Source organism: Primulina eburnea, chromosome 3 (assembly GCF_022965805.1).
Source record: "Primulina eburnea isolate SZY01 chromosome 3, ASM2296580v1, whole genome shotgun sequence".
Taxonomy (NCBI): Eukaryota; Viridiplantae; Streptophyta; class Magnoliopsida; order Lamiales; family Gesneriaceae; genus Primulina; species Primulina eburnea.
Genome location: NC_133103.1, coordinates 17,423,750 through 17,494,735, shown reverse-complemented (window position 1 = coordinate 17,494,735; position 70,986 = coordinate 17,423,750). Strand labels below are relative to the sequence as shown.

General features: G+C 36.1%; 7 protein-coding genes, 1 long non-coding RNA gene and 1 pseudogene across 11 annotated transcripts in view; 4 read left to right on the top strand and 5 right to left on the bottom strand.

Annotated features, from left to right (window-relative positions):
• The first annotated feature begins 2,824 nt into the window (after positions 1–2,824).
• Positions 2,825–4,500, top strand: LOC140828365 (homeobox-leucine zipper protein HAT14-like). Of its 2 annotated transcripts, none has more exons than XM_073191347.1 (4): positions 2,825–3,208; positions 3,462–3,742; positions 3,970–4,049; positions 4,132–4,500. In XM_073191347.1, exons 1-4 carry the CDS (start codon positions 2,965–2,967, stop codon positions 4,352–4,354), a joined length of 828 nt encoding a protein of 275 aa, XP_073047448.1. In that variant the 5' UTR covers positions 2,825–2,964; the 3' UTR covers positions 4,355–4,500. The 2 variants fall into 2 exon arrangements, with proteins under 2 accessions (XP_073047448.1, XP_073047447.1); XM_073191346.1 differs by having other exon boundaries at positions 2,825–3,244.
• A 3,650-nt stretch (positions 4,501–8,150) lies between these two features.
• On the bottom strand, positions 8,151–11,479 carry LOC140827112 (protein trichome birefringence-like). Its single transcript, XM_073189720.1, has 5 exons — positions 10,308–11,479; positions 9,717–9,909; positions 9,391–9,584; positions 9,158–9,316; positions 8,151–8,988 (listed from the first exon to the last, which is right to left on the bottom strand). Exons 1-5 carry the CDS (start codon positions 11,327–11,329, stop codon positions 8,634–8,636), a joined length of 1,923 nt encoding a protein of 640 aa, XP_073045821.1. The 5' UTR covers positions 11,330–11,479; the 3' UTR covers positions 8,151–8,633.
• Positions 11,480–33,350: 21,871 nt separating this feature from the next.
• LOC140827111 (thioredoxin-like 3-1, chloroplastic) lies at positions 33,351–37,497 on the top strand. 2 transcript variants are annotated; one of them, XM_073189719.1, is made up of 6 exons: positions 33,354–33,713; positions 33,854–33,928; positions 34,035–34,101; positions 34,209–34,226; positions 36,481–36,597; positions 36,658–37,497. In XM_073189719.1, exons 1-5 carry the CDS (start codon positions 33,412–33,414, stop codon positions 36,577–36,579), a joined length of 561 nt encoding a protein of 186 aa, XP_073045820.1. In that variant the 5' UTR covers positions 33,354–33,411; the 3' UTR covers positions 36,580–36,597; positions 36,658–37,497. The 2 variants fall into 2 exon arrangements, with proteins under 2 accessions (XP_073045819.1, XP_073045820.1); XM_073189718.1 differs by lacking the exons at positions 36,481–36,597; positions 36,658–37,497 and having other exon boundaries at positions 33,351–33,713; positions 34,209–34,841.
• Positions 37,227–38,828, bottom strand: LOC140827110 (uncharacterized). The gene is made up of 3 exons (XM_073189716.1): positions 37,843–38,828; positions 37,557–37,636; positions 37,227–37,463 (listed from the first exon to the last, which is right to left on the bottom strand). Exons 1-3 carry the CDS (start codon positions 38,740–38,742, stop codon positions 37,370–37,372), a joined length of 1,074 nt encoding a protein of 357 aa, XP_073045817.1. The 5' UTR covers positions 38,743–38,828; the 3' UTR covers positions 37,227–37,369.
• Positions 38,829–39,673: 845 nt separating this feature from the next.
• LOC140827108 (gamma-tubulin complex component 3-like) lies at positions 39,674–43,135 on the bottom strand. Its single transcript, XM_073189714.1, is given in 3 exon segments — positions 39,674–40,429; positions 40,522–40,991; positions 40,993–43,135. Coding segments are annotated over 3 exon segments (2,841 nt in total). The 5' UTR covers positions 43,051–43,135; the 3' UTR covers positions 39,674–40,116.
• A 4,683-nt stretch (positions 43,136–47,818) lies between these two features.
• On the top strand, positions 47,819–50,538 carry LOC140827109 (probable protein kinase At2g41970). Its single transcript, XM_073189715.1, has 8 exons — positions 47,819–47,960; positions 48,231–48,419; positions 48,580–48,833; positions 48,930–49,056; positions 49,127–49,400; positions 49,737–49,869; positions 49,980–50,066; positions 50,153–50,538. The coding sequence occupies exons 2-8, from the start codon at positions 48,308–48,310 to the stop codon at positions 50,276–50,278; spliced, it is 1,113 nt and encodes a 370-aa protein (XP_073045816.1). The 5' UTR covers positions 47,819–47,960; positions 48,231–48,307; the 3' UTR covers positions 50,279–50,538.
• An 8,003-nt stretch (positions 50,539–58,541) lies between these two features.
• Positions 58,542–59,771, bottom strand: LOC140828364 (uncharacterized). Its single transcript, XR_012117167.1, has 3 exons — positions 59,643–59,771; positions 59,225–59,279; positions 58,542–58,679 (listed from the first exon to the last, which is right to left on the bottom strand). It is a non-coding gene; the product is annotated as an uncharacterized lncRNA (long non-coding RNA).
• Positions 59,772–62,086: 2,315 nt separating this feature from the next.
• Positions 62,087–66,428, top strand: LOC140827106 (F-box protein At3g58530-like; annotated as a pseudogene).
• A 707-nt stretch (positions 66,429–67,135) lies between these two features.
• The window catches only part of LOC140827105 (carbon catabolite repressor protein 4 homolog 1-like), a 6,617-nt gene continuing 2,766 nt past the window's right edge, over positions 67,136–70,986 (bottom strand). Inside the window, exons 2-12 of one of the 2 annotated variants that reach the window (XM_073189712.1) lie at positions 70,767–70,986; positions 70,216–70,302; positions 70,057–70,143; positions 69,896–69,982; positions 69,647–69,733; positions 69,076–69,129; positions 68,893–68,984; positions 68,701–68,815; positions 68,460–68,604; positions 68,142–68,293; positions 67,136–67,446 (exon numbers count right to left, since the gene is read on the bottom strand). The exon at positions 70,767–70,986 is cut by the window's right edge and continues 543 nt beyond it. In XM_073189712.1, coding sequence (XP_073045813.1) covers positions 68,148–68,293; positions 68,460–68,604; positions 68,701–68,815; positions 68,893–68,984; positions 69,076–69,129; positions 69,647–69,733; positions 69,896–69,982; positions 70,057–70,143; positions 70,216–70,302; positions 70,767–70,986 — 1,120 coding nt within the window. In that variant the 3' untranslated portion in view covers positions 67,136–67,446; positions 68,142–68,147. The remainder of the gene's footprint in view (positions 67,447–68,141; positions 68,294–68,459; positions 68,605–68,700; positions 68,816–68,892; positions 68,985–69,075; positions 69,130–69,646; positions 69,734–69,895; positions 69,983–70,056; positions 70,144–70,215; positions 70,303–70,766) is intronic. The other variant, XM_073189713.1, reaches the window with a different exon arrangement.

The following is a 70,986-nucleotide window of genomic DNA, read 5'->3' as shown; positions in this document are numbered from 1 at the left end:
TCATGGAGACCTTTTTCACTAATGTGGCCAAGTCTCAAATGCCAAAGTTTTGTCTTCATGTCTTGCCTTTCAATGTTAGCTGCTCCACCTAGGAGTGTATTCCCTAAAAGAATGTATAGGGAATTCTTCCTCACAGCTCTCATAACAACAAGAGACCCTTTGAGCACCTTCATATTTCCATTGTCTGATTTGAAAGAATGTCCATTGGATTCAAGTGTTCCAAGTGAGATAAGATTCCTTTTAAGTTCGGGGACATACCTTACTTCTTGTAGGATCCTATCAGCACCATCATGCATTCTCAATCTTATAGTTCCAATTCCTTTTACTCTACAGGATTTGTTGTTTCCTAAGACAACAAGACCCAAGTCTGATTCTTGAATGGATTCGAACCATGATTTTGAGGGACACATGTGAAATGTGCACCCCGAGTCCAGAATCCATTCATTCAATGTGTCTTGATCTGTGATAGCCAGGACTTCAGCTGATCCATACCCATCAGAAGTCACTGATGCCTCACCATCATCCTTTTGTCTTTCTGGCACTTTCCTCTTACGTTCTGGGCAATCATGTTTGAAATGCCCTTCTCTATGGCAAATATAACACTTGTACCTGGTATGACTCTTCGATCTTGATTGTTTCCTTGTAGACTTATATTGCCTTCTTTCAGTTCTTCCCCGAGTATTCAAGCTTTCACCTTGTGATTGCTGGCCTTGGGTCTGAATTCTCCTCTGTAACTCCTTGGCTTTGATAACAGATTGAACCTCCTCAAGTGTGATGGATTGATCTCTTCCATACAACAGGTCATCTCTAAAATGTTCGAAAGTTCTTGGAAGAGAGTTCATAAGTATCAGAGCCTTGTCCTCTTCCTCCAATTTTACTTCGATATTTTCAAGATCATCAAGGATCTTGATAAATTCATCTATCTGATCTGAGATCCCCTTTCCCTCTTCGATTTTGAAAGAGTACAATCTTTGCTTCAAGTACAGACGATTGGCAAGGGACTTAGTCATGTACAACTTCTCAAGTTTTCCCCACATGGCGGCAGCTGTGGATTCTTTTGTGACTTCACGAAGAGGTTTATCCCCCAGGCACAATATTATGGCACTTTGTGCCTTTGATGCATTTGATATCCTCTCCTTCGAGTCTTCTTCCGATGATTCTTCTCCTTTTATTGCTTCGACAAGTCCTTGCTGAGTCAAGATCGCACGCATCTTGATTCTCCATAACCCAAAATCATTATTTCCTGTGAACTTTTCAATGTCATATTTCAATGACCCCATCTTCTTGACTTAGCAAATCGATGTGTGTATGTGGATTTGCCTCCTTCCCACAGACGGCGCCAATTGTTATGTTTCGACCAATTCACAGATGATTTGGTTATGAATTTTGAGTTACTCTCTGATTGTCAAGATCCAAGAACATGCAAATGAGCTCAAAAGAATAAATAATGACACAAGAACAATTACGTGGTTCGGTCCTTTGAGACCTACATCCACGGGAGAAAAGATGGCCAGCTCTTATTATCCATATTACCAGAAAGTTTTTGTACAAGCATGCGATAAGAAACCAATATTTCAAGAGTATACAATCAAGCCTATTCTCCTTGATCTCTTCTCTTTTCCGAGCAACTCAATTTTGGCTTCACCTTGAGCTTGATAACCTTTCTGCTTTCCTGAATCAATCTCTCTTGCTGATCACGTAGAGAATTTCAGTATATGTTCTTCTGTATCTTGCTCAATGACCCGTTGCCTTGTTTTATAACTCCTCGGCCCGATCAATGACTTTTCAACCGATATACCAGAAGCTAACCGCAAAGTGTAACTAACATAACCAACCCCAATGGCTTACCCCACTCATTCCTTGGACTGTACTCTGCTACTTCTTATATCATGTGAGACACCAGATTTATACCTCAACAATAGTCCTATATGTGTATCTAAAAATATGATAAGCTTTTCTTTTAAATCATTATATATCATATCATATTATATCATATCAAAGTAACCTCTAACCAAAAAGATTTTACATTTGTATGTAATTATACACCCAAAATGTTATATATATATATATATATATATATATATATATATATATATATATATATATATATATATATATATATATATATAGACAGTTGGTAAATCATTTCAGGCTCGACCGGAAAGGCGGTGAAGGATGTTTACGAGAAGGCCACGTTGCTTACAAAGAAAGAGCTTTGATCACAACTTTCTCAATCTTCAATCTCTTAAGATTCACCGTTCACTAGCCCACTAAAAGCCTTTCCTCTACCACCAGCGACAACTAAGGCTTCACCCTAACCCCGATTTGTCGAAAAGATGGATCTATTGCGCTTCGCTCGGCCACATGATGAACATGTATATATATATAGACAGTTGGTAAATCATTTCAATAGCTATTTTTGAAATTTCTCTATTCAAAATCCGGGATCGTTCGATCCTGTCTCACAGGATTTAGATGGTTCAGATTTAGAAAAATAGTGGACCACATGTACTTGTGGCTAAATCTGGACCATGGATCTACTCATGGGGACACTGCCCCACATATAAGGTGAAATATTCCGAAAATCCGACCCCTACCTTCAATTAATCATTATATATCGTGCAAAAGTTAATATATATATGTATGTATATTTTAATAATCGATCTATTATAATATTAATATCCTCTTGGACATTTGCGCAAAATAAAATTAGTCTCACATAATGTGCGTGACCAAATAAATCTAGTCTAATCTAATCATTTAAAAGTGAAATTAAAATGACAAACACCTTTTCGTGAAATAAATATTTGATTTGTATGTGAAAACGAGAGGGAGCCATTGTTCGGCGGGTTTAAATTTTTTTCTTTCTTTTAAATAAATAAATTGCCTCTGCTCCAAATTTCAATCCGATTCTAGCTCTATTTTCATGCTTTCTTTTGCGCAAGAAAACAAAATCCCTCTTCCATGGAGCTGGCTTTGAGCTTGGGTGACACCCCAAAGCCATTTTCTTTACATGAAAAATCGCAGAAAATTCTGGGGATGGATTTAGGGTTCTGCATGGCTGTGGAGAAGGATGAAAATAATGGTGGAATAGGAGAAGAAACCGGTTATTCTGAAAGTGAGAGGAGAGCTCCATCGTCAGATCCAACGGTTCAGCTCCATCTTCTTCCTTTCTCCCCGGTTCACAGAAGTCAGCCTCCATTAAATTGCAAGTTTCCTTTCCCATGGCCTATTGATCATACCTGTAAATGCTATAACTTCGTTATTAATTCTGTACTTGAGGAAATTGTTTTTTTCTTTTTTGGGTTTTGGTGTTTGGTTTTCTTCTGGTTGATTAATTAATCTTCATCTTCGCTGTGAGTAATCTCATAGCCCATCTGGACTTACGTTGTTTTTCAACATTTATCTGACCACATGAACATTTTCTTTTAGATTAACGGGTTTAATTAATATTTTCACAGTGGTCAGTGAAGCTGCAGCGAGAGGGAAGAAATGCGAAGAATGGGAGGCTACGCTTTCATCTTCTAAGAATAAATCATATCAGATGGATTATTTTTCAACATTCAAAAGTAAAAAGAGAGAGTTGGAAGAAAGCACAGCGGCGGATCTAGGGTTAATCACAAATTCAAGGGGAACTAGTGATGAGGAAGAAAACGGCTTGGCGAGAAAAAAACTCAGACTTAGTAAAGAACAATCTGCATTTCTTGAAGACAGTTTCAAAGAACACAATACCCTCAATCCTGTAAGCTTCTATTCCTCTACTGACTTCTTTAAAACTTATTTCACATATAGAAAAATTGCGATCACTTAATTTCTCTGTAAAAATACTTTCACGTAGTTAATCGTGTAGATTCGGTAATTCAATTAATCAGAGGGTTCGATTTTTTTATATTTTAGGATAGGATTCGAAATTTTAATATGAAAGAAAGAACATTAATTGTCACTTATCTTCCTTTAAACAATACGCAGAGACAAAAGCTTGCACTTGCCAAAGAGTTGAATCTTCGTCCTCGCCAAGTGGAAGTATGGTTCCAAAACAGAAGGGCCAGGTGCGTGTGCAGTAGTAGGTGAAAAATATGTATAAAAGTTTGTTGATTATTTAATATATGAAGACAATTATTTCTGTGACAGGACGAAGTTGAAGCAAACAGAGGTAGATTACGAGTATTTAAAGAGATGCTGCGAGACGCTGACAGAAGAGAACAGGAAGTTGCAAAAGGAGCTCCAAGAATTAAGAGCGCTTAAGGCTACTCAGCCATTTTACAAACAACTTCCTGCTACAACTCTCACAATGTGCCCGTCTTGTGAAAGATTAGCCGCCCCCGGCGCCGCCCCCAGTAAGCCTGTACACTAAACTGCAGGCTAGACCACTTGTTGATATCAATCAAAAACAGCTTTCAAGATTCTTGAAGAAGCATGAATGAGTGGCTTTCTTTTCTTTTACATCAAAGTAAGAAAGGGTTTGAAGTAGAAATTACAGAGCTCTTTGAATTTTCTTTAGCAGGTGATTTCACTAATTTTTTTTTCCTATCTTATAAGTTATGTACATGTGGAAAAATTAATGATCACAAATATTGATAATAAATACAGCCAAACTTAGTACTTTCATCACGCTATTTAAATAAACACAATAAATTTTGTTACACGGTTTCAGGTCATCTATTAAAAAAAAGTAGTACTTTCTATGTTAAAAGTATTATTTTGTACTATAAATATGAGCAGAGTTGACATGTATCACGAATAAAAAATCCGTGAGTCTGTCTTACAATAGACTTACTCTTGAATAAAAATCTAAAATCTTGTTAATAATTTGAGAAAAACTTAAGATTTAGCCCCTCGATCGGTTCATTGTCAATCATATGCAGAAATCCATTATCCAATTCATTTTCAATATCATTTTGGGTGTTTTGACTTTAATTTCATTTTGTTGATATTTTATGAAGCGTGAATTGGGTCAAAGATCATATGATATTGGTATGGTTTTTTGCATTTAAAGTTGATCAAATGACTGTTTTTATTGGTTAATGAGATCCTACCCATGTGGGCATTGCCTCCATGAGAGGATGGATGGCCAAGATCTTGCCAAACATACAATTTCAAAAAAAAAAAGTGGGTCCTACATATGCATGGACAAATCTTGACCATCCATCCTATCATGGGGGCAATGCCCGCATAGGTAGGATGAAATAAACCGTTTTTATTAGCTTTTTTGAATGCATTATGGCATGTTCATTTAACCTTATTTAAATTCCGCCCAAAAACGAGCAGCTGATCACGTGATTTCTCCAGTTGCGGAGCTTATTTCTGCCATGCGACGTGTTTGTATGCAATATGCATACATTTTTTAGAGAATGAATTATTTTTTATTTTAAAATAAAAATTATTAATTTTGAAAATTGAAATGTTAGGAAACAAAATAGAGTGTAAAGAAAAAATGTGGTATCTATAATTGGATGGCTATGCATTATTTTAGGGATTATTAGAAAGTTTTTACTACTATAATAAATTAGTTAATAAATAGTACTGTTTAACTTAATAAATAGTATATAAATTTACTATTAATTAAAATTAACCTGTTTAAGTAATTAAATGTTGGTTTTTGTTGGTGATTTTTTTGTAATTTCAAAAATACAATTTAACCACTCAACTTCGTATTACAAGTTTCTCTCTCCCATCATATTTTATTTCCTATCATTTCTCGTAAATCGATAATTAGTTAATAGAGTCTATACAGTGATTAATTTTTTTTTTTCACTTTTAAAAGTGATGGAAAGGGTAGACTTAAAAAGAAAGATCGATTAAGCCAATCAATGCGTCTAACGATGAAATAATAGATTAAATCTTAAATACATATCATATTCATTTAGATATGTTGGACGCAATAATTGTCCTTGCTTGGTAGAGCGATCGAACCATGGAGCTTGAGCTGCTGTGCGGTTTAAAATATTTGAGTTGCATCATTACCACTAGGGGTGTGCAAAATTTCGGTTAAACCGAATTAACCGACCGAACCGAATTAATTCGGAAATTCTGTTCGGTTAATTCGGAAGTTCGATTTTGAAATTTTAAACAATCGGTTAATTCGGTTCGGTTTCAGTTTTAATTTGAAAAATTTGGTTAAACCGAATTAACCGAATTAGTATATATATTATTTAAATTGTATATGGGCATTAAAAATGCATTAGAAGGAAACCCAAATTTTCATACATTAGAAGGGAGTTCATTCATTCAATGATTTTATTTTCAATATTTTTATTTGTTATTGATATTTTTTGTTTAATGTTTCTTGTTATTTATAAATTCTCTATTGTTTTTTTTGTTAAAATTCGCATTTTTTTAAAAAAATATTGGTTATTTCGGTCGGTAATCGAAATAACCGATTTGAAAATCGGTTCTGTTAATTCGGTTTCTATTAATTTTTTGATCGGTTCGGTTATTCGAAAATAAAATCGGTTATAGGTCTATTCGGTTCGGTCGGTAACCGAATAGACCGATTGCACACCCCTAATTACCACCAGCTATAGCTTTTGGTAAAGCGGCAAGCGTTCGGTCCTACAATTGATATCAGAGCCAATGTCACGGGTTCGATTCCTATTGATTGCAAGGAGTGCCATTATTGGGACAGAGATTGTTGGGTGCAACAATTGTCCTTGTTTGGTAGAGCGATCGAACGTGGTGTTTAAGCTGCTGTGTGGTTTAAAAGATTTGAGTTGCACCATTACCACCAGCTATAGCTTTTGGTAAAGCGGTAAGCGCTCGATCCTACAACATATTAATTATACAAAGCAGAACGCATTTCAAATGTTTCCAATATTGGACGAAATTGAAATTCATTCTAATTAACATGAAATATTATATAAACATGCAAAAAATAAACTTGAAGTTTATGATATTACTTCTCTAAAATTATAAAATATAACTGAATACGCTTGAATTCATCGATCCAAATACAACTTTCACTGATTCCAACTAAGCTAACTACCAACAATATTGATGGTAGCCAACATAACAGAAATAATCTTTCTGAAGTAAATTATTTTCTTTAGAAATAGTACATGGTAGACGGATATTTTATGAATTTGGCAATTAAATATTTGAATTTGGTTCAAGTTGCAGATACAAATTCCTCCGATAGTACAAGGTAGTTCGATCGGGTAGCCCCACTAGACTTTTACTACGTTAAAATTGATTTGAGCAACGAAGCTTATGCATCACCATAATTCCATTTCTCAATCATTAGTACACCTAATATATATATATATATATATATATATATATATATATATATATATATATATATATATATATATATATATATATATAGACATGCATGTGGCTAGAAGTGGAATGTGGAGGAAATGCACATATTAAGATACCCATTTATTAATGATGATAGAGTAGCCCCACTAGACTTTTACTACGTTAAAATTGATTTGAGCAACGAAGCTTATGCATCACCATAATTCCATTTCTCAATCATTAGTACACCTAATATATATATATATATATATATATATATATATAGACATGCATGTGGCTAGAAGTGGAATGTGGAGGAAATGCACATATTAAGATACCCATTTATTAATGATGATAGAGATCGCAACGGGACGGAGAGGGGGCAAGAGAGGGTTAGTTGTCGATCCCGTCTCCACTCGGAAATCTATCAATGTCTAATATTCGCCACTATCTCCGCCTCGAGTTATTTCGAGGATTCAAAAAAATACCCGAATCCAAAAATTAGTCCCCAAATGCAGTGTTCATATTCGAGTAGAAAAAATTGTCATCCTTAATTAATGATTGAACATTTTCATTTTATTATACTATATATTTACTTTAAAAAAATGGTGAGACATACATAAGATGGGAGTTGTATAAAATAGCTATTTCCACACCTCCCTAGAAACCAGCAAAATCTCGTTCTGACAAAGAATGTCGATCACGGCTCACAGAACAATGGTCAATGTTTCCCATGTGAAGCAGAGGAAAAAATGAAGAATAAAGTGTGAAAACTATTATCAATTTAATGTCGGAATTAAATGTACATTCATGAAAAGTAGCAAACAGTTGTGTGTCTAAATCATGTTATTTATGAAAGTTTAAGGCATGTAAGAATTGAAGTGATTGTGAAAGAGAGATAAGCAGTAATATTTAGATTCACGAAATTTTTATCACAATAAAAATAATATTCTTAACATCAAATAATAATAATTTTTCATGAATAACCCAAATAAAAGATTTGTCTCACAAAATACGACCCGTAAGACCGTCTCACACAAATTTTTGCTTAATTGTAAACTAAAGATAAGACATACTTTTTATTTATATATATCTTTGACAAACAAATAATATTATTAATTACAATTCTTCCAGCCATTTTTCATTTCTCTCCTCTTTTTTACTCATGGAAACATATCAAGACTTGTATTTTTCGTTTATATATTCTCGGATTGTCACGCACATTTCTATAAATAAGCTCATTTCAATGAACAGAGCACACCCTCATGTAGAATATTTACTGCTTCTTTGATCCTTTCCTAGTGATCGGGAGGACGGGGAAACCAGCCGTGTGTGATCCAACGAGTCGACGGTTTCCATCGAGACGCCATCCAAGAATATCATGTATAATTCGCCTATGATTGCTTCTTGTGCTGCTGAAACTTGTTTAATTTAACTAAAAGCTCTGTATATAGGATCTCGTTCCATGCATCCGGCACCCCGGGGAGGCACCAATGGCTGCAATCTTGGAAACTTAAAGGCGATCTCCTCTCTTCTTCCGAGAGATGTAGTTTCCGGTATATTGATGGATGGCCATCCTTCCGATAATCTGTCATTCTGGTGACGTTCATATATGTTACATGGGTCTTCATTCCTTTAAAAACCTTCTCCAAAACAGTCATCTTCGGTGGATAAGGAGTTAGATATGTTTCGTTCTTTATTGGCTCGGTTTCGTGGTCGCATTGCCCCCCTGAATTCCATTGCCCACCACTACAAGCAAAATGCAATAATTCATTGAAGAATCTATGGATGTACAACCTTCTATATTGAAGAAATCAATAACTAGAAACTAGATAATAGCATTCTTATTCCACGGTTTGATCTTATCGTAATGCTTGAACTCCTATCGTGCAAGTGAGCATTTTGGTCAAATTACTACCTGAAATGAGATGCTGAATAGCCCCTGAAGAACACGAGAGATTTCATGGGACTCACATTGGCATCCACCCATCTTCCCCACGTCGTTAAGGCCTTTCGAAATGCTTCGTTCACGTCTAGATCACTGTAAACATGGCTCCCTTCTTGGTAATAGTCCTTCCTGATTTATATGAATGATAATTTAGCGCATTGTAATGACAGTCATGCAACAAGAGACAGAATTAATTTTTTTACCCTTTGGAAGTTTTCTCATGAGTCCACCAGTGTCCAGTGTTGAACACAATTACGTCTGCATTTTTATATTTATCAGCTGAACTCTCAATCATATCAAGCCTAAGTGTTTCCTTCTTAGTTCCATTTTTAGACGAGACTTCCCACTCTTGAACCAAGAAAGGAGATACAAAAAACTCCACCCTGCATTTGTAGTCCTATAAAAATCACACAAAGTAAGAAAACTGTCAAAACAAAGATAAAGATCGTATTTCTTGAAGACGGAAAGGAAACGCACACAAACACGCATACACATACACATACACATACACACTAGTTTAGCGATTTACTTCAAATATGAAGGCATAAGAAGCTTCTGCCCGGAAATGGTGCTGGCCGGATTCTTCATAAACTTTTTTCTGATCTTTTACAGAGTTCTTGAGGATGCAGATAAGAGATTCCCACATGTTCCTGTTGAGGGAATCGCCAACAAAAACTAGCCTTTTTCCTCTCAACAACTCCAGCATATGGCTGCCGTTCAACCTGAATAACATTCAAAAGATCAACAACGTATGTCAATTAGAACATTACAAAAAAGTGTGAGATCAAATAATTCATCTGTCATAATCAATCCCACATGAACAGACAATTGAACTCATCAACCTGAGAACCCGAACTTTCTTTGAGACAGTAGACTGTTCCGGGATTGCGTTATCGTGGGGTAATTATCTAGAAGTGTAAATAAAACAAATTTAAACCAAACCAATTCGAGAAATTATCAAACTGATGTAGCAGTTAGAATGTCACTCTCAGTGAATGATCTACGCGTAAAATTCATTCTTCAGAGACCCAAATTTTTTAACTTGGAGACAAATAAAGAAACACATTAATCACAAGAATCTGAGTATTTGAATAAAGGAAGACTAGATTTTGACACACACCTTGGAAGAGCGCAACCTTTTGGCTTCCACTTAAGTTTGTGGTAGCTATTGTCAGGTCTACCGTTGAGAAAACAGTTAAATTGCTCATCAATCAGAGAACAAGAACCGGGCTTGTACAGCGGGTAAGAGTCATCTCTCGCCCAATTCCCATCAAACAGATCACAATTCATCAGAGAATTTATGAGGTCATATTTCCCTTGTTTCCCATTTGAAGTATTAGCACTAGTATTCTGCTTCTTCATCAAAGAAGAAGTGAGATTCTGAATCAAACCCTTATCTGAGGTTCCTTTTCCTGATATCAAAGTATAATTTTTCACCGAATTCGGTGGCTGAATAACAGTTCTGTTCGCAGCACTGCTCTGATTTGCCTTCAAAACTTCAACTTTGTCTGCAGACGTTTCCCCCCGAGTCTGAGTTTGCTCCACGGCTTTATTTTTATCACTCAAATGGTAACCTGAAGACCCTTCACTCGATTTTATTGGGGTTGCATCGTTTTGCTTCGTCTCACCGACAGAAGAATTCTGAGACAAACTCGTAGCATTATTAGACTTCAAGTCATCAACTTTATGAGTTTCCACTTCGTTTCGAGTCTGGTTTTTTGCGACAGGAGTCTCTTTATCCAAACCCGGTACCAAAGATGACAAGTTTTGAGATCCAGCACTGTCGGTACGCGAAAAATTATGGGATTGCGAGGGAGACGACGAGTTTGGGAAGAAATAAGAGAAAACTGAAGACACGCGAGATCTATACGACTCATCCGAGAAAACCGAAAACGAAGTGGAAGAACTCGAACTAGCCTCGCCGCCGCCTCTAGTACTTACGGCATATATGTTGGTGAACCATGGAGAAGAAGAATTTGAAGAAGGGCTAAAGGCAATAAAAATGGTGAAGGCAATGAAAACAAAAACAAACCCATAGGCAATCGCAAAGGTTCGCTTCGTTCTGAATATTGAAAAGTGGATTTTGAAGTCGGAGAACAGATTCCCACCATTAATCGGCGCATATTTCTTTATGTCCGCCATGTGAGCAGCGAATGTCTTGCAGCAGCAACAACAGCGAAATCCTTGAGAATATATGAGAATTTTCTTGGAGAAATGGAGAGAGAAAAAGAGAGAGATTTTGTTGTATGGTGATTGGAGTGTTACGGTACATATTCTGAAAAACGAGATATATAATATTAAATCAAATCGAAACGTTAACATACTAAATTAAAGAAGAAGAAAGCGAAACCCTTCCTATCATCTCAGACATAAAAGCAGCATCTGTTATAAGAGTCGGTTGATTTATAAAAAAAAAAAACTGATTCGAAGAAAATTCTCGGAATAATAATTTACAATCTTCTGTCATTAAGATTAGACTAGAAAAGATTAGCTTCAAAAAAGATTAGACTAGAAAATTTTAGTCTGAACTCTGAACCATTCACGCTTCAACGACAGAAAAATCATCAAGATTACTGATGATATAATATAAGCTTCACATAAAATATAATTCTGTAATATATTATTGGAAATCTATTACTTGTTACTATGTTTTACCTTTAGAAATAAAGAGTGTGACGTCTTTTATAAAACAGTCTCACGAATCTTTATCTGTGAGACGGATCAACTCTATCGATATTCACAATAAAAAATAATTATTTTAGCATAAAAGGTGATATTTTTTTATGGATGACTCAAATAAAATATATGTCTCACAAAATAGGATTTTGAATGTGAAATGAATTGGACATATCTAAGGCAGAAGCCATTTCTTTTGAACAAATTTATTTCAGATTGAATAAAATTTCCCACTAGCGTTTGATATCGCCCTCAATGATTTGATGTTCAACAACGTAAATGCCACTGAAGTTGGATTGAATTACAACGAGTGCCACCATCGTCAACTTTTTTTAACTACAAACCAATCTCCTATACCCATGGAATTTCCACGGACTCTCTCCTCGTCATAACTGATTATATTAATTAAATAAATCCCATCCAAACAGGGCCCAATTCCAACACACAATTAATTAAATTAATTAATTAATTACTAATTAATCATTAAGAATTAATTCAATCGTCATTTCGTTTTCTTGACACAGATTTCCTAGCAATGTCAAATTATTTCTTCGTTCTTTGACTTAGGTATTGTGTCATAAGTGCAAAATTATAATCATAATTAAACAAATCAAATCAATCTACTACATGAATTAGTTCTCAAAAAAATCTACTAAATGAAATAATAATTTCTCAAATTTATTAATCACCGTCTCGTATACATGCACCAGTGTGTTAAGATACGGAGGCTTCAGTTTCAAAACGACTGATTAATTCTGTAAAAAAAATAAAAATATTGATTTATTAGTTTTTAAAGTCTTGCATGTACAATTTTAAGTAGGGGCGGTATGTCGTATCGTATCGTATCGAAAATCTTATATCGTATATCGTACCGAAAATTACGGTATATACCGATACCGTATTGAAAATTCGGTACATGTAATTAGCATATTAATTATATCGAAATTGTACTGTATACCGATATTTCAGTACGATATTGGTACCTATCGTTTTATACCGAAAAAAACCTTTCTTTTTAAAATTTTTATAAATTTATTGTTTTAAAATATTATATATTTTAAGGTTTTTGTATATTTTTTCGGTATTCCGGTATATATCGAAATTTTCAAATTGCATACCGTTGTCGTAACCAAAAATTTGGTATTGTTACTGTAACGTACCGAAATCTTCAGTAAATCACAGAATATCTTACAAATATTTCCCTCAATGAATGATTTTTTCAATTAAAAAAAAAATCATAGGAGTATACAATAACTACTTACATAATTGGAAAGGGGTAATTAATGAGAAATTACTCAATTTGTTCGATGTGTTGATATAATAATTACTGAAAGTATTAATGATTCCCATATATGTTGAAGCATCTACGTCTCATTCACGGCCTTTAATTTCGGCATACCGGTGGCAAAATTTCAAAATATATATTTAATTTCCAATATACACGGAAAAATGCCAAAAACTAAAAAGGATAAAACACCATCCTAAATTATTCAAATCGAGTCAAATATAACGAAAATCTGAAGTATCAAATTCTATTCGAGTTCGAATTTGATTTTAATTTCAAAAATTTTTGCTCGAATTCATGTACTCGAAATTTATTTATTTTTTATATACTTATATTATATAAATATAATATTTTTGAAATTTTCTTTAATTATTTTTATCATTATTATCAAAACTTTTCATTTATTTCATGGTATTTTTTTTTTTAGAAAAAAACAATTTTCACCGCCAATTTTAGATATAATTAAGGTTAATGAGAGAATAATGAAATGTGGACCCCAGTGGCGCTTGTAATAATCATCATCCGTACGTAACGGTACGTTTTAGCCGTCAACGGCCGTAGTGTCATCTTATTCTCGCCTCATTGACTTGATTATAATATAATATGATATGATCTATTTTTTTTTAATCAGATAATATCGTAAATATTTATATTTATAAGATTTATATTTATGAGATAAACTAATTTGATTTATAATTATAATAAAAAATAATAATTTCTACGTAAAAACAATTTTTTATTATAATTCGGATCAGATTGAATATCGTGTTTCATAAAATTGATCTATTATTTCATACTAATTTTTTCTCTAATATGATAGCTTAGATTTTAGTTTTTTTTTTTTTATTTCTTTTGGTAGCATATGGATGTGGATTTTGACCAGGAATTTAAAATAAAAGTATTAAATTTTAGTTGATTTGAAAATTTCTTTTAAAAAAATATATGATAACTGTGGTTTAGCCAAATATAAAAGATAAATTTGGGTGCTAAATATTTTATTTAGCATTTAGAAACATATAGAATTTGACTATTTGATATGCATAAAATAACTAATTTTGATTTCATTTTAACAATACTAAAAATACATATTTCAAATTACAGAAATTCTCTATTTTATTTAAGTAAAAATATAATAAAAATATATTTTTTTAAATTTGTGGTACAATTATGGCACTTCTGAAAGTTTTTAATACTATTAAAATACTTTTTGGTTTTTATATCGGTTATTGAATTTTTACATGATAATAAAAATTAAAAATTATATGTATGTATATCAAAATTTTAATGATAAAAACTTGTGTGAGACGGTTTTACGGGTCGTATTTTGTGAGACAGATCTCTTATTTGGTTATCCATGAAAAGTTATTATTTTTTATGCTAATATTATTACTTTTTATTGTGAATATCGGTAGGTTTGATCCGTCTCATATATAAAGATTCGTGAGACCGTCTCACAAAAGTCCTACTCAATTTTAATTTATTCAAACTTAAAATTTGAGAAAGAATATTATGTTTTTGAAAATTAATAACTGACATGAAAATTTCGAATGGAATAACGTGTCAAATTCATTAATTAAGCTCGATCAATATACTTTTTTACACACAATTATATATAATAAAGTTTTTTTTAAAAAAAATTGTGTATTAAAGTTACCGACGCCCACGTACTTGCATAGGTGTAAAGAGTTAGGATAAAATGATTGTTGCAATAAAAAATTATTAATTTTGTTCAATGTTTCATTTATTGAATAAAGAGTTTGTCTCCTGCGAGACCGTCTCGCGGATTTTAATCGGGGAGACGGGTCAACCTTACTGATATTCACAATAAAAAGTAATATTCTTAGCATAAAAGGTAATATTTTTCATTGATGAACCAAATAAGAGATCTGTCTCATAAATATGATCCGTGAGACCGTCTCACACAAATTTTTGCATTGAATAAATACATTCATCGGCCACCTCATAAACATCTCCTCACAAGTTATATCGTTAGATTTACATAATAATAGATTTATAAGAGATAAAAACCAAAAGCCAAAAAAATTTCTAATTGTTGAGTGTGAATATAAAAAAAGGTTTTATAATTATTCGAAAAATTATTTATAACTCAAATAAAAATATTTAATGAAATAAAGTTTTGATGGAAAAAATATTTTTTAAAAGAGTAAAATTCATTTCGATACATAAACTATTGATATATTAACAAATTCGTCTACAAATTGCCTCAAAAAAATTCATCTACAAATTATTATAAATGACTTAATTGGTACATGATCAAGTTTAAAAGTCAATTTCATATTTAATACTAATTGCTTTTATATTCATTTATCATTAATAAATTTAATTATGCACACATATTTATTTTCAAATTTATTTTATTGATTATTTAAAAAAACCATTATATTTATTTAAAAATTATATTACGATAAATAACAATCAACTACATACAATTAAAAATTATTTAATCATATTGATAGAAATATATTAAAATAAATATCTGTCATCAGAGCTCAGATATACTGTTGTTGCACAACTGAAGCAAACATAATCACCAATTTAGTTTTTCGAAATCTTTTATGGATCTTTTAGAAGGCATAAAAGTGTTAAACATGAAAAAAAATTATAGATCATAAAAAAACAATTCTTTGATAAAAAAAAAATAGTGCATGCCCGTTGTAGCACCGATACGACAACACATGTAAATCTCACTCGTTTATCCTAATTTACATTATGTCTGCGACAGAAAGTATAAATACTATCGATTATATTTATATATATATATATATATATATATATATATATATATATATATATATATATATATATATAAACACACACGAAACAACACAACTAATTAATAAAATAGTTGCGGTTAAAAATCCTAAGTGTAATTGACTGAACGTTAATGTTAAACGTAAAATACCATGCATAATAAATTTCCCCAAAAGCCCTCAACATACTAAAATCCTCAATTTTTAAAAATTTTGAACATATCCTCTTAAAATCATGAAATGCAGAAAAACACAATGTACTCGGGCTTCCAGTGCGTCACTGCCCAGTTCACTCAATCTTTAGTACCTTCAGTCTCGTCATCAACAAACTGTTCACATGAATTAATCACATCTAATGAGTCTAAAAACTCAATAAACCTGAACTATACATATCAATTAACATTGGAAAGTACTATAATTAATTCTGGTTTGTTTCGATTTTGGAATGTTTTAATCAATTAATTCATTGGTTGAGCAGTTGTTTTTATTTATTAATTAATTTTATGTGGGTTTTTAGATTTTGAGCTAAATTTGTTCTCAAATATTGCAAGGCCCAAGGTCAATATGTGAGTCGGCCAGGCCCAGTACACTGTGTGCCCAATTCTGTACACGGACAAAAAGTCTATATTACCTGATCGTTTTACTATTCCAACAAGTGATCGAATCGATTTATTTTAAAATGCTTGGGCAAATTTTAAAAAAATATCTCTGTACATCTTTTGTTTAACATTCAGCACCTAGATGAATTTTTTTACAAATTAATACCTGACAACTCTACAAACTTAGTTTTAGCTCCCTACCAAGATAAATTTACAGTTTTGCCCTTTTATTTTTTAAATAGATATATAATTTTATCCACCAAATTATTCCATCTATCAAAATCTTAGTACCTATTATGAGGTTTCAAATACTTGATTTTGTTATTTGAATACTCTAAATGTATAAAAAATACTATATTTTCGAAAAATAACAAAAAATTCAGTACTTGTTGGTTGATACCCCCGGTGGGAGGACGGGCTCGGCCCACTCTCGATAGCCCATCTCAAGCAAAGCCCAGCATGCATTCAGAAGGAAGCTTAAGGTCATCCGGGAGGTCATCTCTGGCCGACCTCCCATATCGGAATTTCCAGCGATTGGAGAGGTCAGCCGACCTCCCTGGCCGAGCTCTTTGGCCGACCTCCCGAGCCGACCTCCAAGAAGGTATTATCGGGACGATCAGAAACCCTCGGCCGAGCTCCCGAGCCGAGGTCCCATGAGGTCCTATTGTCTCGTGGGCTCATGCCTACGAGAGCCCTTACTCAGATATTAAGCGCGTAGCCCGCAGAGATCAAATCCCAGAAAAGTAAAGCCCATTAAAGATCTGAATTAAATCTAACGACATCTAAATCAAATCTGGGTGAAGATCTAATCAAATCTTCCGAAGATTCTCAAGATCGAAACCTACCAAAACTAGGACTCTGCGGTTCACCTATAAATACCAGGTTTCGTTAACTTTAAAAGACACTTCATACTTTTTCACATTCTCTTTACACACACAGTTTTCTCTCTCAGTTTTCTGACTTGAGCGTCGGAGGGGCTACGCCGGAACAACCTTCCGGCCCCCTTCTAACACTCTTGTTTGTGTTTCTGGATTTCGAGGTGCCTGATCCGAGCTCCCAAGGTGAAGATCCGACCTCCCAGCCAGCGCCCCCAGGTTTGACCCGAGCTCTCCAAGCGGGGATCTGACTTCCCAGCTAGCATCACCGATTTCAGCGATATCAATTGGCGCCGTCTGTGGGAATATACTGAGAAGACGTAGACATGTGGGGACGAACAGGTATAAGAACAGGCCCTGCGCGTGGTAACCGAGGCCATGTAGATGGCAACCGAGGTCCCAGAGGTGGCAACCAGGGCCATGCAGATGGTAACCGAGGTCCCGGAGGTGTTCAAGGCAGAGGTGTGGCTGATCTTAGTCTAGACCAATTGGCCCAGTTGATTAATAGGTCTGTGAATGAGGCCCTCCGTCGAAATCGTACTCCATCACCACCGCCACAACAACCTCCTCCTCCTCCTCCTCCCCCTCTTCCTGAGCATATGGAAGCCATTTGGGAGGAAGTCAGGAGGCTTGGCAGGCGAATGGGGGGCCGACCTCCCGTATTGGACAGAGAAAGCCCACTCTCCCTCGAGATACTGAATGAAGACCTCCCCGTTAATTTCCGCCAACCAACCGTCAAGGATTATGATGGAAGTACTGACCCCGAAGAACACCTTGGAAGGTTCAATAATTCTGCTTTGCTTCACCGATACTCAGATGGGGTCAAATGCCGGGTCTTCCTTACCACCCTAGTGGGACCCGCCCAGAGGTGGTTCGATTTGCTCCCGCCACATTCCATTACCAGCTTTCGAGAATTCAGCACCCTATTCATAAACCAGTATGCTACAAGTAAGAAATACTTGAAAACCTCATTGGGCCTATTCAATTTGAAACAAGGAGATACAGATTCGCTGAGGGACTTCATTAGACGATTCAACAGTGCGGCCTTGGAGGTCCCAGCTGCAGCAACAGAAACCTTGGTAAATGCTTTCATGCAAGGGCTCCGAGGGGGACAATTTTTCAATTCCTTGGTCAAGAAACCCCCTCAAAGTTATGATGAGCTCCTGAGCCGAGCTGAGAAATACATGAATCTTGAGGATGCACAAAGGCAAAGGCGAGTGGATATCCGACCCGATGATAAAAATAAGGGGAAAGAGAAAGTGGAACCAAGTAGGAAGAGGCCTGCAGAAAGAACAGAGGAACGGAGCCGAGGTCCTGGACCTTTCCCTTATGCCCCGTTGGCAATGAGCTTAGAAAGAGCTATGGCCATTTGTGAAGAAAGAAGAAAGCTGGAGCGACCGAAACAAGCCGAGAAAGGGCCGCGTTTACCGCCCTCAGATAAGTTTTGTGAGTTCCATCAAGAGTACGGTCACGTCACCAATGATTGCCAGAAATTGGGGGAAGAGGTCCAAAGAATCATGCAAAGAGAACCTCACATGAAGAACCTCCTAGCTCGATCAGAAGGAAGATATCGAGATGATCGAAGGGATCGGGGACCTCCTGGGGTTAATCAGAGGCCACAACCCCGGGAGAACCGACCCAACCGCGGGGGTCGAGATGACCCCCGCGACATCAAGGCCCTCAGGTCCAGCAGATTGCTAATGATCCGACCAGAGGTATAATCCACATGATAACGGGCGGCGCCACCGACGACGGAGATTCGGGCAGGGCTCGTAAAGCTCATGGTCGGAGATTGGAAAGTTTGGGGTTAGACCTTGCCCCCAAAGATGACCCCGTCATTGGCTTCGGGCCGGATGATATGAAAGGTGTTGTGGCACCTCATAACGACGCCTTATTAGTCACTCTTACTATCGCCAACTATGACGTCGCAAGAATCTTTGTTGACACCGGAAGCTCAGTTAACGTTATTTTCAAAAGAACCCTGGACCAAATGAAAGTGGAAGGTTTCGAGTTTGATCATATCTCTACGCCTTTATTTGGCTTCACAGGACATGCGGTCCAAACTGTAGGGCAAATCATGCTCCCCTTATCCCTAGGGGCGGGACCTCACCGCATCACAAAAATGACATGTTTTACTGTGGTGGATGCCCCCTCTTCCTACAACGGAATACTTGGCCGACCTGCCCTGGCCGACTTCCGAGCTGTAAGCTCTACCTATCATCAAAAGCTGAAATATCCTGTGGGGAATGAAGTAGGAGTCGTCGGGGGGGATCAGAAATCCTCTCGACGATGTTATGTGGATGAGGTAAGGCAAGAAGTCAAAAGATCTCGGACCGAGGTAGGGATGATTGTGGCCCAACCAAATATGACCTCCAGAAGAGAGGTTCAGCTCACCTCAGAAGAGGAGCCAGAAACGGTGGAAATAGGGGTCCAACGGAGTGTCAGGGTGGCGGCTGATCTTGATCCCGAAACCAAGCATGATCTACTGGCTTGTTTAAAAACTAACATTGATGCATTTGCTTGGTCTCCACAAGAGCTTCGGGGGATCAGCCCCGGGATAATGAAACACCACCTCAACACTCTCCTTGAAGCCCGGCCAGTCAAACAGAAGAAGAGGCATTTTGGCCCCGAGAAAGACAAGGTAATAAAAGAACAGGTAGACGAGCTTCTTAAGGCAGGACACATTAGGGAGATCTTTTTCCCAACATGGCTATCAAATGTTGTTCTGGTCCCCAAGAGCTCGGGAAAATGGAGAATGTGCGTCGACTTCAGAGATCTTAATAAGGCTTGTCCAAAAGATTGTTACCCCTTGCCGAGGATAGACCAACTGGTTGATTCCACGGCAGGTCATCAGTACTTATGTTTGATGGATGCTTATCAAGGATACCATCAGATCCCCTTAGCAGAAGAAGACCAGGACAAAGTGAGTTTCATCACTTCCGAAGGGACGTTTTGTTATGTAGTGATGCCTTTCGGATTAAAAAATGCGGGAGCCACCTATCAAAGGCTCATGGACAAGATTTTCTCAGCCCAGGCCGGAAGAAATGTGGAAGTGTATGTGGATGATATTCTTGTAAAGTCGAAGAACTCGGCTGATCTCATAAAGGATCTCCGTGAGACCTTTGCCACTTTGAGATCTTACAGGCTAAAGCTGAACCCCCAAAAATGCACTTTTGGGGTCAAAAGTGGGAAATTCCTTGGGTACATGGTAACAGAAAGGGGAATTGAGGCCAATCCTGAGAAAGTAAAAGCTATTCAATCTATGACACCTCCTGGGAATCTCCAGGAGGTCCAGAAGCTCGCCGGGAGAATCGCCGCTTTGTCACGATTCATTTCAAGAGCGGCACATCGTAGTTTACCCTTCTTCCGAGTCCTCAGGAAAGCTAAAAAATTCGAATGGGATGAAGAATGCGTGAGGGCATTCGAGGATCTGAAGAAGCATTTGGCGGAGCTCCCCATATTAGCCAAACCAGCCCCAGGGGAACCATTGTATGTCTACCTCTCGGCCACTGAGATGGCTGTTAGTTCAGTCTTGGTCAGGCAGAAAGACACGGAACAAAGCCCCGTATATTACATCTCTCACGCCCTCAAGGGAGCGGAGCTCAGATATACAGTTGTGGAGAAGCTCGCTCTGGCTTTGGTCACAACAGCTCGAAGACTAAGGCCTTACTTTCTATCTCACCCCATTATGGTCCTCACCAACAGCCCTCTCGGGAAAATAATGACGCATGCTGATATCTCAGGAAGGTTGGTAAAGTGGACCACTGAACTAGGGGAATATGACATTCAATATGGGCCTCGAACCGCAATCAAAGCGCAGGCCTTGGCCGATTTCTTGGCCGAGACTTTGCATGTGGAGATGGAAGATCTTTGGAAGGTCTATGTGGATGGTTCATCCACCAATGAAGGCAGCGGAGTTGGTGTGTTATTAATCTCTCCAAAAGGGGATGAACTAAAGTTAGCCGTGAGGCTAGACTTTAGGGCATCCAACAATGAGGCAGAATACGAAGCGGTCTTAGCGGGTCTAAGAGCAGCACGGCAGGTCGGAGCAGCTCGAGTCCACATCTTCTCTGATTCTCAGCTGGTGGCCCACCAAATGAATGGATCATACGACATCAAGAATGAAAGATTGATAGAATACGTAAAAGCGGTGGAAGCAGCTAAAGAACTCTTTACAGAACTGGTTTTTAAGCAGATCCCCCGAGAAGAGAATGAGGGAGCCGACGCCCTTGCTAAAATGGCCAGCTCGCTCCACAGCTGGAAATCAAGAGAGGTGGTGGTCCAAGTAGAGCTAAGCCCTTCTGTGCACTACCCCTCTCCTGAGCACGAAGACAATGACTGGCGCGCCGAGTTATTAGATTACATGAAAGATGGGGTGCTCCCCGAAGATCCGAAGAAGGCTTACAGGATGAAGCGAAGAAGCCTTCGGTTTGTAATGATCAACGGAACTCTTTACAAGAGGTCAGCCTCTCGGCCTCTTCTCAAGTGTTTGGGTCCCAAGCAATCTAACTATGTACTAAGAGAGATTCATGGAGGTTGTTGCGGGAATCACTTGGGATCTTACTTTCTAGCACGAAAGGCACTCTTGGCCGGATATTTCTGGCCCACTATGTTAAAAGATGCTCTAGCCATCGTCATCTCATGCGACAGCTGCCAACGTCATGGTAAGCTCCAACATCAACCAGCTGCCCTAATGAAGAGTATTGTGGCAGCCTGCCCGTTTGACCAATGGGGGATCGACATTGTGGGACCTTTTCCCCCGGCCCCAGCCCAGAAAAAATTCTTGCTCGTGGCCATAGATTACTTCTCAAAGTGGGTAGAGGCTGAGGCTTTGGCTAAGATAACTGAAAATGAGGTACTCAAATTTCTCTGGAAGAACATCGTCTGCAGGTTTGGGGTCCCGATGAAGTTGATATCCGACAACGGAAGGCAATTTCAAGGAAGCCGGATCCAAGCCTGGTGTAAAGAGATGAAGATCCAGCAGCACTTCACCTCCGTGGCCTACCCTCAATGCAATGGCCAAGTGGAGGTCACCAACAGATCCTTAGTGCAGAGCCTGAAGACCAGACTCGGGAGCGCGAAAGGTAATTGGGTGGAGGAACTCCCTAGCGTGCTTTGGTCATACAGGACCACCCCAAAAATAGGCACGGGGGAGACGCCTTTCAGCCTAGTCTATGGAAATGAAGCCGTGCTTCCGGCGGAGATCGGTGAAGAGACACCTCGCGTCACATTCTATGATGAGCAAAACAATGAGAGACGAGCAGCAAACTTGGATTTCGTGGAAGAAAAAAGAGAAGCCGCGGCCATAAGAATGGAAGCTTACAAGAGACGCATAGCCCAGTCCTACAACAAAAAGGTCATTCAGAGGAGCTTCCAGGTGGGAGACCTGGTCTTTAAGAAGGTTCAGGAAGAGAAGGTTGGAAAGCTCGATCCAAAATGGGAAGGGCCTTTTAAAGTGGTGGAAAAGCTCAGCTCGGGTGCCTACTACTTAGAAGACTGGACAGGGAAGAAATTGAAGAGGCCGTGTAATGCTTATCACCTTCGCAAATACTATGCTTAGATATTGCTAGAAGCTTTAGTTTTTTTTTTATGTCATTTACTTTCGATGCAAGGACGTCAGGTTTTGATGCTTTATTCAGATACATTAATAAAATTATGCATTTTTGTTAGAAATTATTATTATTGCAGATAAGGGTTTTCACCCTCAGCCAGTTCAGGAGCCCAGAGCTCACCTCATCTTGGTCACGCCAAGTATGAGAAGGGTTTTCACCCTCAGCCAGTTCAGGAGCCCAGAGCTCACCTCATCTTGGTCACGCCAAGTATGAGAAGGGTTTTCACCCTCAGCCAGTTCAGGAGCCCAGAGCTCACCTCATCTTGGTCACGCCAAGTATGAGAAGGGTTTTCACCCTCAGCCAGTTCAGGAGCCCAGAGCTCACCTCATCTTGGTCACGCCAAGTATGAGAAGGGTTTTCACCCTCAGCCAGTTCAGGAGCCCAGAGCTCACCTCATCTTGGTCACGCCAAGTATGAGAAGGGTTTTCACCCTCAGCCAGTTCAGGAGCCCAGAGCTCACCTCATCTTGGTCACGCCAAGTATGAGAAGGGTTTTCACCCTCAGTCAGATCAGGAGCCCAGAGCTCACCTCATCTTGGTCACGCCAAGTATGAGAAGGGTTTTCACCCTCAGGCAGATCAGGAGCCTCATAGCTCACCTCAGCTCGGCATAAATTTTACGGTCCAAAAGTATGGTTAAGTTGCTGGCCGAGCTCCCAAGGCCGAGCCGAGCTCATCGATGTTTTATTTTTACCAAGTTATTATGGTTAAGTGGCTGGCCAAGCTCTCAAGGCCGAGCCGAGCTCATCGATGTTTTATTCTTACAAAGTTATTAAGTGGCTGGCCGAGCTCCCATGGCCGAGCCGATCTCAGCGATGTTTTATTTTTACCAAGTTATTATGGTTAAGTGGCTGGCCAAGCTCCCAAGGCCGAGCCGAGCTCATCGCTGTTTTATCCTTACAAAGTTATTATGGTTAAGTGGCTGGCCGAGCTCCCATGGCCGAGCCGATCTCAGCGATGTTTTATTTTTACCAAGTTATTATGGTTAAGTGGCTGGCCAAGCTCCCAAGGCCGAGCCGAGCTCATCGCTGTTTTATCCTTACAAAGTTATTATGCTTAAGTGGCTGGCCGAGCTCCCATGGCCGAGCCGATCTCAGCGATGTTTTATTTTTACCAAGTTATTATGGTTAAGTGGCTGGCCAAGCTCCCAAGGCCGAGCCGAGCTCATCGCTGTTTTATCCTTACAAAGTTATTATGGTTAAGTGGCTGGCCGAGCTCCCATGGCCGAGCCGATCTCAGAGATGTTTTATTTTTACCAAGTTATTATGGTTAAGTGGCTGGCCAAGCTCCCAAGGCCGAGCCGAGCTCATCGCTGTTTTATCCTTACAAAGTTATTATGGTTAAGTGGCTGGCCGAGATCCCATGGCCGAGCCGATCTCAGCGATGTTTTATTTTTACCAAGTTATTATGGTTAAGTGGCTGGCCAAGCTCCCAAGGCCGAGCCGAGCTCATCGCTGTTTTATCCTTACAAAGTTATTATGGTTAAGTGGCTGGCCGATCTCCCAAGGCTGAGCCTAGCTCATCGCTGTTTTATTTTTACCAAGTTATTATGGTTAAGTGGCTGGCCGAGCCGATCTCAGCGATGTTTTATTTTTACCAAGTTATTATGGTTAAGTGGCTGGCCGAGCTCCCCAGGCCGAGCCGAGCTCATCGCTGTTTTATTTTTACCAAGTTATTATGGTTAAGTGGTTGGCCGAGCTTCAATGGTCGAGCCGAGCTCATTGATATCCTATTTTGTTATCGTTGTTGTTATCGTATTTTGACCGTCATTATTGTATCGAGTGTTTAGCTGGGCTCTAAGAGCCCAGCCGAACTCTCTCAGATTGGCATCATTGACTTATTATCAATTTAAGTGTTGAGCTGGGCTCTAAGAGCCCAGCCGACCTCTCACAGCTAAGTCTCATTAATTCATTATCCTGACGTTATTTGGCTAGGCTTCGAGAACCCATCCGACTTCTCCCGGCATGATAGTTTATTTTTTCCGGGCCGACCTAATATTAACTAGCTGATCTCTTGCTTGGGAGGACAAGAGTGATACAATAAAATATAAATAGAGTACAACTCAAATTAAGCTCAAATCAAAGGAAGACACTGGGGGTCAGGCGTCGGGGGGGAGGTTCTCTACGACCTTCTTGGCATCCAGAAAATCGGCCGAGGTTCCCTCTGGAGGATAGCCAGCATCTTTGAATTGGGCCACCGCACCATCAAAACCCACATAGATGAAGTTGAGGGCCTTTTCAGCGACGACGTCCCAAAACTCCTCTGACTTCAAAAAAGACTCTTTAAAGACCTCAGTCTCGTTGGCGAGGTCAGCTCGGGCTGAAACGATCTCCTGCTGAGCTACGTTAAGTTCCTCCTTAACGGCCTTTGTCTCCTCCTGAGCAGCATCTAGACGAACCTCAGCCAAGCGCAGCTCGTTCTTCAGCTTCCTGGTCTCGGCAACAAAGCCCTCCCGCATGTCGGCCTCCCTCCTCGTCGAGTTGGCCCGTTCCTTATCCAAGGCCTCCGTAAGGGCGGCAAGTTTGCTTTCCAGATCGGCCGAGGTAGATTGGAAGGACCTCGCCTCCTTGGAAGACTGCTTCCGGATATTATTGGCTCTGAATGCCACCTCGGCATTCAGCAGGGCGGCCTGCATTAGAAAAGTGTTAGCCAAGTTTAAGTGGCATAAAGAAACAAGCTGAGGTTATTTACCTCAGCACTGGCGCTGGTGGACCTCCTGATAAGCTCAGCCCAGTTCAGCCCATCCAAGAATTCCGCATCGGCCTTCGAGGCGATGTCCCGGAGAAGGGCCCCAGCAAGAGGGGATGGCCCTGCCCCCACATACGCAGGTCCTCCCGATACATATCGTACAGATTGGAGCGACAGCGGAGAACTTGTGAGGAGGTATCTGACCTCACCTGTCGAAGGGGCAGGACTTCAGTTTGAACAGGACCGAGCTCCCCGCTGCTTCCAGACTGCCCATGAGAACGGGGAGTCTCGGGAGCTCGGCGTTTCCGGGAGGAGATCGGAGGAACCACTTGAGCCTCAGCAATGGAAACAACAGTAACCTCCTCCGCGCTGACCTCAGCAACCACGGCTTTGCCCTTGTCCGTACCGGCCGAGCTAGCCTTCTGTTGCCTCCGGGCTTCAGCCTTTTTGATGAGGGCATTCATGACTCTGGCAGCTGAGACAAAAACAGTGGCTCAGGTTAAAAAAAAAAAAAAAAAAAAGAAAAGAAAATGTGTGTGTGAGGGGATCAGCAGGGGTCGGGCTAAAGTTCCATACCCTCGTTGCCTTGGGATGTGACCTTGGCCGAGCTGAGCCCATAATAACTCAAGAGGTCCTCAGCTAAGAGAGTGGGTGTATGGAAACGCCGACCCCTAATCGCCCCGAATGGTCCGAGAAAGGTGCTGCTCTTACGAAAGCCCGAGAGGGGACATGGGAGCTCAGGAAGAGAAACCCTCCACTGAGAACAGATGTCCCACTGATCGGAGGGATGGACAAAGAAGAAATGGTTTTTCCAGTGTTTGTTAGAGCTCGGGGCCCCCTCAAAAAACTGACAGTTGGGCCGAGCTGAGAAGTAGAAGGGGCCCTCCTCTGACCTTTTAGGGAGGTAGAAATGGGAGAAGGAAATAGGGTCGACTTCATAACCTAAAGCTTTGAAAAGAACTACGTAATTGCACAAGGTACGGAAAGCATTGGGGGTGAATTGGCCGAGGTGAATTTGGTAAAACTGGCTGAGCTTCTGAAAGAAAGAAGGGAGTGGAAATCGAAGGCCAGCCTCTAGTTGGTCTTGATAGAAGGTGTAGTAGCCAGGAGGGGGATTGTTAGCTCGCTCCTCAGAGTGAGGGAATATGAAATAATAATCTGCAGGGGCGCACGAGATAGCTCGGATGCGGAGCTCATCCGAGGTATCCAACCACGAAGGGTGGAGCTCGAACCAGGGGTCGGACGTCCTGATTGGCTCCTCTGGGTAACTGAGACTGAGCTGATTCAGGGCTGCCCCATCATCATCAGGAACGAGGCGGGAGCTCACCCCCTCAGTCTCAGGACACCCACCTGATCCCGAAACGACTTCCGTGAGGGGATCATACTGATCCACCTCTCGGAATATCCCCTCGGAGGTCGACAAGGAAGAACGGTTGGGGGAGGCCATGAAACAATACCCATTGAAGATCGGGAGAGCAGGGGTTTGAGGAAAAGGACGAATTCTTTTGGAAGGTCGGAGCCGAGGTAAAATGAAGGGAAAGTAGTAAATGAAATAAAAGGGGTAACGGGTATTTATAGAGGGACCAGGAGGAGATCTGACCGTTGATCGCGAAAGGCTTAAACGGCCAAGATTGTATCGAAATATGTGAAACTTACTTTTTAACTGACAGCTGGCAGTGACGTTTCGTATTCAGCACAGCTGGAAGCTCGCCGCCATCTAAGCTCAGCACAGATACCGAAAGGAATCAGCGTGGCTTAGGGGACACAAACATAAGCTCAGCTCAGCCAGAACTTCATCATAGTGTGGAGTGCCTTGTTTAGTCATTCAGCTCGGCTATGAACTTCATCTCCCGGCTCAGGACGAACTAAAACTACGCTCAGCTGAAGACTCACTTTCTGAGGGCAGAGCTCCCTATAACTTGGTAACCCTAGATCAGCACAGCAATAAAACTTCGAGGCTCGGTACAGATAAGAGCTACCGGGAGCTCAGGCACCCACAGGTTTTTGACTTTCCCCCCCAGCTCATCCAGTTACTCGGTCATCATGATCTCATGGTAATACAGAGGCAGCGAGCTCAGAATAATCATGGGCCATCGAGAGCTCAGAAAACCACGAGCTTCAGGTCTTCAACGTCAGCTCGACTTAAGGGGGGGACTCGTGATACCCCCGGTGGGAGGACGGGCTCGGTCCACTCTCGATAGCCCATCTCAAGCAAAGCCCAGCATGCATTCAGAAGGAAGCTTAAGGTCATCCGGGAGGTCATCTCTGGCCGACCTCCCATATCGGAATTTCCAGCGATTGGAGAGGTCAGCCGACCTCCCTGGCCGAGCTCTTTGGCCGACCTCCCGAGCCGACCTCCAAGAAGGTATTATCGGGACGATCAGAAACCCTCGGCCGAGCTCCCGAGCCGAGGTCCCATGAGGTCCTATTGTCTCGTGGGCTCATGCCTACGAGAGCCCTTACTCAGATATTAAGCGCGTAGCCCGCAGAGATCAAAGCCCAGAAAAGTAAAGCCCATTAAAGATCTGAATTAAATCTAACGACATCTAAATCAAATCTGGGTGAAGATCTAATCAAATCTTCCGAAGATTCTCAAGATCGAAACCTACCAAAACTAGGACTCTGCGGTTCACCTATAAATACCAGGTTTCGTTAACTTTAAAAGACACTTCATGCTTTTTCACATTCTCTTTACACACACAGTTTTCTCTCTCAGTTTTCTGACTTGAGCGTCGGAGGGGCTACGCCGGAACAACCTTCCGGCCCCCTTCTAACACTCTTGTTTGTGTTTCTGGATTTCGAGGTGCCTGATCCGAGCTCCCAAGGTGAAGATCCGACCTCCCAGCCAGCGCCCCCAGGTTTGACCCGAGCTCTCCAAGCGGGGATCTGACTTCCCAGCTAGCATCACCGATTTCAGCGATATCATTGGTATTTCATTAAAAATGCATTATGATGACTTATTTATGTCATTTTATTTTTTTAAAAATATAGTTGTTCACTCGTCGTGAATTAAGATTAAGTACTTATTTTGACATATAAAGTATCTATTTTGAAGTTCCAGATACGTGATTTGACTCTTTAAATACTCCGAATGTGTAAGAAAATACGAAGATCACAATAAATTCAGTCATTAGTTGTCTTTTCATGAAAGGTATATTTGGATGATATGTTCATCTCATTTAATATTTCTTTGTAAAAAAAAAATAAATTCAAAACTAAGCATGTAAATTTTAAAATATTTAGTTTTACTTGAGAAATACCTATTTTGAGTTTGCAAATACTTGATTTCATAAATGAGATACTCGCAATATGTATTAAAATACTGGATATTCGAATAGACAACATAAATTCACCAAGTATTGGTATTTCAATAGAAAATGCATTTGGATGACATATTCATCTCATTTAATATATTTTTTTGTTAAAAAAACAAATTTGCAAATAAGCATGAAAATTTTAAAGTACTTAGTTTTATTTGAGAAGTATCTAATTTGAGTTGATAAATACTTGATTTCGTAAATGAGATACTCACAATATGTATTAAAATAATATATATTTGAATAGGCAACGTAAGTTCTCCAAGTGTTGGTATTTCTATGGAATATACATTTGGATGAGAATTACCTAATTTGAGTTTGTAAATACTTGATTTGACATAGAAGATACTCATAATATGTCATAGAATACTGGATGTTCAAATATGCAACGTAAGTTCACCAAGTGTTGACTTTTCATGAAAAATACATTTGGATGACATATTCATTTCATTTAATATATTTCTTGTAAAAAAAAAAAATCTAAAATAAGCATGAACATTTTAAAGTACTTAGTTTAACTTGAGAAGTACCTAATTTGAGTTGCAAATATTTGATTTCGTAAATGAGATACTCACGATATGTAATAAAATACTGGATATTCGAACAGTCAATGTAAATTCTCCCAAGTGTTGGTATTTTAATGGAATATGCATTTGGATGAAAAGTACCTAATTTGAGTTTGCAAATACTCGATTTGGTACAGGAGATACTCATAATATGTAATAGAATACTGGATATTCGAATATTCAACGTAAGTTCACCAAGTGTTTGCTTTCCACTGAAGATTCGTTTGGATGACATATTTATCTCATTTAATATATTTTTTGTAAAAAAAAAAAAAAACAAATTCCCAAACAAGCATGGAAATTATAAAGTACTTAGTTTTACTTGAGAAATACATAATTTCACATTGCAAATACCTGATTTGGTACATGAGATACTCATAATATGTAATAGAATACTAGATATTCGAATATGAAACTTAAGTTCACAAAGTGTTGGTCTTTCTATGGAAAATGCATTTGGATGACATATTCATTTCATTTAATCTTTTTTTTGTTAAAAAAAAAATAAATTCTCAAATAAGCATGGATATCTAAATGTACTTAATTTTACTTGAGAAGTACCTAATTTCATAATGCAAATACTTAATTTGCTGCACGAGATACTCATAATATATAAATAGACTGCTTGATATTCGAATATGAAAACGTAAGTTCACTAAGTATTGGTCTTTCCATGAAAGATGCATTTGGATTACATATTCATCTTATTTAATATTTTTTTGGTAAAAAAATTCTCAAATAAGCATGAAAATTTTAAAGTACTTAGTTTTACTTGAGAAATATCTAATTTGAGTTTGCAAATACTTGATTTCGTAAATGAGATACTCACAATATGCATTAAAATACTGGATATTTGAATATGCAATATTTCAATGGAAAATTTATTAGAATACTTATTCATGTCATTTAAATAAATAAACATAGTTCATTATTCATAATAGACTAATTGAGAGATGCGTTATGAACATAGTTCGTAAATGAGCTTGAAGTTTGCATTTTAAGCATATCTATCGATTTTTATATTAATGATTTATAAAATACTCATCAATATTAATTGACAATACTTTTGATATTCATTGAATGAGTTATTTGACAATTATTCTTATTTGACATAATACTTTTTGGTAATTATTCAATATACTTATTAGTATTTTTTTCTTTATACTTATGAGTATTAATTTATAATATCATTAATATTCATTCACAATACTTGTTGGTATTCATTAAATGACAAGACAATACTTCATTTGATATCATCCACATTAGTATTCATTCATCATATTTATTGGTAATCATTCATTATATGTATCAATATTCTTTCATTATACTTATTATCAAATTTGAGTTTTTAAATGATAAAATCAATTATCAGTTGAATCTAATTATGTAATACTTTTAACAATTTATGTATCACATTTTTATTTCAGGGATCTGATAATCAAAGATCACTTAATATTGAATTCAAATTATATATTTTGACATCATCAAATAATCGAATTTGAGTATCTAATGGTAAAATCAAGTATTTGTGGACTCGTATTAGGTATTATTTGTATTAATTTAGGTATCACATATTCCAAGGAAAAATAAACACTTGGTCATCTTACATTGCATATTCGAATATCCAGTATTCTATTACATATTATGAGTATCTCATGTACCAAATCAAATATTTGCAATCTCAAATTATGTACTTCTCAAATAAAATAAATACTTTAAAATTTGCATGCTTAGTTGGGAATTTGTTTTTTCTTTTACAAAAAAAAAATATTAATGAGATGAATATGTCATCCGAATGCTTATTCCATAGAAATATCAATACTTGGTGAACTTACGTTGTCTATTCGAATATCCAGTATTTTAATATATATTATGGGTATATCATTTAATCAAGTATTTGCAAACTCAAATTAGGTACTTCTCAAGTAAAAATAAGTACTTTAAAATTTTCATGCTTAGTCGAGAAATTGTTTTGCTTTGTTTTTTAAAAAAAATATTAAATGAGATAAATACGTCGTCCAAATGTATCTCCATAAAAATATCAACACTTGGTGAACTTGCGTTTTTTATTTGAATATCCAGTATTTTAATACATATTGTGAGTATCTCATTTACGAAATCAAATAACTCAATATTACTTGAAACTATATTTTTTTATACCAAAAAATAATCAAAATTGAGTCTTAAAAGAGTAAATCAAGTATATGTGAAATCAAATTAGGTACTATTTGTATCAATTTAGGTAGCACATTTTTTATTCACAAATCTCATCATCAATAAACATTCAACATTATCTTCGAACTATATATTTTGACATACTCAATCGAATTTGAGTATTTAGAAGGTAAAATCAAGTATTTGTGGACTCGAATTATGTATTATTTGTATTAATTTAAGTATCACATTTTTACTTCACGAATTTCATTATCGATGTCACTTAATATTAAATTCAAATTATATTTTGACATCCTCAAATAATTGGATATGAGTATTTACGGGGTAAAATCATTTATTTATAGACTCTAATTAGATGTTCTTTGTACCAATTTAAGTATCACATTTTAACTTCACAAATGACATCATCAAAAGTAACTTAATATTACTTGAAACTTAAGTATTTTATTACACATTTGAAGTATTCAAATAGCCAAATCAAATATTTGGAACCCCAAAATATGTATTTTATCGATCAAAGTAAGTACTTTTTTCTAATTCAACAATGAGTGAGAAACTGTGTTTTTTTTCAAAAAATAGATGACATGACTAAGTCATCTTAATGCATTTCCAATTAAAAGACCAGAAATTATTGAATTTATTGTGATAGCTCGAAGATCCAGTATTTTATTACACATTTGGAGTATTTATAGAGTCAAATCAAGCATTTGGAACTCCAAAATATGTATTTTGTAGGTCAAAATAAATATTTAATCTTATTTCATGATGAGTGATGACCTATGTTTCTTATAAAAAAATAAAATGACAGGAATAAGTCACCCTAATGTATTTTTCATGTAAAGACCAACAATGACTGAATTTATGGTTAATTCTCGAAAATATAGTATTTTCTTATATATTTGAAGTATTCAAAGAGCGAAATCAAGTATCTGAAACCTCATAATAGGTACTTTGTATGTCAAAATAAGTATTTACTTTTATTTTATGATAATTGAGAAACAATATTTTTTAAAAATTATATTTTAAATGAAGAAAACATATGTAAAGTTTTTAGGTGTGTTTTCGGACCGAACTTGTGATCGGTTTCTCGGTCGAATCGACCAATACAATCCGATTTTGAAAATATCGTATTTAAGTTTGATTGGTTTGATATGTTTCAATGATTAACTTTAACACATTTTTAGTTTGACGGAATTTGTAGTTATTGATTGATGCCGAAACAAAGCAGCGTTAAACATAATAATGCGTTCTATTTTATCAAGTGGATATTAAGTTAAGAGTGGGTCTCATGTGAGACCGTATCACGGATTTTAATTTGTGAGACGGATCAACTATACCTATATTCACAATAAAAAGTAATACTCTTATCAAAATAAATAATATTTTTTTATAGATGATCCAAATAAGAAATCCGTCTCATAAATACGACCTGTTAAACCGTCTCAAACAAATTTTTGCAGTAAGTTAAATAACATCGAAGACAACATAAAATGCAGTCCATCATCCTGATACGGTTTTGAAGTTGAGAATTTCGAATTTTTTCTCGTAAGAAAGTTATTTTTTCAAAAAAAATATATAAAAAGAAGAAAAGAAAATGTTAGGAAAAAAAAAATCGATCTTATCTATAACTGATAGAACCCTCCTCTTTCACGACACAGGAGCATGTCTATATTATCTCCAAATCCACACATTCTGTACAGAGAGATCCACCAACGGGAACCCCAGCAGCTTCACGCCTGGACCTCCGGACCTGGTTCAATCTTCGCCAAATCAAACGGGTTCGGATTCGGTCGGAGCAGCAACGAGTGGAAAGGAAGAGCTAAAAGAGATTTAAGGGCGCATTCTTTCTGGCCAGAATTGTTCAAGCCCGAAACTTTGGAGATGGAGCCCATTCAAGATTGCGAGCAGTTTGATCAGATTCTGGAGCAAGCTAAACTTGACTCGAAACCCATTGTCGTTGATTGGTCGATCTCGAATTTCTCACTATTTTCTTGATCAATTTTATGAAGGCTAACTATCTGACGAATCAAACGGTGCATAATGATACAAAACTGAAAATGGTGGGATATATAGTAATTGTTTCTGACATGTTTAAGCATAACAGGATGGCTGCTTGGTGTAGAAAATGCATTTACTTGAAGCCAAAGTTGGAGAAATTGGCCGCTGATTACGAGAACAAGTGAGTTGTTCTGTTCAGTTATGCCTTTAAATTTTTTCCAAATCGAATTTTCATTAATTTCGTACATTTAATGGCTATCTTGAGATGGATTTGCTTGAAATGGTAGGGTGAAATTTTATTGTGTGGACGTCAACAAGGTGCCTCAACCACTGGTAAAGCGTGGAAACATATCGGTATGTCCATTTTTAGTCTCACACACACACACACACACACATAAAGCTTTATTTTGGCCGATGTTTGTTGCTAACATTGGTATGTTTTCATTGCGCCTTTCGTGTAGAAAATGCCGACAATCCAGGTTAGTTTATTCTCTCACCGGTTTTCACAATTAATCAGTCACAAGTATCTCATATATTTGGTGCTAGTTTGTTATTTATCTTGCAGTAATTATATATTTCTCACGTTTTGTGTGTAAATATATATGTGTGAATTTGATATGCAGCCCATCTATTGGTGTGCATAGGCCTGGTTCGATATGGTATACCGATTTTTCCAAATAATACCGTATAGCGTATCGAAAAATTTTGATACCGAAAAATGAATGCCAAAACCGAAATTTCGGTATGACATAAATTCCATACCGCTCTTACCAAAAAAACTTCGGTGTACCGAAATTTCGTACAGCATAAGTATAATACTGTTTATACCGAATTTTTTTTAAAAAAATTGTGTTATTCTCATCACGAAAAAGCTAAAAAGCCCAACACAAAAAATAAGAACAAAATTATATTATAATTTCTAATATATATAAAAAAAATGGTATACCGAAATACCGAATTTTTTTAAATTTCATATACCGAAATATTCGGTATACCGTTAAATTAAATATGTGTGTTATTTTACGGAACGGTAAGTGCGGTATACCGAAACGATCTTTATTTTTTCCCACCCCTAGGTGTGCACCTCAGGCCATTTCCAACCCATATCCTCTATTTTTCATCCTCTATCTTCTAAAATAGAGATCAGTGATCTCTATTTTTGAAAACCTTCTCCAACGCATATCCTCTAAAATATTACAAAATACTTCATTTCTTTTTTTTTCATTTTCAAAAACACACATATAATTATATTATGTATTATATAACCGAACTTAATTATTTCGATAAACATAATATATAAAAAATCGACGTTTAACTTTATTGTTGTGTGTGTTTTTTAAATTGTTGATGATGTCTTTTAATTGTTTGTGATGTCATTTAGCATTGTCTACTGTTTATCATCTAAAAAATCACATGTTTATCAAGTTAAATAAATTAAATAGACAATAAGGGTGTGTTTAGTTGAGTGGATTAAATAAAGATAGATTAATAGTCAAATATTTATCGTTAAAATTTTAAGATATTTTAATAATCATTTTAACCCGATTTAAGATCCAATTTTATCAATCAAATAGTTGTCCATAAAATTGGATCTTAAACCGGGTCAAAATGATTATTAAAACAACTTAAAATTTTAACGATAAATATTTGACTATTAATCTATCCTTATTTAATCCACTCAATCAAACACATCCTAAGTGTTTCTAATAAATTATGTTATTAATTTTTGTGATCATTATCTTGTTTATTATTTCCATTTCATGATTATTATAAATAATATACATATAATTAATTCATGAAAATAATAAAACAATTGAAATAAATTAATTAAGTATAAAATTCTTTAACAATAAAATTAATTAATTTGAAATATAATAATATAAAATGGAGCAAAACAAATACATAAAAATACAAAAAGACTATTTTGCAATTGTTATGATGGCATTTCAGTAATTTAGTAGAATCTCCATATGAATAGTGATCCTCCAAAAATGGAGGATCACTATTGCAATCTCCAAAATGGAGATTGCATTTATTAGAGTTGGGTTGGAGCACCAACCCATACTCTAATTTGGAGATTTCCTCCAAAATAGAGATGGGTTGGAGATGCTCTCATGAGCGCTCAAGATGTTCGCATAAATATATCATGGAATGTCACTACACGCTGCATTAAATGTTTCGCTAGAACATCGACATAACGCCACATCAGTCGTCTCATCATACTGTTGTTTAAAATGTTCCAAAATGTTCGCGAAAACGTCTTGCAATCATTTAATATGCAATGTAACGTTCCATGAGATGTTCCCGCGAACAATTTGGGCATCCATGAGATGCTCATTATCAAGTGCACAACTTATCAAAACTTTGTGTGTAGATAACCCAAGTTTAGCATGTCCAATACTTCTCGTACATTCACTAAAAAACATACTTCTATGTAAATACTTGATATATCATTTATCATCAAAATTCTGAAACTATAGAATTATAATATTTATAATGCTGTATGCTATAACATGTAAAACGTTGTTTAATCAACCATATTGGAATCTACCTGAATTGTTAATGTAAAAATACTAGGATATCTGGGTATTTTGTTGCATAATTTTATATTTTGTTTGAGATATAAAATGTAATTGAATGTTTGGTTTTATAATAACCCAAATCATGGTTACTTGTCATTTGCTAATTCTTCATTTCATTTGTTAATTTATAATAACGCATGGCGCTTGGCAGTTGTGGAGTGATGGAGAAATGAAAGCGGAGGTGATCGGAGGCCACAAAGCATGGCTTGTTATCGAAGAAGTGAGACAAATGATCCAGCAGTTTGTATAAAATAGAAACAATATATATATATATATATATATATATATATATATATATATATATATATATATATATATATATATATATCACAATTATCAGTATTGTATGCGTTTATGTAACATGACAGCATGTAAATACAAGCTTTTGTTTTGTTTTGTTTTTTTTTTTTTGGTAGATTGCACGTAATATAGATAATCTAGGCATGTTCTACCTAAAGAAAGTCATAGGATCTGGCCTTAACCAATGTTTTTTACATCTGAACACGACAGAGGATCGGAAAATATGCGCATATGTTGATATTCGAAGTGTATATATGGATGTTGATCGAATACTGCGGAAGAAAACGAACCAACCAACTCTTTCCTCGAAATTCATAAGCTTTGCCAAGTAGAATTGGTTGAATCATATCTATCAGAAGCAGAAGCCAGTTTAACTCCACTAAAAGGCAAAAAATACCCACAAAGACAACCGACCCTCAGGTAGCATTTCCCAGTAGACGAGCCATATTGCAATAGTACCGGAATGGTTTCCAACTTTGTAAAAGATTTGTCGAGGGTCTCAACCATTTTACCAAGTAATAGAGAAGAAAAAGGTTCGAAGAAAGCAAATTTTTTGTTAGTGCTTACACAGACAGATTCAAATTACTAGCAGAAACATAACAGAAGAAAAATCTCTAACTTGATACCCAGACAAGTCGTGGTCTTGTGTCAAATTTGCCGTATTAAATCCATGGTTTAAAATAGTCGAGTCAAACATTATACAGTTCTATTCTCGACAAGAATGAAAACCTGAAGCACATTCATATTCCAAAGCCAAAAACTGCCCGTATTCTGTGGAATATGATATCTCTCCATCCCCTCTCGGTATTTTCCACCACGGTTGAATTGCCATATCTGCAATATCTTAGTCATTTACATAAGAACTCTCCCAGCAAATTGAAACTTACTCCAACAACGTCAAAAAAACATTTAACCAGAGATACTTACCTGTCTTCTTCGGGTACATCAGTGTGTGTGAGCTTCACAACGGTCATCCCAGATTCAGGCTCGTCAAAGCTCAGCCGCACCTGCATGAAAATCACCATTTCTTACAAGCAAATTTGGTAAGAAATTTTTATCCATTCAACCAAAGAATGAATGATGCCATCTTTCAGCAACTCAACCTAAACTAAAAGCCACATATTCTTAATGTGCATTATAACATACAAATCTAATTCGCAGTAGTAACAAAGAGTTTGAAAACATCAAAGCTCGAGATAGACGGATACTCTACCGTTGACTCGATTCCATCATGCCAGCTACCAAATCTCCAGTTCTGAACAATCAACTTTCCCTCCAGCAACTCAACGTTTTTCCCCGTCACTGAACCATCAAAGATACTAAACTCCCCTCCCACCTGCTTACTTATCCGAGCATTGCTTTGAGTAAAACCTTTCCACCTATTCTCATCCATTAAAATCTCGTACAAATCCTTAGCTCGACAATTAAACTTTTCAGTCATAGTAATTGTCTTAAACCCCTCATTTCTCTTCTCCTGCTTCTTCTTACTCTCCTTAACACTTGAGCCACTGTTACTGGTCGAAATATTACTCGAACCAGCAGCAGACCCAGAATCAAAAGCTGGTTTTTTCACTGTTACTTTCTTAACTTCCAAATCATCCTTAGCAGGTCCACCTTTCGCCATCGCATTGACAAAATCTCTAATTTTCTCAAACACAAACGGCTTCCCATGCGCAATAAATGCTTCCTTCACCCTTTTTCCGATCGGCCCATCATCTTTTACACTAATTCTAATCTCCGGATCTTCGCCAGCATTCTCGTCGGCTATGTAAGGAACCTCAACAGTACCCTCAGTATTCAAAATCACAGAACTACCGTCGGAATCTTTGACCTCAGCCTCGTACGAAAGAATCAAATTTAACTCATACCCGGGTATTATTTTCCCCTTCCGAACGTTAAGGTATGCTTCTCCTTCGAGTTTTTCGATGTCCTTGGTTTTGATGTAGAGATTTCCGTCGCCAGAAAGGATTGTTTTATTGCTCAGGAGGTTAGTGAGGAAATTTCGGGACCAATCAAGGCAATCGGTTTCTGCCCAGTGCCAGTTGTGGACGTTGGCGCCATCGGGGCGGTCTTCCACGATCCATCGTTTGTCTCCCTCGCCAATTTTGGCCATTTTTAACAGAGATGCTTGGTGTGCGCTCACTAGTTCTATAAATATAGTCAAGCCTGAAAAACCCTACGTTTGAACGATCGTTATATTTTATTAAACATGAAACAAGATATACGCTGTATTCGGGGGAAAAAACAAAGAAACAAAAATAAGAACCAATTTGACCGAAGGAGTGTGTTTCCTCTTAAACGGTACGAATATTTATTTGTGTGACAAATCAACTTAATCGATATTCACAATAAAAAAATAACACTCTTAACATAAAAAACAATATTTTTTCATGGATGATCCAAATAAGAGATCCGTATCACAAAATATGACCCGTGTGACCGTCTCACACAAGTTTTTACCTGAGTGAAGATGCACGAGTCGAAATTGGCCATAATCAATTTTAATTTTATCTGTTTGAATTCGATTGAATGATCAATTTCAAATTTGAGCTTAACTCGTGTAGATGTTAAATATCCGAGTTTGTGATTGAAAAACTCGATATTCTTAATGGCATATAGACATAAAAGTTTAGAATTTAAATTCTAACAAAAATATCCCTAAAATTTTATATCTTTAAAATAAAAGTATATATATAGTTATTTGAGTAGAAATAAATAACTGAGCTTAACGAATTCAACTGGAGCTGTGAAGCTTAGTTCGAGTTTTGAACGAACTGCTAGTGAGACTTATAGATAGCTGTACTGACTTACACCTCCAAAGTCCAAACCACACACCTCGTATAAAACCTCCATCTTCCAACATAACCAAATCTCATAGAAAAACATCAAGCAGAGCGTGATGAAGTGGAGAAAATCAATATTTATATTCTCTTGCTCCTGTATCTACGACAGAACTTTAACTTCAACTCACACAAGACAGAATATGATGCAAAAACTCGCAAATAAATCACTCTTTTCTCGTTACTAAAAAATACAAGAACGTGTTGAAACAATCCTTCCTGAAATGTAACGGAGATAATTAAAAGAGAGCAAGTTGCTCAATTCTCCTCAATACACAGTCGGAGCAACATTACAAAATCAAGAAAGAAAGCTTGTAAAACACCAAAAAAGGCGCTAATTTATGATCAAATACAAATACATGTAGAATAATAAACACAAAACCACAAGGCAACGGCAACATACCTTCAGTTCCACGTTCCACCGCACATTACCCCCTCCCAGAAAGCATTCCGGACAGAGGACGAGGCAACAATGATAAACATAAATGAAGTATAATGTGTAAATATGTTGCAGGCCTTAGGTATGAATTACATACACAATCTGGCCAATGTGGGAGAATTAGACACAGAAGTCGTTCAAAACTAGCGCAGCGAGGATTGAATGGGTATATGTGATTCCAATGACAATTAGTACCGTTAGTCACATGTTACAATAAAAGCTTCCCGCCTGCATTGGATTTCAACGGGCTGTAGAATTCCGTGAAGTCCAACCGAAACATGAGGAACTTCAAGTCGACATGTTGTTGTATTGGCAATTGTGAAATAAAACCCTCAAAAAGTGATGAATATTCATTTGCAGTTGCATCAACAGCTTGCCCCATATTTCTAAGAAATTCCCCGGCTCGTCTTGTAAGTTCTTTCCTGCCTTCACCAAGCCAAGAACTGGGTTCTGAAGATCTTTTAATTGATTGCTTCTGCAATTTGGCTTTGTCCCGATACGGGCGGGAAGACTCTGTGGTTCTGGATGTATTACGAAAAGCAGGGAGAAAAGCTAAGAAACATTGCGCATCCAGTTTAGTAGGAGAATAAAGGATGCAAATAAAAAACAATACCTTGATTGCAACTCATTTATGCCTTCATAAAGTCGATCTGCGTGACTTCGGAATCGCAATATGAGGTCAAATAACGTAAAAAGGGTCTTGTTAAGGTTCTGAGATCGTTCGCCTAAAAGAGACTTCTCAATGATTGAGTGGAGGTACTTCTCATGTGCTCCAAGTAGATCATCCAGATCTTTAGATACTTCCACTTCCTTGGAGAAATTAGACCACGACACCTCCAGGACTTCAAACATTATGTAGTACTGAAGATTTGTGACAAAATGATTCATCTCGTCCCAGAGAACTTGGTACTTCCTTGATGTCAAAATCAACTGCAAGGTAACAGCACGTGGCAACTTAGAAAAGAACTGAGAAGTAACACGGTTTGGTTTCATGCCTTTCCAAACGCCAATCAGTGCATGCTCTATCCTTCTAAGCTTCCACAAAAAGTTAAAAATTCTGAGATATCTAGACATAACAGATTCAGGTGAAGACAGTGTTAAGTGGAACTCTTGCATCATATTCTAATGAAAACACATCCCATCCTCTGTCCCCCGTGTTATGTGGCATCATTTTAACTCTTAAACTATCCAGCATATCACCATCATCGTACTGCGCATTTGATGATCTAATCGCACTTTCCAATAATCCGGCAAGCTTGAATGAGCTTATCGTGTTAGCAGGCTCAGACAGCTCAGGGCCAACGATATCCATTAGATACTGAACAAAATCACCTTGGCCAAGAAGTAAATATCTCTTGATTGCAAGGCAGTGTTCTTTGAACTTATATTGTGTATATATAACATCCAACAAATGCTTATCTATTCGCTTTGCTGCTTCTGCTACTAAAGATTCCAGCGCATCAGTCTCACCATATCCAAGATCACCTCTCCTAGTAGTGGTACCAGCTGCAGCTGCCGCCTCTTTTGCGGCATCAGCCCATACTCGATCCTCACAACAAACTCGAAGGAAATTGATGGACTTTCCAGTCCTTAAGATACGTTGAGCAAGAGATTGAGATATGAAAGAAGGAAGCATTGAATCAAGTAGTCGATAACCTTCCCTCCAGAGACAATCTGCTTTCACAGGCTGACTTACAACAAAAAATTCTGAAAAAATATCCTCGAGCTCCCCTTCCAATACCCAACTCCTCACCATTTCAAAGAGTGGAGAACACACCTGACGAAGTAGCTTTTTCATGAAATCATTAACAAGCGGATCACCATGTTGAGCACGCAAATGAATTGCACCAGCCATGGCCCCACCTTTTAGAACTTTACAACTATCAACCAAAACAGCCATTAACCTCATCTTTACCATGGGTTCAGCAAACCAAACTGACAATCTCCTCAATGAGAGATAGTTCCCTGAGCATGCATTTTCAGAAACTAAAGGAATCGGATTCATTGCCTGCCCTTCAAGCACAACCAGTAACTTGTAATACACTGACAATTCATCTTGCAACGCAGCACAAAATGCTTGTCCAACAGTCCCAATATCCTCAGCTGGAAGGCGGTCCATACTCTCTGTTATATACCGGTTGACTTTTCTAAACAACCATCCAAGCTCGCAGAGCTTTCGGACCATTGTCCTAGTAGCCCTTGGCACCTTAATAAATTCTGGAAGAACATACTCATCGGCCTTTTCATCAAACTTCAGATATGCCCCGTCAATCCCCTGGCATGCATAGAGCACATCCCTCACCAATACCTCTTCGGAAACCTCATTTTCTTCCTTAATCAAGTCTGCAAATTCCCTATATGCCATCTCACGAAGATTTCCAGGGTCCTTTGTCACCATCAATACCCCTCCATTCCATCCTTTCTCCACAATCTCCTTAGCTCTAAAATGACTCGTATTATCCCTCAACCCCCTCGAGTGCTTCACATTTTCATTTGAACACACTATATTATCTGAATATTTGCCAACATCCTTTTCGCTCCAACTTTTATCCAATTTCCCAATATTGCTTGAACCCCTCAAATTTGACACGTTTCCACCAAAACCCCGCAAATGATCAACACGGCCATTAAACCCTCCATCGCCCAAATCCTTACTCGATTTCACAAACCTACCAGGACGATCGCTCAATACATCACTCTCATGCAACGCTGGCAACCCGCCAGCAAACACAGAATCCAGAAACCCATTAGTAATTTTATCCGAAAACTGATTTTTCTTCAATTTCTGATCCTCAGATATTCTATTCAGCAAATAGAGTACAGCCCACTTATTTTTCACGCTCCCGGGACCATTTTTCAACGAGAACTTAGAGTAGATATCGGTAAAAGTTAGGGCTTCGTAGGACTTACCGGTAGTGGCGAGGCGGCGCTTGATGGACTCGACAACGGAGAATTCGTCTGCAGCAATGGAGGGATTCAAACGGCTGGAGAGGATGCGGAGAGAGTACTTTAGGGCTTGATTGTACTCTTCCTGAGTGGGGATTGAAGAGGAAGCGAGGTTTCCGGGTGATAGAGGGTTGGATAGTAAGCGATGAACTAGTTCTTTGACTAGATCTACTACCCTCCGGTCGTCGTCCTCCATGGTGGAACGGCCGCGGCGTCGCCGTTGTTTAGTGTATACCGAGTTCGTATTTAGAGAGATTAGGCGGGGAAACGAATAATATAATAAAACTATATTTGTTGGATTTTTTTTATTAAACAACATAAAACCTAAATAAATTATCAAAATATAGCCCGCATGGGCTTAGCCTGACTGGCTAGCAGTGGTGACATCTTGGAATAATGATTAAGGATCGAGTCTCGCAAGCGGCAGTGTGGGAGTAACTCCCTTCGACGTAGGGGGGAGGCTCCTTGTGCGCGGTGAGCACGGGTCTAGCCACTGCTGGTTGGTCAGGTTACCATGATTTACCTCCTCTCACATACCCGTCGGGCAGGGTGTGAGGGGCGCCCGGGGTGAGCGATTTCACCTTTTGGAATAATTATCAAAATATAAACTTGGGATGGGTAAAAATACTGAAATATCGAAAAAATCGGACCGAAAAAAATACCGAATGTTGTGTGCAATAATTGTCCTTGCTTGGTAGAGCGATCGAACCGTGGTGCTTGAGCTGCTGTGCGGTTTAAAAGATTTGAGTTGCACCTTTACTACTAGCTATAGCTTTTGGTAAAGCGGTAAGCACTCGGTCCTACAATTGGTATCAGAGCCAAGGTCACGGGTTCGATTCCCATTGATTGCAAGGAGTGCAATTATTGAGAGGGAGATTGTTGGGTGCAATAATTGTCCTTGTTTGGTAGAGCGATCGAACCTTGGTGCTTGAGCTGCTGTGCGGTTTAAAAGATTTGAGTTGCATCATTACTACTAGTTATAGCTTTTGGTAAAGCGGTAAGCACTCGGTCTTACACCGAACTTACCGAAAAATCGGTATACCGAAAATTTCGGTACGTATTGTCGGTATACCGAAATTTTTTTCAGTGTCGGTACGGTACCAGTATGAACTTTTTTCATACCGAAAATTCGGTATACCGCATTATGTGAGACAGTTTTATGGGTCGTATTTTGTAAGATAGATCTTTTATTTGGGTCATTCATGAAAAAATATTACTTTTTATATTAAGAGTATTACTTTTTATTGTAAATATGAGTATGTTTGGCCCGTCTCACAGATAAAATTCGTGAGAACTTTTCATAAGAGACTTAGTCCGGGGTTTTAAACCCGTCCCCTGAACTCTTCAATATTATAAAAAATTTATAGATGTGTTTATAAATTTTTTTTTAAAAAGTTTAAAAAGTTATTTTAAGAAAAAATATATTATTTTACAAAATATTTTTACGGTTGAAAAAGTGTTTGGATAACTATCTTAGAAAAAATTGATCGTATAAAACAACTACTCTATAAAAAAAAATTAATTGTAATTTTATTTTTCCTCATTTTTTTTCTTGTTTGGAATTGAGAGGTTTTTTATTTGTATTTTCTCATTGTTATTTATTTATTTAGTTATTATTATTTAATGCACAATTAAATGCATAAAATATTGTGATTGTATAAAATTTAAAACATTTAAATTCTCATGTGAAATGTTGAAAACAAAAAGACATAATTTATAATAATAAAATTTTTAATGTCTTGATCTCGATGCAATTGAGTTGCTATAGTAATTGGACAATTAATTTATTTGAAAATGGTGTCAACTGATGTATCAATTTCTTTCTATATATTTTGATTTTCGTCATTGCCTTCATTTACGTCTCGTGCTCCACTTTATAAATCTTCATTTGCAAATTCATGAACTTTCAATTGAATTTTTTAAAGTAAAAAAACACTTCAAACCATTATGAAATAATTTGGTTAATTGAATTATAATTGTTTATTGGCCTCATAAAGAAGGTAAAACGATGTTTCACACCTTGATGACATAATGCACTTTGTAGTATTCTAGAAAAGTGTGTAATTCCCTCTCATCCGACATAAATAAAGATAAATCTTATATCATGGTTAGATACAAGCAATACATTTTGAGTGATGTTCTCTTTTCTATTAACCCCATTCTAAAATATAGTAGATGAGATTATATTTATATATGTTAAAAGTATTTTCAATATCCATATAATGTAGATGTGGCCCTATTTAGTAAGGGAGTCACAGTTTAAATGATATTGGAGCATGGTATCTCCTTGTCCAGTGTGGTTGGGAACGAAAAAAACGGAAGCTGGTAAGCATGTGACATGCGGAGCCGAAAATTTCAGAGCAGTACATGACCTGCAATATGGCTAGTTAATACATGAATGATAAAAATCTCAACCAATTATTGGGCAAGGTGGAGCATGAATAAATGGATCTCATACCAGAATGAGAGGAATAAAATATTTAATATATATTATTTATATCAGAAACGTGCATCTTATTTTGGGGAGTTTATAACTGTAAAACTTTAAAGTTATGAGTGCTTGATTGATGCAATTCTGGATGAACAACCCCAAATGAACTTTCTCATGAAGCGTGTAAGTGATAACATCAGCGTGTTAAAAAGACTCGTATTGATACATTGGGGATAGCCGTCAAATCTAGGGTTTTACAAATGCATTCATTATAAATTAACATACCAACATCATTAGACAAAGGTCTTTTTATTCATTCCACCTATAAATATCTTGTAGAAAAGTATCGCCTTATGCTTAATACCCTTCATCAATCACAGTTGAATGTAGAATCGTCAAAATTGGCTCTCCGCGGGTCGCCTCGCCCTGCCAAATAGACGAAATATAACTAAAAACTGACTAGGTCTGTTGGGTCAATCCGAATCCTTCAAATAAGCGAATTAGATTGACAATTTTTCCACTCTTAATGGAGCCGTCCAACCCCAATAGTTCTTTTTGACAATTCTAGTTGAATGCTCAAAAATTAGGATTTGGATCCTTTACTGTGTTGAAAATACAGCAATTGATGTTGTGCATTTTTACACGATATGATCATATGATCATCTTGTGGACATCACACAATATAAGATAAATTTAAAAAGTTGTTAGATTAAACGAGATGATCATGTGATCATCTCGTGTAAAAAGTGCACAGCACCAAGTGCACCAAGCGGTGTTTTCAATACAGTAGATGATTTAAATCACATAAATTAAAAAGTAAACTGGGTAACTAGCATATTTGCAAGTACGAGCAGCTGTACAACCAAAGTTGAATATTTAACAACAAAACGTAGTAATATCCACACCAATTTAAACTATCAATACCATAGTCATAGACAATATTACTTATCCATTTTTGACAGCCGTCAGTTTTGTGAACTTCTTTACCAAAACAGACAGTTCCACTCTCCTCACTTAATTAGCAGTTAAGCTAACTTCCACAACTTTCAATATACAGAATCAATTTATAAACTTCTTTATAAGCTATTTGTTTGATCTCCATCAAAATACAGTCGCCAAATTCAACTCTTTGAACTTGACTATCTAAACAAACACAAAATCCGATACTTGTGTGACTTTCAATAGTTCAGAGATACAACTAACCATGAGTTCAAAACTTCTTGTGATACAAAATAATATTTATTCTTATTTGAGCTTACTTTAATTAGCTTCATTCTTTTCATCAAATTCTCGATCAAAAATGTCATAACTCAATTCTGATTGCACTCATCGGATCATGGTAAGAGCATCTAGTAGTTTTGCCAATGTTCCCCTAGATATCATTGATAACATCTGCAAGAACATTAAGTTATGACTAGCGTACAATACCGTCCCTTCAACTCATATATCCTGGTCAAATCTGCAATAAATTGTATATCGAGAGTTGCATTTGAATATTTTATAAAGATGTGATGTATCTTGACTAATAACAGTGATATGATATGTGCAACTGAGGAAACACATTTCCATAATACACATTTCTTACTATAAACAGATATTCCCTACACTATTAACTCATCAGATCACATAAAATATCTTCACCCGTAGGTAAATGGTGAATCTACGACTACAATGCATTTGCTCCTATGTATTTCGAAACTACACCTAACCTCACCACTTGATGACCCTCAATGAAGTCAGTAAGCAAATCAAAGTGCGTATTAGTACGTAGAGCCTCTACGTTATCCCGAATCAAAGGACTAATGGTATAAAAGCATAACTACAGATTATTCAACTCGATAAGTGATAACCACTTGGACAGTCTGAAGAAAGATTGTTAAGTGCATCATCATATGATCATCCATCTGTATGAATGAACATCTTCATGTCTTTACCAATCAAACATGACATTACATCACATATGCTAATCTCAAGCTAAAGCGACATTTATTCTTATTTTAAGCGGGTGATTTGACTAGAAACATGTTTAGAATATATGGTACAATGATCTTACGTTGAGAGGCAGACCTCATGATACTTATTATATATTCAATGATTTTATCTATGCACCTTGCATTGATATACAAATAAAGTTAAATATCATAATTAGATAAAACCATAAAATATTATTAAAATAAAGATTATTTTACATAAAAGTCAATAAAACTCATACCACAAATTTGGCTTACTGAACACCTAGTCTATCATTAACAATTGTCGTAAAACAAAGAAGTATAATTATGTGAAATCCATATGCTTATTATTTCTTAGATTCGCCAAAAGCTGATTCGATGGAACGATCTTAAAGCATAAACGTAGAGAAGAAAAATGAGTAATTCATGGTTATTTTATTGAAGAATCATTGTGAACGATGGTGGGTCCAATAAAATTATACTACAGATATTCTGAATGAATGGGTTTATTTATTTATTAGACGTGCAATATTAAGGCATGCACGTAAGTAGTAGGTTGGGTGTTGTTATTAGCGGTTAAAATGACTTCTGCATGCGAGTTTCCAGCAAAACTCAACATCGGATTCAAAGCTTCCACATGCCTTTAATTTATCCTACACAAAAGATTCAAGAAAAAAGCAGAGACATTTCTTCATTCTTGAAAGTCTGAATTTGGTTTATTTTGTAAGTTTTCGTTTTCATATTTCTGGAACATTTATGGGATCCCGGGCTTTAATTGAATTACATATAAATTTTCTGAAATGTTAATTTATATTTGTTTTTGCTTTAATTCTTTTTTCAAGAAAGTCTTTGATATAACATTTTTAGGCACCAATATATTATCTGTTATTTTCTGTTAAATCCATGTCCATTGGGTTTATTTAATTTCGATTTTTTATTTGAATCTGCATAGGACAATATCTGATGATGATCTCATATATTTTCTTGTTGCAGCAAAAATTCTCAGACAGTTGCAAAATTGTAATTAAGGTTTCTAGTATTTGTGTGGCTGTGCCTTCCAAGATTGAAGGATGTTGTGCTGTGGAGGTGCAGAAGAGGAAAGTTTCAGTGGTCCTCCGGCAAACCAATATACGGCCCCGCCTAAATCCGGAAATCCATATCCCGGTGGCACAAATACTGGAGGTATACATTTTGACGCTCTCTTAATCTCTTCTCGTTTATATATCATGATGAATTACAGGCAATCTTATTCTTATATAATGATTTAAATGAAATTTTATCATGCTTATCTTCTGAAAATCTGTGATCATTGTAGCGGTTGTTTTTGCTTCCATTTTTTAAGGTAGCGAGAGAGGAGAGCCAAGAATTTCTGCTGCAAGAAATGGAGCACCTCAGAAAGTTTTACCTATTGAGACTCCAGCACTGTCATTGGATGAACTAAATAGATTGACTGGCAATTTTGGAACCAAATCGCTGATTGGTGAGGGCTCGTATGGTCGAGTTTTTTACGCAAAGTTAAGAAGTGGGCAGCAAGCAGCAATCAAAAAGCTTGATACCACTTCAGCACCAGAGCCCGAATCTGATTTTATAGCTCAGGTATTTGAATATAGCACTTCGATTTTTTTCCCTGCTTTTGCACTTGTATGCAATATTAATGGTGATTTTTTGCCTAAAATAATCTGTTGCATCCAGTTATCCTTGGTTTCGAGGCTCAAGAACGAACATTTCGCGGGGCTGCTTGGGTACTGTCTTGAAGCAAACAATCGAATCTTGGCATACGAGTATGCCACAATGGGTTCTTTACATGATGTTTTACATGGTAAGTCGAAGTATGTCTATTCTAGATTTTAATGAAGAATTAATTTGACCGTTGCCCTGTTACGTTACAGGTCGGAAAGGGGTGCAAGGGGCAGAACCTGGTCCAGTTTTGACCTGGAACCAGAGAGTGAAGATTGCTCATGGAGCCGCAAGGGGCATCGAATATCTGCATGAGAAATGCCAGCCTTCAATTGTCCACCGTGATGTTAGATCCAGCAATGTGCTTCTTTTTGATGATTTTGTAGCCAAGATTGCTGATTTTTGCTTGACAAACCAGTCATCAGATACAGCCGCTCGACTGCATTCAACTCGAGTCCTCGGAACGTTTGGCTACCATGCTCCAGAGTAAGTTAATACTGAATCATTTCATACCAATACAAAGCCCAAGCACATGCTTTTTATATGCGTGATAGTGGTCGAAGAACAACTTTGTTTATAAGAGAAATTCTAGTTGTAAAGAATCTAAATAAGATACCACTGGAAAACAAGAAAGAATGTTCATAGGAAGAGTGATCAATTCAGGAAAAGCCAAAAAGATTTCGTTGAGTCACCACCGAATTGTTCCTCCATCATGAACACTATAGATGTATACTGTTCATGCTGTCCCAAATCTTTAAATATCCGTAGTAGAAACGACTGAATTTTTCTTGAAGTTTTAAGATATATAATATGATGCTAAAGGTATGCCATGACGGGACAAATAACTCAGAAAAGCGATGTATATAGCTTTGGGGTGGTTCTCTTAGAACTTCTGACTGGGAGAAAACCAGTAGACCACACAATGCCTAAAGGACAACAAAGTCTCGTTACATGGGTACAGTTTTGTCTTCTTTTTTTTCCCTTTTTTGGAGCTAAACAAAATTTGTCTCTTACAATCTAATCGATCTTATAATAACTCCAACTTATTAATCTGATTTTCTTCAGGCTACTCCAAGACTTAGTGAAGATAAAGTGAAGCAATGTGTTGATCCCAAGCTAAACAATGATTATCCACCAAAGGCCATTGCAAAGGTTTTAGTCTAGTGTACTACATACATCAGAAACAGATTTATGATTTGAAATCTTCTTTGATTTCTTATCTTTATGATTTTTATCAGATGGCAGCTGTTGCAGCCCTTTGTGTGCAATACGAAGCCGACTTCCGGCCGAATATGACTATCGTCGTCAAAGCTTTGCAGCCGCTTCTCAACTCTAAACCAGCTGGCCCTGATTCTAATTCATAGGAATTGTGCTTGTATGATATCTTGAATTGGCCCAAACCCGGAGCAATACCAAGTCTTTTTTCTTGGTCGAAAGAACCAAACCTAAGAACATTAATGTTGCGATAATACTGTTTGCTGCGATATGTGATGCCTGCTGTTTAGATGAGTGTGTTGGTAAAGTTTCTAATTTCCATTTCAAATTGGGGTGTAGCAAACTCCTTTTTCTTGAAATCTTTGTTGATATTGGATTTAATAATTAAATCAGTTATGCAATTTTGCCATTTAAACATGTTTGGCTGAGTTTAGAGTTCATTTTATGGACAGTATTTCATGAATGTATTTAGTTTATCGAGTATTTTAAGTGGTCACAAAAAACGTCCCAACAAAACGATATCTTGAGTTCGACATTTTAAGTTGTACTTTTCTTTCTCATATTAAAAAAAAAAGATGTGAAACAAACTAACATGTTAATTCTTGAGAGTTTGACTAATAGTTCGATTCATTTTACAAATATTTTCTCGAACTAGTAGCCTGTCTAATAGAATTTGAGATTATTCTTCTTAATTAGATTGACATATATGTTGATGATCGAAGAACTAACATTTCATTATATCATTGAGTGGAGAGAAATGATCCAAGTGTAACATAGAATAATCCAAAATTTGTCGGTGTTATTTACCTTATTAGTATGTTTTGCAAGAATTGCATTAACTCATTGTTTTATGGGTAAATTGAAAATAAATCCCCAAACCAAAACATTAATTTACCGAAGAACCCTAAACCCAAAAAAAAACTTTGTTGAATCATCCTAAAACAATAAAAATGACAAAAATATCATTATTTGTTGATTTTAGTTGATTAATTTACTGGTCAGAAATGATATCGAATCTAGGTAAAATTATTTCAAATATGCAAAATATTATTTTATCGAGTAATTAAATGTTTGAAGAGGAGAATTTTCTCAAATAATATGGATTTGAACCCATGCTCGAGATTAATTATTTCAGGGCTTATTCCAATATTTTGAAATATTTAAAACAAGAAACATAACAAATGTTAGATATTAGGAGCAAAGTGGAACTTATCAAAATCTAAAGGTAAAATTATGATTTGGTCTAATAAGTTCCTGAAAATAGTACCAAATTTCTACAAAATCTGCAGAGATCTTAGAAAAATCCAAAAAAGGTAAATAATTAAGACAATATGTTATATTATGTACCACAAAAGATGGAAAAAAATCCTTTAAAAACAAGAAAAAATTCTTGTAACATTAAATGATGTTCAAACAGGAATCCAAACTCTAGAACAACGAACAAATTCTAGTAAAAGGACTTCGGTATGAAGGTTACTACAATCCTTTGTTACCGAACTCTTATTACATCAAAGAGAGATGACCAAGGTGATGCCAAAACCTTTAACTGACAAAGAAAATTTATCGATCAAATTAAAAATGTCTCAGAGAAGATATTAATATGATGATAAATTTAGAAAGAATTGGTCTAGAAGATCTCCAAGACTTTGCAGAATCTTTTACAAATCTCAGATTTGTACCTAAAGATGAACACAGCTAGCATGAACAACCCACAATAACCTAGTCATCTTCTCATGAACCACCAAGAGAAAGTTTGAGATCTCATGATACAAATATGAGATGACCCCGAACAGATTTCCATGTTGGTGGAGAAGCACACCCAACGAGAACCAGGTTAATGAGAAATCAAACTCCCTTGCACCAAACACCCTATGGAAAATCTTTTTAGAACCTATATATCCTTATGTAGTTATGCTTAATCTTCATGTACTAGATTTAGAAAAGGAGAATATCTCATAGACTATTAGACATCGAATACGAGAATCACAACATGAACAATTGATTTCAACATAGAATGGTCCATTAAAGTTTTAGAAATGAATCTTACGGGATCAATGAAAATTGAATTGGACATAACTTCGGTAGAAACCAACTAACTGGAGAATCTCTCAACGAGATAGTCGAAAAAATGACTTCCTATTTAAAGCACAATTTATAGGGGTAGATTATTTCAATGGTCAAGACACATAGAAGAAAATAAATATACTCAAACTTTGTATGTTCTTGAATTACATGACATTTGTTTAGTGGATGAATATATTATGATATTCAATAAATATAGATAGAATTCAGGGGTCGAATAGCAAAGCAACTTTTCTTCGTCAAAATTCCAAGTCCATGGAGATAAACGCTAATTAGGAAATATGCCCCTGACAATCCGGATACTTTGGCATGAAGATCATTTTTCTCAAAAAAAATTGGCAGAATGATGATAGATGCCAGTATTACAAAAGAGTTACGAACGATTAAGGGATATTAACAAACATACTCATTTGTGTTGTAAAGAAAATGATCTTCCAACAATTATTAGAAGTAATCCATAAAGGTAGAAAAGGAAGCGATTTGGATCTCATTTTTATGCCAGAGTGGAAGAAGCGAAATAAGCTTTTGGAAACCAAGAACGGTATTGTATAGACAACAGGACAGATCTTACAAATATGAGTGAAGAAGGACCATCATGAAGTAGAATGTCACTCCAAGCATCAAGTATATCTCGAAGCACGAGAAGAACACATACGAAGAAAACTTTGAAAAGATCTCATACCCGAGCTAACGAAAGTTTTAAAGATTGTAATGGCCGGACATGTGAAGAAAGATGTAACAAATGTCCAAAAAATGAAAAAAAAAAAAGAGGAATAAAATGCTTTGGTCCTACCCCGGATATTGTAGAAGCATTTTATGACCAAAATCTTGTTCAAGTATACCAGTTTGAGGATATGTCCTCATATGAAGTTGAAAAAGTATTGAGTCAGGAAGATTCTGATAGGACAAAATCAGAATCTGATTGAAGATGAGATGTTTCGACACGAAAAACATGAAGAATTTTTTGGTTTTTTTAGTCGACAACCATATCCCATAATGGTCCAAAATATCATGAGAAAAAATCCTAACCTACAAAAGTACCAATGATTCAATGCATGACATGTAGAAAAGTTCTTAGGAAATCTTGGCATAAGAAACAAAAATCATCATCTAATCTATAAAGTTTCCAAATGAGAAATGACTATCCAATGTAATTTACGTAAAATAGAATGGAGATATAATCAATTATTTCTGAAGAAATTAAGGAGGAATTACAAAAATTCAAAATAAAAGTAGCACGAACCATGTCTTAGATTCATATCAGATCAATCCAGATTATGATAAAAGATAATTTTAAAGAAAGAATATATTCACCCATTGATATTCCTATATACGATAAACGAATGTGTAACATTCAAGATTCAATACTGGGAAAAATATCAAGGAATCTCCGTGCAGGGAAAATTGTAGGGGTAATTTATCTAAAAATTACCTAAACCTGGCAGATCGAGATTTCATTCGAGATTTGACATTGCATCAGAACTTCAAAGAAACAAGACTGATGAAATATGGTAATAGACCATATTCTATTACCTCAAATTTTATATGATCTATCTAATACACATCATTCAAAGATTTTATTATAAATGAGTTGATTGAAATACCAAAAATATTTGAAAAAGTTATTAAGCCAATTTATCTAGAAATAAGCGAGATTTTTTTAATACAGAAAACATATATCTAGATCCAAGACAAACCGATTTTACAAAGAAGACAAAGTCTTAGATTGGAACCAAGAAGATCATCATTTCAGGGAGACAGAATAACGAGTAACAGATGGGGAAAACCCCTGTCCAAGAAGTCCAATCGAGAACAAAGAGTTTTTCAACAATAGGAAAACTTAGATGTCCGTAAGGATGGAGATAAGTCAAAATAGTATTTGATATTAAAAGACAAATAAATCAATTTCCTTGTAATAATATATACTATTTGGAACAACATCCTATGACAGAAACTTACTAAAGTATGATCAATATCAGAGAATTTGAAGTTCGAATCAAAAAAATTCTAGGAAAATAACCAGATCAATTGGTATTGGAGAATTGGAAGTTAACACCAAAAGAACTCCAAGAAAATAACAAGAATTCTTGGGTTAGAGTTTCTCAAGGAACACAAACCTTAGAAACTACTGGTGAATGAAATGGAATTCATGGCAGAATGTGGAAAATCCAATAACCACGAGCTCATTCTCGATATACATCCCAGTAGATGTTATACGAACAATATAAGACATAATATTTTGTTGCCTTTATTGATTCAGGAGCTGGTTTTTTCAATAAAAATGAGTTTTTCTAAAATAATTGGAATAAGAATTACCTCAGAATGCCCGAAGAGATTTCTCCAAGAGAATCTTAGTCTTATATAAAAAATTAAGATGACATGAATATTAATCAGAGGTGCTGGAAAAACACCTTGGCACAAGGTAAAAACACTATTGATTTATTTTCATGACACATGAACTGACATTTTGCTAGGAAAAAATTTCCAACAAATGTTTAATTCATATACACAAGAAAATGAAACTAGAAGATTAATGTTCAAAACATCATGTGATTAAAAATTCATAGTCCAGAGACTAAGAGAGATATTTTATAGAAAATTATCAATCCAGTTTCGCAGCAAGGGTGGTGATGAAGGAAAACTTCTAAACCAAAAATGAAGGATTTTAGACGGTTTGGAGAGACAATGCTCTAATTAAGAGCAAATAAAAACCTCCAACCAGAAGAAATAGAATTTCTGAAGATAGCTCTACATCATAATGAAGTAGAATTTGAATCGAAAGTATCTCTGGAAGATGTCAAGAAAATGATCAAAGAAAACAAAGAAAATTACAGTGAAGATCTCTTGAGATGATAGAATAGAAATCAACTCAAAGACACCTTTAAAATCAAGTAAGACAAAGCGTATGAATTTGTCCGATGCAAACCTATCTCAGTGAACGTAATTGATCGAAATGATATCCATATTATTATCAAGGAACATCTGAACCTTAGACTAATCAAAGCAGGAATATTACCATACAACAGTCCAGATTTTTTGGTAAAAAATCATGGTGAGTTCATAAGAAACAAACCTAAGTTGGTTATTAATTATCAAGAAATTAATAAAATTTTGGAGTTTGGTGGATATTTTATATCTAATAGAAACATTTAATCAGTTGCATATGTAACGCCAAAATATTCTCTAAATTCGATTGTAAATATAGTATCTATCAAATTCGGATGCCAGAATAAAGCAAGACATTCACAGCTTTCTCCACACCACAAGGACACCATATTGGGAAGTCTTACCAATGGAATTGGTTAATTCACCCCAAATATTTCAAAGCAAGACGGATAATCTATTTAACGATTATTTCAAATTCATATTTGCCCATATTGATAATATTTTAATAGCATCTAATAATATAGAATAACATATCAAACACTTAGAGATTTTATTTAAAGTTTGTAAGAAAGAGTGAGTGATTTTATCTTATAAGAAAGCATTCATTTCCACAAAAAAGATTGAATTCATCGGAATAGAAATCAATGAGTTAGCAAAAATTTTGCAAGAACAATAGTAGAAAATATAAAAAAATAAAAAATTCCAGATATACTAAAGGAAAAGAAACAACTTCAAAGTTTGTTAGGGGTTGTTAACTTTGTTGTGATGTTTATTCAAAATCTAGTAAAAAACAGGAAAGTGTTTAGTCCATTACTGAAAAAAGAGGCAGTTTTTACATGGACACAAATGACTTAGCCAACTAAAAGAGATTTGTAAAAATCTTCCAAAAATGACTATCCCTCAAGATGAACATGATATGCTATTATATACAGATGTCAGTGATCATTGGTAGACAAAAGTTTTAACAAAGCTCACATCGGCAGGAGAACAGCCATGTAGGTATTGTAGTGATCTATTCTCAAAAGTAGAAGTAATAAGATGACATATCAACGAGAATGAATTTTATTCAGTAAAAATGGTCATTATTTTTACTAGCAAAGAAATTTACCTTAAAGATTGAGAACACACATGTAAAGTCTTTCTTAAAAAATAAAATTGAATCAAAACCTGAAAAACTAGATTAATAAGTTGTCAAAATTATATTTTTGATATTGTGATTATTAAATCTCATGAAAACATTCTTGCAGATTTCTTAACAAGAGATAGACAACGGTGATATCAATGCCTACATAAAAATTCAGAGGCAATTGAGAGAACACCTTGAAATACTTCAAAACGAGTTCAACAGGCTTGCCAAAAATGCAGAAATTGCAGGTAGTCTAAGAAATTGTCTCTGATCGAATTACATGATGTTTACAGGCTTATTCTCAGCTATGGTCTGTAATACGAAGACCTATCCTCCAAGGCATTGAGAAGCCACTGGTTTCTCAAATGGAGAATTTTCGAATACATGACTATATACATGTAGGAGATTCAAATATCCCTATCACAAATATTAAGTCGGGATCATCTCCAGACAAGTCGGCCAAAACAAAAATCGAGACTCCAGATCTTTATCTCGAGTCTTTATGTCAACCCTTCACCTCGGGGACTGAACAGTGGGAAATCAACCTTAGACCTCATATAGACAAGAGTAAATCTAAAGTTGGTATTAATGAATATGTTGTTTCTCTATTTTAGGCATATCAACAGAACTGAGAGAAATTGAAAATAAGAATAGAAATTAACTCAGCCACAACTCGGGTGGATGTTGCAGGAAAATATCCTAGTGTATGAATGAAATCAAATTTATATCCAAAGAAGGTCAAGACATGGTACAAATTCGGGGCCCTTGCCTCATTTTATACCATACACCCAACTTCCCAAAAATTTCAGGATTACCTAAGTGGATCCACAAAGTTGTTCATGAAATATGAGCAAACAGCGACTATTTGTCCATAAAAGACATTTTGTAGCTACACTTTTTCAGTACACAAGAACCAGCCTGAAAAGGTTCACATGAAGTATTTCATTTTAACAAGTTAAGGAGGCCAGATATGAATGTTCAAAAAATTATCAAGGATTCTCCAATAAAAGAAACACCCCTTGTAATTTCAATAACTAAAATGACATCTCTACCAAAAGAACATGAGGTCTATGGGTCTGTTTAACCGAGATGGACAAAATCAAGTTTTCATTTAAGTTTTTATCATAATTATGTAAATGGATCTTTTCTTTTAAACACTATGACAGGAAAAACAAAAGTTTTGCAAAAGATCTACTTGAGAAGAAAAGAAATATTCTATGGAATAGCCAGCTTTTGGAGGGCAAAGATACTCACCGAAAATTCTATAACATGGTTCATGTGGGAAGATGGTCAAAAGTATCAGCCCAAAATGCCGAAACCAAAAAAGCCAGAATTTAGGAAAGGTTTATGGCCAAGATCTGACCGAAAGCATAATGGATAGACAAATCCAAGTGGTAAAGAACCGCATAAAAAACAATTCTTTCAAGGACCATATAAAAACAAAAGATTTCTCGACAAAGATAAAACAGACATGTGTAGGGTTTGAGATTGCATAGGACTTGATAGGTAGCGCCTGTTATAGAGAAGAAGATGATTTTTTTTTTTCAAGAATCAAAAAGGAATTTGAATTTGCAAGCGTCTGAAGTAGGTAGACAGATTCGAATCAATTATTGGATGCATTCAAAAAGTCAACAACCAACTTTTCAATATGTATTTTCAAACGCATATTTACAATTTTGATTTGCGGCATCTAACTATGTGCATAAGGTATAATTTTTATATCTCTCACATGTAACAGGTGAGTCTAATTTAAGATATGCACATAAAAATGAGCACGACTTATGGACAACATATAAAAAATCGTATTACGTCCAAATAAAATTATCAAAATTAATATTAATTTATAACGAAACGTTTCGATGATAGAAAATTTTTTTCGATTACAATTAATATGTATATATATATTTATATTTATATTTATATATCCATTATCAGTTCACTGTTGAAGGAATCTACGTCAAGAACTATATGTTGCAACTGCATAGTTAGACTATAAGGAGCAGTCTGTAAAACCTGATAGATACAACTCGACGATAATCAGTTCAAAGAAGTAAATTGTTCAATTTATTTTACGGAAGCATGTTAAATCATATAACAAGATCAATCATTTGAAGCATGATATATAGGTTGAAAACCTTGTGTAACTATATGTCTTTGGATTATATGTGTGGGGATCCGAACGCTAATTCATTTCTTAATCGTCTTTGGGAATAAATGGATCAATTAAGTAATTTGGGTCTAAATTTTTTATTTTTTTAAATCCAAGTGCGGAACATATTGTAATCAATCTGATATAAATATCAAAAATAAAAGTACAAGTCTCGTACATATACATTACTATCAAACTCGGGTTCAATCACTATACATCTAGTGCTGAAACCTATTCTACTTCTGGGTTCGGACCTCCATGCTAATGTTGATCTCTCATCCTCTTTTTGACCATGATCCCGTCCCACCTGTTGTCATGCACACATACAAGCACAACAACAACCGGATAACTCCGGTGAGAATATAATTCCCAATATAAACAATGTATACATGCAATCATATAAACATATACAAAAGCATATAACAGTTATCAATAACATTTATCAAATATGAAAACATGGAATGATATAAAACTGTAAATCAAACTCCTATCTCTGACTCGACTCTGATCTAGTCTAGTCTAGGGATCCCGGTTCCCGAACGTTGGCATATCATATCGAATCTCTGTAATAGAAGTCGATCTACTTCTAAGCAACATCGATATAACCAAACATCCAATGTCTAGGCATCTATGCCCAAGACTTGGCACCTATGCCCAAGACTTGGCACCTCTGCCAATGACTCGTTCTCAATATCTATCTTCTTTTCTCTGCTATTCTATAACTCAATAGAATAAGCATATACATTCAAATAATACAAAGGTATTAAAACAATAACAACCAAGTATGTGGTTTAGGGAAACTCAAGTCAAATCTAACTCGAGTCGTATCTCCCGGTTAACATTGATTTATACCTTTCTTTCGTTGGGGTTTTGGCTCTGTTCTGTCTTTGAAATCTTCAATACCAATCTGGCATAACATATTCGAGGAATACAATATCACCATATACCCCAATCAATACCAGATATAATCAGAACTCAATCTAATTATGTTTCGACGACATAACATCGTAATCTTGAAATACCGGTAACACAAAATCAAGATATACCAATCCCATTAACTCCTAATTAATCAACAAACACAATCTGATACCAAATTTGTGTAATCTCAATCAAATCAACCTGAAAAATCATAACAATTTCATACGGTATATGTTCTTCAATCCGGTTTCGATTAAACAGTGTCTAATATCTCAAGAACACTATATATTAATCATATCGGATTCTTTCAATATCATATTTTCAAATTATATCAAAACATAAGAAAATTTACGTCCGTGTGAAGCCTTTATCGAGAGGATCACAGTACTGAGCTCGGATCGAAAATCAAACGGTCGGATCTTGCAATAACATTAAAATTCTCTTATATGAAGAAATTTTCCCCGGAGCTTCTCGTTCTTCTTCTTTGCTGATTCTGAAGGAATGAGGTTATTAACATATATATATATATATATATATATATATATATATATATATATATATATATATATAAATATATCATGCATGGCTAGGACAAGTTGCCAACTTCTTTGTACTGCACATCTCGCGCATATGCGCGATCCTCCTCGGTACATATGCGCGAGACATTCTGTCTCGGCACTTAACCATCACGGCAGCTCGCGCATATGCGCACACCATCTCCGCGAGACCTACAGCCTCAGCACTTGGCTTCTTCACATGTTCGCGCATATGCGTGCACTCTCTTCGAGCATATGCGCGAGGTTCTCTGCCTATCTCGCGCATATGCGCGGATTGTGTCGCGCATATGCGCGAGACCTTCTGCCCTCGCACATACGATATCACATGCTATCTCATATCTTGCCTCGGAATGATCCTTCCAATCGCAACAAATCATAAATCAACAATCTCAGATTAACATGATATAAATCTCGGACATTACAATATGTCTTTAAGAATAGACACGATAGATAACAATATCACATACTATAATTATGAAGATTGTGGGTAATTCTCGAAAATTTAAATGATTAAGAAACTGAAACAAAGAAATGTTTTAGTTCCTTGCGAGGAGACTTACAAGAGTAAGAATTTATACTAATTGAGTAATAGAATGGGATTGATGATGAGCGGGAAACAATCCTGGGATCCCCAAAGCCACTAAACCCCTCTCTTCCTATTCTTAAAAAAAAAACTCTTGGCTTAACAAACATTATTTGAATGAACAAAGAGTTTAAAGAAAATTATAATTGGGGATGAGATATTATGGGAAGTTCGCCCTGGTTTTATTCGGCAGGTGCCACTTTCTTCTTCATAAAAAACTGTATAATCCGATCATCATTTTTTCTTGCCAAAAAAAAAAATCTATCGCTGCCAAATTTATCCGTGAGCAAATTACCATAAGAAACAAAAAAATACCGAGTCTTAGTGGGGTGTATTCAATTCAGAGTTTTGATGACTTTTAATGACTTTTTTAAATGATAAACTTTTATGGATTTGATAAATTTTTATTGACTTTTATAGAATCTCACAGATTTATAAACAGATTTATGTAGACTTTTTTGCAAGATTTTTATAGACTTTTGTGGATTTTTTTTATAAAATTTTATAAATTTTGTACTTAACTATAACATGTGCTTTTTTTATTGATTTCTTTGAACCAATAATTAATTGACATATATAACATATTCAGTTTGAAATTATTTTCAATATTTATATTAATAAATAAATTTACTTATTTAAAAGTTAAATCGTTTAATCCTTACATGTGTATATATGTGGGTTTATATGCATGTTTGTAAATTTTTTAAATACATCAATTGATTAACATGTAACCATTTTTTTAAATTGATAAAATACATGTGAAAATAATATTATTTATTATTGTGTGAATATAATTTTGTATAAAAATATTATAGCTTACATGTTAATTGAAAATACTAAAATGAATTTAAAAAATCATGGTTGTTACCAGACTATTTAATTATTAAGAATTAAGCAACATTTTTTTGATCATCTTTTATTATTATTGAATATTACATTAATTTGTATAAATCATAAATTAAAAATCACAAAATCAATTCTATAATTCAAAATTTCTCGTTAACAATCAACCAAAAAATGAAAATTTTGAAAATGAAATATGAAAATATATATAGAGATACACTTCGAAAATTTGAGAGAATGATAGAAATAGATGAGAGGAGAGAAGATAGGAAGAGATGTGATGTGAAGCGACGGAGAAAAATAAATAGCTTGTGTATGAGTTAGAAGTTTTAAAAATCCATTCAAATCTTTGGGGTGAACCAAATACAATTTTTTATAATTTGTAGTTGTACCTTAGGCTTTAATGTTTGTATGTCAATGAATTCCATGGAGTTATTAAAAGTCCATGGAAAATTTGAATACCTATAGACTTTTATAGAGTTTATAAAAGTCAATGTTGAATACCATTCGACTTTTTAAAACTCCATGAAAGTCTATTTTGAATATCACTAGACTTCTATAGAGTATGCAAAAATCTTGATTGAATACTTCTGGATTTATAAAATTTACAAAAATCTTTAAAAATCAATAAATTTTCAGGTTGGTTGAGTACACCCGCTTGAACAGCGGAATGTGAATAGAAGTTGTCCGTCTTTCCCTTCCCGGGCTCTCTTGTGAGAAAAATCATAAATGAATCTGCCTCAAGAGTGAGTGAGCCTCTTGGAATCAATCGCAGTAAACAACAGAAGGGTGGCGTTTTCAGTTTAAGCTAACAGAACTTAGAAAAGAAACCAATAATGGAAGTGGACGATGAAACTGCAACGATGGAGGTGTGGAACAGAGAAACGGTGCCAACGTTGATGAAGATTGTCTGCAGCAGACTTCCTCAGAGAGACCTAATTTCCCTTTTGCTTGTCAGCCCTTGGGTTAATCGAAATCTCATTGCTCACCCTTCGCTATGGCTGGTAATTTTTGTGCTTGTGGACCAATGCAAAAGTGCTAGTGAAGATTCCCTTTTTCTTAATATGTTGCTTGTTAAAGATCGAATTTGTGAGCTTTTACACGGTATTCGCTGTTTACTATTGTGGGTTTTCAGTTTTTCTTTTCCATTTATGTTTACACCATTTTCTACTTCTCCCTTAGGTTGATAAGTGTCTACAAACACACAAGATATTAGTATGCCAAGATCTTTCCATTTTGTGTTTTTTTTCCCCAATCAAACTTGAAAGCTGTACACTTGATCAGTTGATCCTTTGTTTGCTATCTGGGATAGCACTAAGGTACACTTGTTTTTTGCATATTAACTCACACTCTTCCATTTGGCTGGTAAGTATGATGTGGATGTATTCATACCACCACAAGATAGAGACTATGTAAAATCATTCCTTGCTAACTTAAGTTTGAAGGTTGTGCTCTTTGATCTTCAATGGGCATTATTTTAATATATTTCTGGCCTGTTTAAGGTTCTTGATTTTCATGAGATGGACAAGGCAGGGGATCACCTTGTGTCAGCTCTCTCTCTCTCTCTGGTCAGTATTTTCTTCCCCCTTCCTTTTTCGATGTTGGCAAATTCATATTGTTAAATGTGGTTTTCTGATAAAATATTCTAGAAACAAGAAAAAAAGAAATTATTGTCCACCTCCTAGAAACAAGTGTGACGGAAAGAAATTACCCGAGTTTCATGTATTAAACCTCTTATCTTTTAATTGAATAAAATTGTAGCATGATACTCATTAATTGTTAAGGTGTCTAACAAAGGGCTTGTTTTATGTTGCTTTGCAGTCAAGATACCAAAATGTGAAGCATATAAAACTTGAGTTTGCTCGGAATATCGAAGATAAGCATCTAGAAATTGTTAGAAACACAGTAAGATTCCAAATATAGTTACTTCTTAGTGTTCTTCCATTCATGATTTTAACCTCTATTTGTCATATATCCTTGCAATTGCATTGCAGAAATTCTATTGGGAACTTAGAAGTTCTTAATTTGAACTGTCGCCAAAATATATCTAATGAGGGTACAGATTTTATCACATACAATGGCCCGAAATTGAAGGACTTTTCGGTCTATGGAATGTGAGGTACTGTGCACTTCTGTATTGCAGTTAATACATACACAATTTCTGTATTTGTTAACAGTATATTGGAAATAAAAGTCTTAAACCAAGACCCTTAGAATTCGGATAAAGGGTCTATTTCAGGGTTTCAGATCTTGGAATTAAGAACCTGGTAAAGAATTGCAAACTCGCGAGAAATTTGAACCTTAGCGGCTGTAAGGTACAGTGAAAGTTCTTGTTGGCCCAAGTGTTTTTCTGATTATTAATCCTTTTGTCTAAAATTAAAATCTTGCTATGGGTGCTTTGTGTCAAATTGCAGTCTGTCTCCGATGAAAGTTTGAAATTGATTTCCAAATGTTATCTAGGGCTGCTTTTATTGAACATCACGAGGTAAGATCTTTGGAGTGTTCTATATATCTATTATCTATCTATCTATCTATCTATTATTATTATTATTATTATTATTACTATTACTACTACTATAAATATACGACTTTGAACTGTGAATTTACATGTATATCCTTATCTTCGTTAAATAATAATCATTAATACATGTCTCCTTGTTTGTTTGCTTTTTCTATCTATTAATTAATCAAATCTAAAATAAATTGAAGAAAATGAAATTTAGCCATTAGTTTTGGAATGAAAAATAAATTGAAGAAAAATGAAATTTAGCCATTAGTTTTTGGAATGAAATTTTCACTTCATTTTTTTATAAAAACCATATATTTAATTCGTGTTTTTCTTCTTTGTTTGCCTATTTTGAACGAATAGATTGAGGCTTCATTAAAGAGAACCTACGATCTTTGGAGCAAGTAATTATTCTGAAATGAAACTTGTTTATTGAATGCATTCCAATGGATATTTATACGTGATTGCATCGTATCCTGATAAAGAGGTAACAAACTAAAAAATTCTAAAAGATAAAACATCTAAAACTTGAAAACAACCACCTAATAACCGGATAGAATCCATACAGATAATGATCCAGATTTTATTTTATTTTTTTTTTGATAAGAAACTTGAATTATAATTAATAGTTTTAAGGTTTACAAACGTGGTGGATGAGCGATCCACAAAACGCAATCATGATCTAGTCATGAACAAAAAAAAAAACCTATCACTATGAACACACAAATTTCCAATCCCTAACTAGGTCCGTTATTCGCATAGTTTGAAACTCCGCTATGTTTAACGTCCAAGTCGCCACACGGAATTTTATCTTCTCCCATAATTCTTCCTCCGAATCCTTATATTTTATTCACTCCAATAGCTTTGTCCATTCGAACGGAACCGACCATGAGTGAATCTTCGATACTTGTATCTTTCTGGCTTGGTTCATTTGAAGTTCTTGGGTCGTCTGAATGTGGCGTGACACAATACTTCCCAAAATAATAAGTCTTGTGTAAAGTTGTTGCCGAATAATGGCATATGCCTCCCTGTCTAGCATTGCGAATTATTATAAGAATTAATGCCCACAAAAACCAAATGTCAGGTGAATCAGTTCCATATATGAACTGCATTCTAACTATGTGCATTCTATTCGGTGTATTTAGATGCACCAAGCTGACTGACGGAGGTTTGCAAACAATATTGCTCAACTGCTCCTCTCTTCAGAGCTTAAATTTATACGCCCTTTCAAGGTAAAAGAACACAATTTACATACTTCCTCTTACAATTTTCTGAGTTCGCAGTAAGAATATGGATCGGTTGGAGACTGTCTTACCTTTGTACAGTTTTACAGGTGTGGCATACAAGAAGATTTCACTTTTGATTCATCTTCAATTTTTAGACCTCTGTGGCGCTCAGGTACGATATAGTCCGCGTAATTATTTATGACTCAAATTTTTCCATAGTCAAAGATTCTAATATTGCATGTCAGAATATGTCTGATGAAGGACTTTCTTGCATAGCTAACTGCAAGAGCTTGATTTCTCTCATTTGACGTGGGTATGTGATGAAGTGTAAGAACCTGTCTTTTGTCTTTTTTAGAGCAAAAGAAATAAACTTGATGAGTCATGATGAATTCTTGACTTTGTACAAACAGGTGCGTGTGTATAACTGATCAGGGTGTCGTATATATTGCCCAAGGATGCACGTTTCTTGAATTTTTAAGGTGAGTTTTTTGATAACGAAGCAATGCATTAGTCTTGCCCATTATAGTGGGTCCTGCTTTATCTATTTACACATGATCTGCTGATTCTTGATTTCTTGGTTCTGCCTATCTTTTTATCCTGGACCATGCTCACAGAGGTTCTACTCTTGTCAGTGCCATGGGTATTTTTAGAGGTGCCTTTTTTTGTACTTTTTACAGTTTATTATAATATTAAGGAAGAAAATAAGAGCAGAAGGCGCAGACATGTATTCTGAAAATATCTCAAGTAACAGACCACATCGAACTACTTGATTTACTATCTTGATTTACTATCGTTCAGTAGATTTTTGCAATCAAAGTTTAGATAAAAGGATATATCTAGTAGTGGAGAAAAAAAAAGGAGGGAACGGGACCGAAAATATTTTATTGTCAAAGATCAAGAGTTAAAAGGAAACTGAAAGAGAAGGGATGTGACCATTCCTGCTGTCTCCCTCTTCCTTCTTCCTCTCCTCACTTATATATTTGTTGTCCATATTAAAGTTTGGATACATTAGTTGCCGTTGCAGCTTGTTTGGGATAGTTGGGGTGACAGATAAGAGCTTGGAGGCCCTTTCAGGATGTTGATCAATAATCACAACACTTGATGTCAACGGCTGCGTCGGCATAAAGGTACGTAGTCTTTCATTTTTACATTGCGGCTACTTGTGCTGTTATGGTGACAATAGTTCACAATGTTCTTTATATGCCTATATATTTCCTCGCAGAGACGAATCCGTGAGGAGTTGATTCAGTTGTTTCCTAAAATTAAGTGCTTCAAAGTCCACAGCTAAGTCGTCACTGTCGCCGCTGTCAATGATTTCTTGCTTGAAAGTCACCATTTTGCTCTGAGATTGAATTATATGAGAAGACAATATGGCAGCACTCAATTGAGCTACGAGTTATTTAATACTTTATTCTGTTGCTTGGTGATGATGCTATGCACAAACAATCAACCGAATTTAACATTTTCACCCCTATCAACCGAGGGTACCGTCTTTTGTGCACAGAAAATAATCCCAAAATCGAACTAGGATAGGAAGAAGGAACATTAAGTTAATCGGTCCAAATTTTGCCTCAAGCGCAAAAAAAATAACCTTTCCAGTTCCCACTGTAAAGTTCCAACCTGTTACCTAAAACTGAATTTCAATTTATGGGAAAACTTTCTCATGAAAATCTAGATGCAATTCCTATCCCCAAAAGTCAAAATAAAAATGCGTCCTCTTATTCACAACCCCATGCAGAAGATACGATATACGAGGTATAAGTTTATGCAGGCAAGACGGGACAACCCAAGGAGCAATTATTGTTTCCTCGCACCAAGATTACCTGTAATAGCATGCAATTATGTCCCCAAGGTTAGAGTAAGCACTAAGCCGGATAGTGTTATTCTTCTCCCACCATTGGATCATATGTATCACATATTTTAAAAGATATATCCACTCCATGTCTCGAGTATCCAATCATTATTTGCTTTGCCACATCACAGAGAGAATTCTCCAGTTAGCATTAACTCACATGCCTTTTACGAGGGAACCCATTCCATATGTTCAGGAATCAACCATCATGCCTATAGAATTTCTCCTTATGTAGCATAGAAAACGCGGTAATAAGACATAATTGGAGAGAAAGATCGTTGGACAGGTCAAAGGAACCACAGATCATTTTTCATTGAAAAAAACTGTTTCCAGCAGAGAAAGGGAATTACAACCTGGTTCACTTGCATACCAGACATCACTGTATACATATTTCTATTAAGGGAGGAGTAGGAAATTAAAAATGGTAACATAAATTTTTCTATGAGACAAAGGTGGCATGATACAAGTGACTCTCATAACTACAGATCCCACAAAGGGATACCACCTAGACAATTAAAGCTGAGAACAATCTAAACATTACATTGGCTTTCTTCCAGCAACGAACTTTCGAATTTTTCTTCGGCCAGACCTGCACGATGCAACGCGAGCACACCAATCATTAGATATCCAAATCTTAGAGGAAGAGGCCGATATAACCCCTGTTGGCACAACAAGATTAAGAAATCGCATTGGTGCAGCTGTGAGGGGGTAATTTTGAATTTCCCCTATGAGTTTAGAGGTGTTATTGCATATCACATATGTGTGTATCGCCGGGGAATCACTACATTTGTCCCCACTGCATAGCCATGTTCAATCCCTACCAATTACGGAAGCAAACATGTCCAAAGAGAACTAACCAAAATTGCGTAATTCATGGTTTGTAATCCAACCATTTTCAGGATCAGTTTGGTTAGAAAAATATAGTATAATCAGAGGGTTTTATAAATCAGGTTCTCTCATATATTAATTAAAAAAAATGACAGGTCAAGTGCTGTCCTACAGCAGATCTTCCCAAGACCCATACGAATTCCACAAACAAAAATAGGATACATTGTGACATATCAACACTGACAGACCACTTCACGCATAGGAGAATCACCCTTAACTGGAGTGTACATATTACCAAGCCGCCTCCACAATTTCACAACGTACTGAAATTGGATCCCCAAGTCAAATCTTTGATAAAAAAAAATGTCAATCTTTGGGAAAAAAAGTTTCTGGAAATAAAATCAAAGAACACTGGGAAATCTAAAAGAAATTTCTGTACAATGTTGAACAGCTTACCTATCGTTAGCGTCTAGTCCTAGGCTTACAACGGAACTCAGCCAAGAGCGCTATGTGATCAGAAGACCATTCTGGAGAAGGAAGAGCAGTATCTTTACGCAAGCTATCCTCATCCAGGAGCTCCAACAGAGACTCCACGGACAAGGAGTCGGCTACAAGGGGACGTACATTTCCATTAATATCAAAAGACAGCTTAAAAAAAATTAGAAACTGTCCAGTTATGCCAGGTTGGGGAAGGGGGAGAGAGGCAATGAAACTATAAGAATACAAACTACCAAAACTTATTTAAATGAAAAACTTGTGCAACTCCCAACATACCTGAGTAAAATATGTAATCATGAGTACCAATGAAATCTCTTGTGCAGTTCGTAAATAGTGGCTCATTTGTGGCGGGATCCATTCTCCTCCTTTGTTCCAGACCAAGACCGACACCAGCTCTTGCAAATGATGAATATGCACTCACCTAGGGAATACATGCCATGAACACAAATATTGAACATGAACACAACAGTAGGCTACAACGTTAAATATTCAAAAGAGAATAATAACAAGGTCATACCAGTGGCAGCTGATGTGTTAATTTGGCAGCAGGGCGAAGAATGCCAAGTGGGTCAACGGCTAATTCAGGATGAAGTGGATCCACCTTCCCCATAGCAAGGAGCGAATGAGGAGCACTGTATTTCAAACCAAGATGGTCCAAGATAAAACTGCATGTATCAGATTAAATTATCGAAGGAGAACAACAAATCACCTTCCAGGAACTGAATTGAAATCCCCACACACCAGCATTGGGATGTCTGCACTAGCAGCAATTTTTTCCAGCCCTTTCAATAGAGTGTGGACCTGATATTGACAAGAAAATAAAAGTTACTTTGCTACATGAATTCCAAAGAATGTAAATATGTTACTTGAGAGGATGGCCTCATGCAAGAACCTGCCAAAGTCTGACATCCTTCAACTCTTGATGTACATTTACATGTGTGTTCGCCTGTTTCAGAAACATGAGAAAGATACAGATCAGGAGCCTCTCCCCCTAAACAACCATCTAAATCAAGGGTGTAAAGGAATAATGAAATATAGCCATGAATAAATGACAGGAATAATTAGGGACACACTAGAAGACAACATCGAGAAAGCAATTTGAGAAATTTACGGAAGCGACACATCAATTGGCATCAAACAGCGAATGTATCCGAAAGAATCTCTATCAATAGATTTGTTCATTGAATCTTTAACAGGACAACAAACAATCTGCAAATAGTATGATATCTAATTTCGAGGAAATTATCATTGATTTACCTTCTTCTCGATGTGATGAGCAACAAGAAACATTTTGTACTCATTTCTTACGCTAATGTATACATATTTATAATTATATATCTCCAACAAGCCTCAAGCATGTAATATTTGATTCAAATATATTTTTAATAGAACACGTTAATGCTTAAAAATAATAACAAGTTAAAATCATTATAATAAATAGAATTCCAAAATAAAAATCTTACAACACAAACAAGCTGGCGCTTTCCGGGGTTATCAATGCCCTGGTTACCGAACTTGGCTTCAAGAACCAAAATTAGTGCAACATTATCCTGCGTGAAAGAAAAGGTAAATTAAATATTTATCCACTAAAACTGACATGAAGTCAAACCAAAAAAGTTAAAGAGCTATCATAATCATCATACAATATTTAATATTAAAATAGCTGTAACCCAATAAGCTAAAAAAGCCTTTAAAATCTGTAAGTATGGTACCTTGACCAATCGACTCAAAGCATTCTTCTTTTGAGCGCTAGGAACCAAAGCATCAGTTAGAGATTGTGCAGCTTTGTTAAATTCAACCTACATTCAAAAATGCCAATGATGGAGCTGATACAAAGGAGCTCATGACACATTCATTACGGCACATTAGTTACCTCATATTTCTTGACATGTGAAAATCTATCACGGCGGAAGAAGGTAGCACAACCATCAAGGGTGTTGATATTCCTGCTAAAAACCTGCTAGCAATAATAGCATGGTGAATCAATAACATGTTAACTTTATCATCTAAATCAGTTCTAGTTTCCACCAACCTCTGTTGTTTTCCTTTTAAACAGAGCTTGATAGCCATGCTTATCCAGCTCAGGCGCAAAGAATTCCTCAAAATGATCACTTTGAACCTGGCCAAAGAAAATTTACACCAAAAAAAACCTTTAAGAAGGAAAAAACTTTGTGAAAAGGATCGAAAGGCCTTTAACATGGTTCAAATCCAACTACTGTAGTCCGATCAACTTGCTGAAGAGCCATCATGTATTTACAGAGGGCTTATAAAAAATATTTTGTACTAATATATTTACAAAACAAATGCACACAACAGTCCCTTTTAAAGAGTCATCCATAAAGATGAAAAGATTTTTATGTTTTAAGCATCTTTTGACTATAATGGCTAATCTAGCTAAATGGCTTTTTAACAAATGCAATCAACCATTCCACGAAAAATATGTCATGTTTTACGTTTTACTGCATAACATTTTCAATCTCCACTGGTCTAAATCTTTTCACATGCTCACAATCATAATGAACTCAAATCCGATATTAACATCTAAAAGTTTAAAAAAAAAGAAACACACACAATTTTGTGTACCTCCTGAAGACAAACAATGTCTGCATGATAACCAATTATTTCTCGGAAGAGGTTTTGCCTGCGGTAAGTCCATGAAAGGGCCCAGGATGGGCAATAGCTGTATAATTCGCTTGTAGCATAAACATCAGATAAAATGTTGTATGAAAGCACAGTAAATGTCCCTGCAGATGAAATGCGACTATCCAAATCTAGATGCCCAGGAACATCTATCCCAATAACA

Excerpts from the sequence above, each read along its gene's own strand:
- LOC140827112 (XM_073189720.1), bottom strand. The coding sequence starts at position 11,329 with ATGGCGGACATAAAGAAATATGCGCCGATTAATGGTGGGAATCTGTTC. Across the intron at positions 9,585-9,716 it reads CTTATGCCTTCATATTTGAA|GACTACAAATGCAGGGTGGA; the intron begins GTAAATCGCTAA and ends TGATTTTTATAG. Across the intron at positions 9,317-9,390 it reads CATGAGAAAACTTCCAAAGG|GAAGGACTATTACCAAGAAG; the intron begins GTAAAAAAATTA and ends CATATAAATCAG.
- LOC140827109 (XM_073189715.1), top strand. The coding sequence starts at position 48,308 with ATGTTGTGCTGTGGAGGTGCAGAAGAGGAAAGTTTCAGTGGTCCTCCG. Across the intron at positions 49,401-49,736 it reads TTTGGCTACCATGCTCCAGA|GTATGCCATGACGGGACAAA; the intron begins GTAAGTTAATAC and ends ATGATGCTAAAG. Across the intron at positions 50,067-50,152 it reads CACCAAAGGCCATTGCAAAG|ATGGCAGCTGTTGCAGCCCT; the intron begins GTTTTAGTCTAG and ends GATTTTTATCAG.
- LOC140827110 (XM_073189716.1), bottom strand. The coding sequence starts at position 38,742 with ATGGCCAAAATTGGCGAGGGAGACAAACGATGGATCGTGGAAGACCGC. Across the intron at positions 37,637-37,842 it reads ATGATGGAATCGAGTCAACG|GTGCGGCTGAGCTTTGACGA; the intron begins GTAGAGTATCCG and ends ATTTTCATGCAG. Across the intron at positions 37,464-37,556 it reads GATGTACCCGAAGAAGACAG|ATATGGCAATTCAACCGTGG; the intron begins GTAAGTATCTCT and ends AAGATATTGCAG.
- LOC140827111 (XM_073189718.1), top strand. The coding sequence starts at position 33,412 with ATGTCTATATTATCTCCAAATCCACACATTCTGTACAGAGAGATCCAC. Across the intron at positions 33,929-34,034 it reads GCCGCTGATTACGAGAACAA|GGTGAAATTTTATTGTGTGG; the intron begins GTGAGTTGTTCT and ends TTGAAATGGTAG. Across the intron at positions 34,102-34,208 it reads TAAAGCGTGGAAACATATCG|AAAATGCCGACAATCCAGGT; the intron begins GTATGTCCATTT and ends CCTTTCGTGTAG.
- LOC140828365 (XM_073191346.1), top strand. The coding sequence starts at position 2,965 with ATGGAGCTGGCTTTGAGCTTGGGTGACACCCCAAAGCCATTTTCTTTA. Across the intron at positions 3,743-3,969 it reads AACACAATACCCTCAATCCT|AGACAAAAGCTTGCACTTGC; the intron begins GTAAGCTTCTAT and ends AACAATACGCAG. Across the intron at positions 4,050-4,131 it reads TTCCAAAACAGAAGGGCCAG|GACGAAGTTGAAGCAAACAG; the intron begins GTGCGTGTGCAG and ends TTTCTGTGACAG.